This window comes from Chenopodium album, chromosome 24 (genome assembly GCF_948465745.1).
Source record: "Chenopodium album chromosome 24, dcCheAlbu1.1, whole genome shotgun sequence".
NCBI lineage: Eukaryota > Viridiplantae > Streptophyta > Magnoliopsida > Caryophyllales > Amaranthaceae > Chenopodium > Chenopodium album.
The window spans coordinates 33,314,571-33,378,897 of NC_137857.1; the positions used below are offsets into that span (position 1 = coordinate 33,314,571).

Genomic DNA, 64,327 nt, shown 5'->3' on the forward strand with positions numbered 1-64,327 from the left:
TGTATGATCATATTCCCAATTACTTGTAGACAATCTTTACAAAGATGCATGTTTCTCTCTGTTTACTCTGTTTACTTAACATCAAATGGATTTTACTATGCACAACATACCTAGATCAACACGAGTAGTCGATCTAAACGTGTTACATGTGTAAAGTGTAATATATAACATAACGATATCTAATGATAAATGGACAAACATAATGTCTCGTAAAAGGAAGTAACACATTAAAGAACATTTATTTTCCCGTTTTTAAGCTAAATGATTAATAAGTAAATATCCAATGTACTTGAAAATCTCAATCACCTATAAATTATGTATGTAGTTATAACTTATAATGGTTGAGGATATAGTGTTTACCTTTTCTATTTGGCCTCCTTTTCATCTTTCGTCTTTGCCCTCTCATGCAATTTATATTTTACTCAACCTTCTTACATGAGTATTTATAGATAATCACCTACAAATAGATACTCTGTAATATCTTTTGTCCTATTTATACAAAAAGCAATTTGTATTCTACTCAACTCTCTTACCAACAAGTGTTTGTCCAGTGATAAGGAAAGAACCTTCCAACCATCTAGTTAAGGATTTAACGTCCACTAAAAGCATTATAAGGATTAAGGATGGAGATCCCCTAATTGTCTAACGGCATATTTCTCACCGTGTTTAGTTCGCTAACTTAACGTGAGAGCAGAGAGGTTTTAAAATAAAAAAAAAAAAAAAAAAAAATTCCCAACCTCTCCTTCCCAAAAAAAAAAAAAAAAGAAAAAAAAGCTTACCCATAACCTGTCCTTCAAGAAATTGAAGGTACCAGAATCAGATTCTTCATGCTTATTCGACCCAACTGTAGTATTGGTGGGGAACTCTGAATAACATAGACTTGGAATTCAATTCTCCGATTTCTCAGTAATTCTAGCAAAAATTCATCAAAACCCTCGAATTTTGATCAAAAATATAGAATTGTCATGGCAACATTCAGTCGATTATTAACTAGAAGAGTTTGGCGCAGTGCAATTTCTTCTTCTAAAACCATAAACCCTACATTATCACCTCAACCCCTTCAAACTCGTCTTTATCATGGTAATATTTTCTTTCTAATTTATGGGTTATCTTTGAATTTTTAATCTTTAGACTTTTAGTCTTGTTAATGTTGTAGTTTGAACCTTTTGGCACATAAATTTGTAGACTTTATGAGTAGAATTGATGGGGTGATGTCATTGTGTGATATAAGCTGATCTTGCTTGTTGCTGGTGGAATTCAATAAAATTGAATTTGTATGCTTGGTTTTAAAATTTAGTGGCTTTTCTGAATTGGGGTTTTGCTAATTTTAGTTATCATTAATTTTATATATTGTTGGAAGGAAATACTAGATTGTGTTTTATCAGCAGAGCATTTGTTATTTTAGGGAGAAATTATATGCAAGAAATCAATATGTTTAGGTTTTAGTTGATTATTCAGTGATGGTAGCTCAAAAGGAGTACTTTTTATGAATTCATATATATTGTTTTTGAAATTGTGTAATTACTAAGATTGTTTTGGGAGATATGAATGTTCTTGTAGTGACTATGTTTTCACAATTTTTGGATTTCTTTTAATCGATATATAGCGTTACTGTGGTTGATGCTAGAATGAGAGAACATTTATCAATTCTGCTTTGCAATTATGTGATTTGCAGGTTATGGAACCCAGCAGCAATTAACCAATGTGTTTAAAGGCCGTATTCCATTTTCTAGTTTCGAGTCTACCCGGTCACTTTGCATTCCGCTTGTGCTAGCTAGCGTTGTTGGTGTTGGGATTCTAGATGTGGCTTATGCAGATGCAAATGAGGTTTGTGCTTTTTATCTAGATGGACTACTTTGTGTGGCGATTTATGTTTTCATGCATTGCTAGTGTCGGGCCTAGTTTGTTCCATATGTTTTGTTATGGAAACTTGGACTCTAAACTGTACTGCATACTGAGTATATTAATGATTTATTCCTTGATTGCATTTCATTGTTGCTGAACCCATTGCAGGTCCCTTCCGAATCTCCCTTGCCATCTGATATCCCTTCGAGTTATGATAACCTGGAAGAAATAGCAAAAAAGGAACGACGTAGGTTGGAGGATCTTATAAGAAGCAAAGGCATGAAGTATGGTTCTTATCCACGATTTACTGTTGCAGTAAAAGGCCAAAAGGTACATATACCTTATCACCCTAGTAAAATCCTGCATCAAACACCTTTATTGCTGCATGAGACAGATTATAGAGTTTCTTGTGTAGTTCTGCATCACCTTTTTTCCAAACTTCGTTTACAATCAAATCACATATTCTCATTACAATATAAGAAAAGTTACAAGAGGCACTAGTCCGGTTCCCTCCTATTTGGAATCAACCTAGGGATTAATTATATGAATCATTGGTCCTTTTACTCCTTTAGTCCTCCGATGTTGTTCACGATTTTGTTATTTCATTCTGATTGAGGGAATTGGGATCAAATTTTTTGATTGAAATTTGAAGATTAGTAGATTTCATACATAAGATACCATAACTTTAATAAGATCGAGAAATATTCTGGAAGCAAACCGTAAATCTAAGTTTAGAGTGAATGTATATTCTAGGAAGATAATAAGGTGAGGCATCCAATGGCCTCCCTGGGTCTTGTGGGGTTCATGAGAAGCACCCCGGCCTCTTTTCTTTACGGGCCTAAAAAATCGAAAATTGTCCAAAATTGAAGGTTTTGCTCATGAGATTTTATTTATACTTTTAACTTTTAAGTATAATAATCATCTTAAGGCTGACAAGTCAAAATATAAGAACAAACTTACTAGTCATTGTAGTGCAAGCTGTCTGCTTTGTGCAGCTGAAATGTTTGTACGTTGTATTTGCTCTTATGTTTTCGGCTTGATTTCTTTAGGCATTGTTGCCTGTAATGATAATGGTTCCTTATGATATGCGTAGATTGCTATCAAGTTCCCAGTACCCACTTATTGTGAAATCCCTAGATTGATAGCAAACCTTGCTTCAAGCCTCAATGGTGGTTCACCTTTGGAAGTTCAATCCTGGGACAGGTAATTTCAAAGCTTAAGTTCTTTCAATCTTTTTCTGGATTTTCTTTTGACGTGTTTTTGGAAGTTAAATTTATTTATGCTATTTCAGTTTCATTGTCATTAGTAGTAATCAATTCAGTTACTACCTCCGCTCATATTTTTAGCAACTTTGGAATATTTTATATCTCACAAATAATACCCTGAAGTTGCAAAAAATATGAAACGGAGGTAGTATATATTGTGATTGAATATGCTTTTATCAGCTAACTCTTATGTATTTTCTGTTACGCTGTATAATTTCAGCACAGTTGCTTGGCAGCTAGCACTCAGGCTCCCAAATGAAAAGAGAGAAAGTGGAGGGAGTAGTGTTGGTACAGGAGAAAACATTTCAAATGACAGCGATCTCTGTGTTTTAATATTTAGGTCACTGATAAGTCCTGATAAGCCGGTAATTTATGCCTTTAATTCAACCTTGATTCTGTCCTTGTATATGCTATGTGGCTTTTATTGAATCAAGAATCAAAGGTAGTATTGCTGGCATCTAGCATTGAGCTGATGTTTTGTTGCCGACACACTTTCAGGAGGTTGAGTTCCTGAAGAAAGGAATCTTTAGTCCTGCTGAGCTTGAGGCTCTGGCTTCAATTATGCAAATAGCTGGTGAAAGGCCAGGGCAGAGCAAAGCCGGAGAAAAAAGTAGTTCTGCAGGAACGCCTTCGACAAGTAAATCAATTACTAGTTTAGAAGCCATGGGCGTACGTGTCTTCGGGCTTGATGAACCACTTGTTGGTAATGCCAATGAAGAGGTGTCGTGGGATACCATTGCTGGCTATGATCAGCAAAAGAGGTTTTTGAGATTTGGGTCTTTGATGAATTGTTTCATTTAAGATTGTAGACTTAATTTTAAGAGGTCTTTGATTTGTTCTGCACATACTTGTGAAGTATCAAATGAAATTGTCATTATATGAAAGTAATTGTGAAGTAGGGAAGAGTGATCTCCTTGACCTTATTATATGTGTGCCATTTATCCAACAATTGCATTTGCAGTGTCTCATTGAATATACTTCATATATAAGAGACGGTATATTTAATGGATTTATCGAATACTTCGTATCCAAATCCTAAAATTCTGCCTGACCAACGATAGATGATTGACCAACAACATTTTTCCTTCATCTTCTGTTTTACAGGGAAATAGAGGATACTGTATTGTTGGCTCTGCGTAGTCCTGAAGTCTATGATGATATTGCCCGTGGCACTCGGAAAAAATATGAGTCGAATAGACCCCGAGCTGTGCTTTTTGAAGGCCCTCCAGGTTTTCCCTCTAAGATAACTTAAACTACATTGTCAACACATTGTCTTGTAAATGCCGATATTTTTTAGGGAAATGACAGAGTTTATTATCCTTCTTGAGACCGTTAGATTAAGTCATACATATACTTTGTGCTCAGGTACTGGGAAAACATCTTGTGCTCGTGTTATTGCTAATCAAGCGGTAAGCCTTTACTCTCTGTAGTGATCTGTAATTGGTGGATTTGATACTTTACATCTAGAATGATATATATACTATGAGTCTATGAGTGTCAAATTTGCTCTTTAATTTTTTTGGACTAATGTTGTCTCATACCTTTCCAGCTGTACTTTGAACAGTCGGTCTTTGTTTACATGTGATATGTAGAAGCAGTCCTATACTCCTATATTATCACCGAGCTTGTTACTTGTGATATTTTGTGCATGTTTATCAGAAAGAAAAAGAAAAAAGAACCAAATGCAGTTTATTGAAGAATGCATGCTACATATTGTTGGTTTACTTATGTGGTTTCATGCTATATGTGGTTCTGATTTTCTAAGTGCATACATAATTCTGTATCATACAGTCATACTATTCTTGTTTATTTGAGTCTCAGAAACAGAATGAGTTATCTGTGCCCTGCAGTTGAATGCAGCATATAATTCCTGTCAATGGACTAGTAGATTATTGTAGATTGAAACTAGGCGGCTTATATGAGGATGAGAACAATGAAGCACCTGACAGTTAGTCCATATCCACGTTACGTAGCAACACTCTAGCTTTGCAGTTTGTTTATTACAAATGATGCCATAGGTTTGAATACTAAGGTTCCGAATATCCAGTTGTAGGCGTGCTGGTTGAATTTCAGGAATATGTAATATACTCTGGTGAAAGTTTTTTATTAGAATTAGAACCTTATGTGATGAAACCTTTGTCCGAGTTGCAGTAGTGCCTTGTATTTTCATGTCACTCAATTTGGTTAGGATGTACATATTATCATTTTCAACTGAGTTATCTTTTACTGTGCCTTCCAGGGGGTTCCGCTTCTTTATGTGCCATTGGAGGTCGTCATGTCCAAGTATTACGGTGAAAGTGAGCGGCTCTTCGGGAAGGTTTTCTCTCTTGCCAATGAGCTTCCAGATGGTGCAATCATATTTTTGGACGAGGTACCTGACACCATGATTAAAAGTTCTTATAGTGCATGGTTACTAGAAAGAAAAAGAACAGGAAATCTATATTCTAAGTACTCCCTTTGTCTTGTTTAAAAAAAAATAAAAAGAAAAAAAAGTACTACCTTTGTCCTTAAATTATTGGTCATCTCTCAGAAATTTAGCACAAATACCATAATAATCCTTTGAAGTATTTGGAACTCTTATAAGGGTATCGTGAAGGGTTAATTTGGGAAGTTCCAAAATGACTTGTCAAAATTTAGAAAGTGGGATATTGTTTTTGGGACAATCGATCATAGAAATGTGGCTTATTATATTGGAATGGAGGATGTACTTGGTTTCTTGCAGCTCATTTAGCATTGCATGGACAGTTCATTCAAATATAGTCTAAATTATCTACTAAAATAATCATATTTGAATCCGCGCAGGTTGATTCTTTTGCTATTGCCCGTGATAGTGAGATACATGAAGCTACTCGGAGAATTTTATCGGTGTTATTGAGGCAGGTAAAACAGTTTTCAACATGGCATGAGTTAATAAATTGAAATTGTTCATATGTTAGTTGCTAGCTAAGTGCTTTGACCATGCCTCTGGACCTGGAGTTTGACTAGTGTGAAAATAATTTTTTAAGGTGTGTGAATAAGAACATGATGTGTTTCAAATCTTCTTCAAACTTAAAATTGCTTTATTATTTCGCATCTCAGGGCCAACTGAACTAACGGTGTGTTTGGATCGAAGGAAATGGAGGGAAATGAAGAGAAGGGAAATGGAGGGATGAGGTATCTTTCATTTGGATAACAAATGAGGAAGGAAGGGAATTAGAGGGGAGAGAAATGGAGGGATTAAATTGTAGGAAATTGATCCTTCTAACAATGAAGAGATTTGGAAGGAAAAGTTACCATTCTTCCCTCCCCTCCCTTTCCCTCCTTTCCTCTTCTCCTCCCTCCCTTTCTTTTCCTTCCCCTTTCTTTATCCAAACACACCGTAAATGAATGTTCTGCTTTTGCCTTTGTCGGCTGCTTAGTCCTCTCCAATAACTAGGCATCTCTCTTTGTGTATTGTGCATCTCATTGTTCCTCTTAGCTTTGTCGTTCATGAAAGTACTTTCGGACCAAGCCACACCTAACCCGGTCCAAATCAAGCCTTTTAGTGACACTCAATGATATCTTGCTTCTTAAGCCTGTCAAGTAATTACCTACAATGATATTTAGTGTGCGCTGGTTGAAAAATCTTTTAACTTCAAATTTCTGCCTTCCGTATTGCAAAGACTTAAATTTACAATTAGCAAGAAGTTTATGTTATACTTGTTTATTAGACCAAGACCAGAGTTCTGTATAAAAACTTCTTTGGTACAGATTGATGGTTTTGAACAAGATAAGAAGGTGGTGGTGATTGCTGCAACAAACAGAAAGCAGGATATTGATCCTGCTCTTATTAGGTACAGTATATGTTACTAATTTTATTAAGAAGCTTTCTTCAGATCTTATTTGCATCTTCATACTTGGGAGTTAAGAGTCTTAAGACCTCAACTAACCATCTCTTTGTTTTATTTTCAGCCGATTCGATTCGATGATTTTCTTTGGTCTGCCTGATCACCAGAATCGACAGAAAATAGCAGCTCAGTATGCAAAGCACCTTGCTAATTCTGAACTTGATGAGTTTGCTTCGGTTACCGAAGGGTAAGCAAAGCTCAACTCTTTTTGCACTGACTTGACCTGTGGACATGGATTCAATTATCATGGAATTATTGATAAATATGTACATATGGTCATATTCTTGTGGATCTCAATTAATACTACATGGAGTACACATTAATGTAAACATTAGCTGCTTCCCTTTTATTTTTGAATTAAAGTTTCTTTTCACCTTAAAGTTCTTAGCTCAAGTTTCAGAACATTATCTTTTCACCTTAAAGTTCTTAGCTCAAGTTGATACAAGGGCCATTATAAAGGCAAGTCCAGTTTACAACTAAAACAAATTTAATAAGGCTGTTTTAAAGTGAAAAGAACGAAGCAAAAAATGCAAAATACTAATACTATGTTTATAGTGATGCTCATTGCTATGAATGTTCTCTTGATTTGTTTCTTTTCCATAACCAGCTTGTCTGGAAGGGATATCAGAGATGTATGTCAACAGGCAGAGCGTCGCTGGGCATCCAAGGTAAGTATTCTCTTTTCCCTCTTCTCTTGCTTCCTCTTATATTACTTGTTTGCCTCGAGGCGAATTTGCACCTTTGTTGATGTTAAATGTGATATAATTGAGAAGAAATTTATATCACTTTCAACAGGTTATTCGGAACAAAGATGTTAACACCCCTACAGACGCTAAAGAAGGATCCCTTCCCCCTCTACAAGACTATATCGAAAGCGCAATATCTCGGAAGAAAACCCTTTTTGACATTGAAGAGCTAAGGAATCAAAAACAGAGTCATCGCCTTGATAAACGACCATTGGACATGAGCTGATGGGAGATTTAACATCAAACATAGAGTGAATTAGATTGATCTTGTTTTTGACTCGTTATACAAAGTATATAGGAAAATCACTAGCCATATTGCGGTATACAACATCAAGTGTCTGTGTTTGGGAACGGCCAAATCGTTTGCCCCAATAGACATTCTATTAGAATTACATGTTATATTGACTTTTGTATTTAAGTTTTAACAGCGTATCACATTACTTATATGAATGAATGACCCCGAAGATGTATCCCCTTCCCGAAAAGGTTTAGCATAACACGATGCATGACTTTTACAGTGCATACACCGAATCGAAGTATGTCTCTACATGTAATAATGAAGTCATGAATTCTTGTACTGCATCGACATCGCTTGTTTACAACATTTCCTGTAAAGTGCAAACATCCAGAACGTGTTAGAAAAGAAAATCGAAAGAGATGCAGACACTTGATAGCAAAGACAAGAACAAAGAATCTGATCATGTGAATATTGACATTTTGGTAAAAGATTCGAATTTATTTGGAAGTTGGAACCACCTTCGATAATTAACGCGTATTAATCACATTAAATAAAATATAAGAAGAGTTGATTGTTAGACTTTTACTAATGTCTAGATTGTCTACTTGTACAAACTACTGAGTATTTTTTTTTTTTTTTTGAAAACTACAAACTACTGAGTATGATTTATCATAAAATGTCTTTAAAAAAATACGGTGTAAAATACCAATATTTATGACTTTTATTTTCTGACGTGGAGGTATATAATATGAATTAAATTAAATTATTTTTTTTAAAAAAAAAAAAAAAAAAAAAAAAAAAAAAAAACCTACTTTAGGGATATACTAGATGTTTGAAGTCAACGTTTTACATTAACTTATTGTAATTATCGGGCTTATTGTAGAATTTGAGTTTATAGATTTTCATCAGAATAAACTTAACTTAGCTTATTGATCCTGAATACATTATCTTAAAGTCATTTTTAAGACAAAAAACTTAAGATTACACACTCTAGTGATCGTAACAATACATACACTTATTACTATAATAGCATGAGCTATTAATACATCAACACACTAAAGGTCTTTTCACATTTACTGAAATGAGCTGAACTGAAATGATTGAAGCTGAACTGAACTGAGCTGAAAGTAATATTTTATGAGACTAGGAAATTAGGAGCTAAACTAAACTAAACTAAACTGATTGGAGCTGAAGTGAACAAGCCCTAAGAACATGTATTCTTCACTTGATTTTATTCATGACTAAAATTAATTATCTTAAATACGTTCAAATAAGTTAAACTTGAGAAAATTAATTAAAAACTAGGCTGACAAAATACAACTTGAATATGGTCTATCCACAACACAGTCACTTCCCTTTGGAATTAGTCTTAGCTAGTTAGCTCCATTACCGACATAAAATATTCATGCTCATATTATTGTATAGGGATTGGACAGGGGCTTTTCTTAATAATTGCTTAGTTTAGACTGTGTTCCTGAATTTTATTATTTTTGGGTGGAGCTTAATTTGTTTTGACAAAAACTAATAAACATTCAAAACGTTAGATAAGATAACTAAAAGTATAAATATTTAACTAAAATAAACATAAATTATACCAATTGATATAGCACGCATTCCAATATTTATACCATTTTAGGAAATTATTTAAATAGTTATTTAACGCTCCAAGGACGCTTGTTAGCAAGATTCATTTATTTTATTTTAATCGGGCTCTTACCTAACTTAATACTATGAGGTATATACCTAATAAGTTGAGAAGACCAAGGCACTTATAATTAAATTATGATTGATGAAGTTCCTTTTGGGATATTTGACCCCCTTCTTCCATATCTAAGCGTAAGTTAAACTAGTGATTCACAAGTAGTTTTGTCTAATTGAGTCATTTATCTTATCTATCTATAACTTTATACTAAAGGCGAAACCAGAAATGACACATGTCATTTCCTGGTTAAAAATTTTTCCTCCAAAAGTTTTTTTTTTTTTTTTTTTTTTAATTTTTTTGGCCAAAGCTTCTTAGAGAAGTTTTTAATACAAACTATACAATAATAATTCACTTCCTATTTGATAAGCATATTTTATTTATATGCAATAATAGTATTCTATTTATAACTTTGTAATGTAATTAAGAGTTATTTTTATTAGTCGTGCATATATTATTCTCTCTATTTTCTTTAGTGTGATAAATTTTTTAATTATTTTTTTTTGTAATTACAGAACTTTCATCCTATTTTGCAATTAGGTTTTTTTTATAATTAAATAGCAGTCTTAAACTAATGATATGCATTAAAAATTACCGTGTATGACACGGGACTTAACCTAGTTTTAAATAAGAGGATGTAAATGTAACACGTAAGCTTTATAAATTGAGTAATTATCATTGATTCTCTGTACTCTCGTATATGTAGGGGAAATCAATTAAACTTAAAGTTATTTATTTATTTATTTATTTTTTTGAATGGAAAACTTAAAGTTATTATATGGGAAGAATTGTTGTATGATTAAGTAATTAACCCAAGAGCTATTGTCTTGTTGTCTTGTTGATATCACGGGGTACAAACATTTGGTATACAACTTTTTAACATGGGGGGTCCAATCCACAATCCAAGGAATTTTTATTTTAATTTACTTTGGTACAACAACCAAAGAAATAAATTATTTAGTCATATTCGTAGTTTCGTACATCTTAACTTATTACACTCCTCATTTTATCCGTTTCCTCAGTTTTTATTATTGATTAGTCACGTTTATTATTGTGTAAATACGTATGGAGTACTCCCGTTATTATTTTAAATGTATCACTTATATTTGTGACTTTATGTAATATCTATAATTAAAGTTGGCTTAGGGCCTGTTCACATTTACTTAATTTCAGTTCAGTTCAGTTCAGCTCCAATCAGTTCAGTTCAGTTCAGTTCAGCTCCAATCAGTTCAGTTCAGTTCAGCTTTTAATTTCCCTCTCACATAAAATATTCATTTCAGCTCAATTCAGTTCAGTTCAGTTCCAATCAGTTCAGTTCAATTCAGCTCCAATCAGTTCAGTTCAGTTCAGCTCAATTCAGTAAATATGAACAGGCCCTTAGTGGTTAGATACCCTCTTTTTATCTTTGTGAGGGGGATTCAATTCTCACTTAAGTAAGTGAGATTCCTAATTTCCTATTTTCCCCCTTATTTGCAAGAGAATTCTCCTCACCTTAAAAAAAAATTCTATTTATGTAAAGTTTTAAAAAAAACTTACTTCTTCTGTTTTTTATACTTTAGTTGCAACACTTCCTTAAAATGAAAATGTTACAATAGGTGCAACACACCATAAAAGGAAGGTTTTTATGGTGAAAATTGTACAATTACCTTTAATGAAAGTACATGGCACACTTGATTATACTCCTAACAACCTTTTAACCCCATTTTATGTGTATTATAGCATGTAAGGTCCACTTTTCTCAAATACCGTAATAAAATGTGTGTTGCAACTATGAAGAAACAGAGGAAGTATTTATTTTAGTTCAGAATATTGTAAAAGTGGATGATTATTTTACGTACTGTAGTATTTTTAATAAACGTATAATGATTAATAAGACCATAAAAGAGATATCATGTGAAATAATAGTTTGTAATCATTTATGTATAGCGTTTTCCTTAAAAATAAAAGTTAATATGGAAAGTGATGCAGTTAAAAAAAACGTAAAGTGTGAGAATGAGGGATAACTTAGGTGGTTAGAGTTCTTTCCTAATTCTTGGTAATCTTGGGATCGATTCTCATCACTTGTCCAGTAAAAAATGCGAGTAATTGAGTACTCCCTCCGTCCCTAAATTACATTCCTCTTTCTAGCATTAATTCCCCACATAATAGAGAGAAAGAGGAATGTAATTTAGGGACGGAGGAAGTAGTGTTTTAGTTAAAACGTGTCAACTAAAATACTACGTCCATTACAAGTTAGTAAGTATAGATAAAACCTGGGATTCGCATTGACCCAAAAAAAAAATATCGGAAATACATCCATTGACACATATACACACAAAGCATCCACGCAGTTTTCTCTCTCCTCACACATCAAACTATTATAGTTTGTAGCAGAAGAAATTGCAAAAAAAAACTCTGTAAAAAAACTCAAATCAAAGCTTGAATAATTTTCATGGCTTCCAAAGACAAAAAAACGACGAGATCTGTTAGCGGTGGTAGTCGACCCTCTGGTGGGATTCGAACACTCGCCGACTTGAATCGTCGCTCTAGTCCTGACTCTGATAGCGACTCTGATAACGCCCCACAAGAGTATTACACTGGTGGTGAAAAAAGGTTTACGCTTTTACCCTTTTTTTCTTTTGTTTATTCCTTACCCACTTGATTATTTCTTGTTAATCTTGGGTTTTTGATCTGAATTTGTTTAGTTTATGATTTTTAAGAATTACCCTTTTGTTAATTTTGATATAATTGAGGTTAATTTGCTTATTGTTTTGTGTTTTGATTGTATAATTTGATAATTTGTTGTTAATCGTTGGTGTTGGATGTGTTTTTGTTTAGGATGTGATGTTTAAGGATTGCCCTTGTTGATAATCTGATGTAATTGAGGTTATTTTGCTTAATGCTTTGTGATTGTGAATCATAGGGTTAATAATTTAATGCTGTCAATTATAGGTTTTGGATATGTTTTTGTTTAGTTTGGGATTATTAAGAATTCCCCCTTTTGCAAGTTCTTTGTTGAAATAGTAGTATACTTCATGATATATAATTGTGTGATTTTGTTATTATAATATGCTAATTGTGTGCTTTTGTTATTATAATATGCTTGGTTTTAAGAAATTGAGGCGTATAATTCATGTTCCTTGTTGTAAGATGTTCTCAAGCTCGGCTTTTGGGTATGTTTTCATTTGGTTTGAAACTGTTATGGGATACCCTTGTTAGTTTCAAGAAATAATCTTTTTGTTATAAATGAGGGTGTGCTTCCTTCAACCGAAGTTCACTGACCTAAGCTCATATGATCATATCTTAAATTATTATTCCTGAATTTAGCTAATGTTACTTATTTTAGTGTAGTTATTCAACTTGGTTAGTCGTGAACTTAACTTTAATGTACTTATTGGCGTTTTTTAGAACTTATCAATCATACACCAAACTTATGAACTTAGGTCTATTGAAGCTAGTGAGACTAAGGTGAGGAGCACAAGTCTAAGTAACTTTTGTTTAATGGTTGTTTGTGTCAAGAATTGCCTTTTGTGTTGTTGAATACTTGTTTTTCTAGATATTTTGGTTTATTATAATAATCAATGCTTTAATAGTTTAATGGCGGTGAGAAGGGTTTGCACTTTTATCCTCTTTTAACTTTCCTTTCTTAATGCTTGATTTTTAATGCACATTTTAGGATTAGATTTTTGTTGTTTTTTATGTTGTTACCAAGTGCTGTTCTGCCATGATTGCATTTGTACTTTTGTTTGTAGTATTTTAATTGTGGATGTCAACTATTTGTTGTGACACTAAGTAAGAATTACAGTGGACTAGCTTTTTAAGTGTCAAAATCCAAAGTACTTTTCTGCCAATATTAAATGTTATTTAGCAGTCTAAAGACAATGGATATTGGGCAAATGAAAGGGACAAAAGTTCAATTTGTTTTAGTGATTGAAATGGGAAATAGGCGATGATTGGGATGATCACTTCTTATCATAAGGATGATTGGTTTGTTTCAAGGGTGTGTGGTGTAAGGTTAGTTATCCTATTCATATAGGTGGTGGTTGACACTTGACATTGAATGATAGAGCAAGTGTAATTTGCTGAGAGGTAACTGTAAGACTGCAGTAGCATGTGTGGTTTCCTTAGTTAGTGGCACTCTTTTTGAAATTTGTAAATTAGTTTTATTTTCCCTTCAATAAGCCTTTTCTTTTCTAGCTGCTAGCCAGCCCTGGCATTGGTGGGTTAAGGCATTCTATTGGATTAAAGTCAGAAAAGTGGCTCTGAGATCTTGGATATTTGTCAATTCCCTTTAAGTCATTAACTTTTCTCCCTCTTGATTAAGATTTTACCCATGTATAAGGTGTGGTTTTACTCCACTTGATCATAAGTTGGATGTCTGCTGATTTCTCGTGATTGTCAAATGAATGGATCTCGGGATGTGTGAGTTTTGTGCTAGAACCCAAAACAGTTGGTGAAATGTGGCTTTAGAATTGATTTTTATCATCCTGTAATGAGATGTTTGGAAGTAGAAAGAGAACAAGCGGTTGAAAAAGAGAGGAGTAGGAATAGGGGTGAGGGGAGAGGGAAAGGAATAGCTGTATTTGAAGACTCTCATAATACCACAGTGAGCAAATCATTCTGGAGTCGCTCTGTATTGGGACAGGATGAGCTGTGTTTGGCTGTAGGAAAGTTTTTTTGAGTGGAGTAGTAAAGAATAGTCCTAATTGTATTAATTAGCACTTCATGTCACAGATGATGATTCTTCACCCAACTAATGAGCTTTGGGAGTTTGGGGGTTGGGGTGCTGGTTATTTTTTTCATTTTTGTACTTTAGCTTCTTTATAAGAGGTTTATTTCCTTCCTTTTCTATCTTTTCGAACTCTATCTGCTGCTCTGTTGTTATCAGTCTAAAAGGTCTAGTATCGTTAAGAAAGAGAGCTTTAGTTTTGCAAGCTGGTGAAGTTCCTGTGTTCTTTAGATGAGGTCATTGAGTCACAAATCTTACGGCCAAGGTAAGAGATTCAAGTCCTTGCGTCTGACAACCCCCCCCCCCCCCAACCCCCCGCGTCTCTTTTCCCCCCGGAAGCTTCAGTCTTGACTGTGAAGCACTATGAACAAAACCCATACATTTGATTGCAGGAGAGTTTATTTGGAAAACCTTTTGGTATTATAGTTTGAATGTTTTGCCTAATGCTTGATATTGCGCATTTGCAGTGGAATGCTGGTCCAAGAGCCACCCAAGGGTAATGATGTGGATGCAATTTTTAACCAAGCGAGGCAACTAGGTGCTGTTGAAGGTCCTCTGGAGAACCTGCGCCCTTCTAGCTCAAGCTTCACTGGTACAGGAAGAACACTTGCATCTGGGGATGCAGTAGCTGCTGCCTCTCAGCCACCTGAGCCAGTTGTCCACAACATTGTTTTCTGGCAGAATGGATTCACTGTAAATGATGGTCCCCTCAGGAGGTTGGATGACCCTGAAAATGCATCATTCATAGAGGTAATAAATTAATTTCAGATTTTCAAAGCCTATGTCCCCCCCCCCCCCCCCCCCCCCCCCCCCCCTCTTTTTTTTTTTCCTTGTGCTCTTCAGTTACATTTTAACTTAATCCAATGCAGAGCATTGGAAAGTCTGAATGCCCAAAAGAGCTTGAACCTGCAGATAGAAGGTCTTCAGTGCATGTAAATCTCATCAGAAGGGAGGGAGTCGACTGTCCTGTGAGTTCTCAGTTAACCCCTTTTTATTTATATATATATTTTTATGTTAGTAGCTTAATGTTCATTGATTGATATTTTGGTTAGCTTAGGATATAGAATTATAATGTCTGTCTTTCCTAGCACCATGCATATTGTTGTAGTTTGATAATATCCCTCTGCCAAGGTTTTATCTTCAATTTAGGATATGGCAAGCATATAAAGTAAGCTAGTAGGGTTGTCAATTAAATAAGAAAATTGAAATATAGGAAGTAAGAGGGGGCTGGTAAGTGATAGATTATTTTGGGACAGCCCATATTGGCCATATGTTTGTGGAATATTGGACTGATGGAGTGAATAACCACTTTCCTAATTTTCACTTGTTTACTTGCAGGAACCTGAGAAGCGGACTGTTGCATTTCAAGGTGTTGGAAGAACCCTTGGCGGCAGCACTTCCTCTGCAGCATCCGAGCAAAATGCTCCTCTGAACTCTGCCCCACCCCCTTCTGCTGGCCTGGTTGTGGATCAGAGCCAACCCTCGACCCCCATTCAGCTCAGGTTAGCAGATGGGACTCGCATGGTGGCCCATTTTAACTTCCACCACACAATTAATGATATCCGCGCCTTCATTGATGCTTCACGGCCAGGAGGAAGTAGAACTTACCAGCTTCAGACTGTTGGATTTCCTCCCAAGCCACTCAGTGATCTGAACCAGACAATAGAGCAGGCTGGACTTGCTAATTCAGTTGTTATGCAGAAACTAAGCTAAGGTAGCAGACTAGCAGTTGGATATTCCGGTTGGGATTAAATGTTTCAAAATGGACATATGTTAATGCCAAATGTGAACATACCTGGCCTTTTTGTGCACTTTTTATGCATCTGGGTGAACTGCTGAATCATCCATATAGAAGAGGTAAATCAAGTCGTTTGTGTGGGAACCGATGAGTATATGGTTATAATGACAGTCTAGAGCTGGTAATTGTCTATGCATTTTAAATTTTTTCCACACTTTGATGTTACATTCTACTATCTTTTTACAGTATTTTTATATAGTTGTAAAATGCTTTGAAATTTTAATAGTGAAAGGGGATACATCCAATGCTTCTATCAGGTATATATGCAAAAATTAAAAAGTCGAATTGATGCTCGGGCATTTCCATCTCCCTATGGAACTTCTGGTTGATTTATGCTCTACTGAACTTTAGACACGTTGGTTTTCAAAGATTAACTAGAGATATGCAACGATCTCAAATGTTGTTACGCAGTATTAGCTCTTCATAAGTGTTCAAATTATGAAGACAATTCTTGAGCAGTATGTAAATTATCTCCAAAGGTTAAACTTGTGTAATGCTTCTCACTTTTAAACAGCCTTTAAGTCTCGATGAAGGTCCGGAATGGCAATATATGGATTAAGGCAAACTTATAATCAAGAAGTTTTTATCAAAGGATAAAGCTCTGGTGCTTGAGACAAATCCAAAGCAAACAAAATATACTTTATTGATTAGGGAAGTCTTCTTATGATCCTTACTATTCCTTAGTGGTCCTATCACAACAAAATAACAAATGATCATACGATTAAAGTATTGAAATATCTATATCAAAGTTTAAGGTATTTAATAAATATAACCATACACTTCTTAGATATTATTTGATGCTTTGAAGTGTCAAAACTTAGTTTAAGAACTCACCTGCTAAGAATTTTTATGCATATAAATTGTCAAATTTCGACACATAAAAACATCAATGTAATAGTGCTATAAAAGTAGGTTGAAATAACTTTAAAAGGTGTCATCAAAATTTTTAGCTTCTATTTGTGAGTTTAGTGTTGTCAAAATATCCTCCATGGAACCACTTACTAAATAACCTCACAACATAGAATGAAAAAAAATGCTAAATAATGGTTTAATAAATATTTTGCATACCTCAAATAAGTTTCTATTTTGAAACAATATTATTCATATTTTAGTTGAATTAAGATCCTCTTTAGTTATTTTCATCCACTTTCAATCTTCACATTAGAACAACTCAACCAGCAAAAACCAGCAAAGATTATTTCTTTTATATGTTCTCCATCATGATGCACACTTGTTTGAATACCTACGTATTATACCCTTTTAATTCCCTAGAAAACAGAAGAGAATCCGTGTTCATCTAGGTTAGTCATTTATATCCCAAATTTAAACATTCACTAATTTGACTAGGTCCAACATACACAAGAAATGTAAGGGTATATAACTAGAACCACCTAATCACTTTCCCAAAAAAGACCTTGATTAGACCATAATATATTTAGATGTTACATGCATATATTCTATAATATCAATGTAACATGTGAAAGCTAGGGTTTAAGGGACAAGGAAAAGTCACCTTAGAAATGATACACCCATTTCTTGTCAATCTCCAACAATCAAACAACATAAAATTATTCACTCAAATGATCAACATCTCATTGGATAATATGCTAAATGGAAAATAGCCTTACATTCTTTATTAAATGGGAGAATTTGGCAAGCCTAAAATTATAGGATAGCATCTTATTTTTAAATTATTTTACCTCCATTCATAGTGCCTTAGATTAGACTAGCAAAAGCATAATTTGTCGGCCAAATTATATAAAAATAAATTTATGACTTGATATTTTTTTTTTATTTGGGCTAAAATTTTTTTTTTTTTAAAAAAAACTATTCCATTTCCATATATATTTTCAAAGAGTTGGGCAAGATTGGAGGACATGTAGGGGCCCTTGTTACTCAAATGTGCAAGCCATACTCTAAACATGAAATTCTTTATCAAAATAAGGGTATCCCTTTATATTTGTATTTATTTATATTAGCATGCTTATATTATAGCCAATTGATCAAGGATAATGACACTGTGTATGACATCAGGCTCTCCAAATCTTTTTTGTCTTCTATTTTTTTGCTTTTCATTCGTCGTGATTCATAGGACCCTATGGAGAATGAACAAATCAATGGATTGTGATTTAATATTAATAAACTTAGGGTCTGTTTTCATTGACTGAACTCAGCTGAAATGAATTGAACTGAAATGAATATTTTATAAGAGAAGGAAATTAGGAGCTGAACTGAACTGAACTGAGCTGAACTGAACTGAATTGAATTTCAACGTAAGAGAACATACCTGTACCGTGTATCACATAATAAGTATGATAAGTATCACATAATAAGTATCAACGTAAGAGAACTATCACATAATAAGTATGATACGGATCGGAGTACCGTGTGGTGTCAAGTTTAGATATTTTATAGTAGTAAGACTTGTATCTCACAAAATATCCGAAATGATGTTTAGGACTGTAAATTCAATTATCTACCCTATAAATCAATGTATAGTAAACATGAACAAGTTTATACCACTTCACTAGCAATCTCTCAAATTGTTATGAAGTACTATTAAGAGTTTCGACATATAACTTGTTGTTGATTTTAGGAAAAAACAAGTTATAGCTCTCCTTTCGATTTTAGGTGATCCTGAGATCGATTTCTCACCACTTGCCCTTGTGGCTCTCTAAACACCAAAAAAAAGAACTAAGATTGTTATAGCTTCAAAGTAGGAAAGTAAACAAACATTTACAGTATAATACTATACCTCAGAAACTCGATATTATTCTTAAGTAGTCAAAAGTCGCCTCCACCAGATTAGGGAATTGGAAGTGCCTTTGCTCACAAGTAATAGTATCAAACTACAATCCACAATGATGTTTGAAATTGTGTGTGTTAAATTTTCCATGGCCTGGATTGATTCAACAAGTGTAGTCCAGACTAGAATGTATGTGAAGAACGAAGCAGCATATATACTAACTGTTTCTTGCAAAGCAAAAACAAGACCAACCCAAACTATCGATACCTCAATAATTCATTATTGCTTATATTCGTACTAGTAATAAAGAGTTCTATAAGAAGAAGTCAGGTTAAGTATTGGCGCATAGCTGCTATTTACTTGTCAAGTAAATAGCAGCTTTACGACAAAAAAATATTGATTTTTTTTCCTAGTGGTACAATATTTGTACCATTATTACCTGTAATAGCTATAAATAGTACCAATAAAATAGCTTATACTCTAGTAGTACATAAAAAATTCCACTGTAAGTATAATGGTACATTAAAAATACCACTGTAGTAATAAAAAAATCTCAAAAACTAAGTGAACTTACCAATTAAACCTCCTATATGCATCTTGAACATATAGGAGCTATGCGGGTAGTAACACTCAAGAAGTCATACCGTCATTTGTCCACTCTGGTTCATTATGTCAAGGTAGCATTAATATTAACAAGGATACATATCTTGAAGTTCTAAACAATATGCTATGGTGGGGCCTATAAGGATACACTTGGAGGTGGAGTGCATGGGGGATCCTCTTACATCTTCCTCCTTATTTGACTACTATTTCCCCGTTTTAAAATAATTGATACAATCAAATTTAATAAATATGGAGTATATCAATAAACTAATTTGATCTTAAATATATGTATTGTATATTATTAAAATTTATATCAAAACCTATTTAAAAACATATTTAATGATAAAGTTTAATTTAAACTACGGTACTCCCTCTGTTTTTTTTAATTGCGTCAGTTTGACCGGCACATTTGCCGAGACACTACTTTGACCATAAATTTTCAATTAGGAGCATGTGATTGGTCCTTTTTTTTTGCAAAGGATTGATGACATGTCATGAGTATTAACTAATCTATCTTTGTACTTCCCATTGCATTATCTAATTATTGTTATTTGTCTTATTCTTCCCTCCTTAATTCCCGTGTAAATTTCCAAAGAGGAATGTAATTTAGGGACGGAGGGAGTAGTAAAAATTATATTTTGAAACTAGACATTATGACGAATCTAATGATATATAATATAATAAGATTTATTCATTTTTTAGAGGTGAAAAAATTAAGTCAACCATGGTATGTGAATAGTGCAATTGTCAAAGTGATGCATATAAAAAAAAACGGAGGGGTACATACTAAAAATGTATGGTCATCAAATTTAATACTTCCTCCGTCTTTTAATTAGAGTCTCATTTCTAACATTTATTACTCACATAATAAAGAGAAATGGGACTCTAATAAAAGGACGGAGGGAGTACTTCGTATTTGAATAGTGAAAATAAGTCAATTATTATGAAAAAGAACCTTAACTACTGAAATTTGGTCAGGATTATTCTCCTTTGCGATCAATCAAAAACTTTCCATCTAAAAAACAAATCATTAGCTATCTTAAGTTCTTGATTAACATTTTCATTACTTTATCCTCTCTCTATCCACTTTCAATTTATCATTACTCCAAACCTAACAATTACCATCGTTAACTTTGTTAACTACATTAAATTTTGGGACAAAATTTATTTAGAGACGAAGAGAGTATCTAATTCCAATCCGGTATTTTTCTTTAACTTTCTAAGTAAGATGTACTGACACAATATGCTTATATTCATGTCATTAAGCTAGTGAATTTTCTCCTATACGTTATCCACTTCAATTCATAGCCTTGTCATTTGCATGTGACAGTACATTGTAGAAAACGTACTTATAAAAGCTTGAGTATTAATTTATTTATATCTTCACAACCTTTTTGTGTTGCATGATACCATTTGACTACGATCATTGATTCATTTCTCATAAAATAGAATAGAATAAAACCATACAAATTGTTCCACAATGTCGTAAAGCAATCTAGTCAATTGACTATAGATTTAAATAATGCATGACAAAGTGCTTATTATTAAATATAAAGCATAAGATTCTTGATATGTTATTATGAAAATCTCCACTAATTTGGTTGTTATTAAGGACAACTGAAGTACAAATTAGGTCCGCTTAAGCTAAACGATAATTATATTTATTTAACCTTGAAAAGTATCCATACTTTTTTAATGATCGATCATCACATGCTTAAACATAGAATAAACTAGTCACACTACTATTGAATTTTTCAAAGTGGCTTATTACTTTCTAAAGATTGATGTACATAACTAATTGAAATCTTTAGAAAGGTAGGTACATAAATCATCAATTTGGTTGGTTAAGTGACCCCAATGGAATCCATGATTATTGTAACACTCACCTTTTAATTATGTTCTTTATTTTACGTGTCGATAAATTATCTATTGTAAAAGGTATGACTCATTTGGGTAATTATTATTTGTTTCTCAGATTATACTAGAATCCCACATAATTAAGAAACTGTTTATAAAGTGACGTATAATAGTATATGACACTTCTTAATTTAGAAGAGCCTAATAAAGTTTAATGAATGATTAATATATACTAATGGTGTTAATTGAATAATGATTATATAGTTCATCATTTCAAAGATCAAAATTAGAAATGAGAGTTAAACCTTTGATCCTACTAGAGTAGCTTTCTACAAGTATGTACACAATGTTCTTTTACCTTTTTTTTAACTAGCTCATTATTCTACATTATATTTTTTTTATATGCAAGTAAACTGTTGATAGAAATGACGTAAAGTTATCAACTAGGAGTATAACAACGAAAGAGAAAAAGAAAAGTAAGAAAAACAGGTTGTTTTGGCCCCTCAAATTCTATGTAATATCGATGCAAGTAATGGACGACGTTCACAAAAGCTTTCTAGTAAGATTAGTTTATACTATAAACTTTTTTATGCATTACAGTAGTATGTATTATTACTGCATGTATAAATTCTTAAGGTTCACTGTTTTAGTGTTTTGACGGATTCGTGTACCACAGAAGAGCTGGCTGGTGGCTGGGGCCTAACCCTAACCCTAACCCTAACCCTAAGTCCCTAAGCACCTCTATCTCCCAAGTCACTTTTTTTTTTTGAGAACCCCAAGTCACTTAAACAACAACAATAATAATTACTACGTATAATACTCCTAATAGTAATATGTTGTGTCGGATCATCCAAGTTTTTTTTGTTGTTAGGTGAAAGTGTGAGCAGTGTTTGTTCCACATTAAAAAATAAATTAAAAAAAAAACTAAAACAAAATAAAACAAAAAACTTTCAATTTATAACCCAAGCGATCTACTCCTCTAATTTTCAACTGATTTTAAGATGAAACCTTGTTACAGACTTTGATTTGCGAGCTTTCTAGAGTTCTCTCCCAAGCATAGGATCAAATAATTCAAGCCTACATGCCACCATGTTGTGCCATGGACCATGGTTGCATTTTAAAAACATATTTCATTATTCTTAAAACAATTCAATAAGTCTGGTGCTAAAAACACACGATCTTGACTTGTCTGGTGTGTATTAATTCGTAGATGGTTTTGGACACCAAATAGACTTGGAATAATATACGCTCACTAGTCGGTCACGTAAAATCTCGGGTGACCTTAATGTAATAACATTTGCCAATTTTGTAACATGTTAAAATAATTGTTTGGAGGCAATGTAAATGGCTATAAATACTCAAATAGCTAATTCGAGTCGGTTAAGTCTTGGCGCATAGCGCCTATTAATTTTTAAGCATATAGGATGACAATTTTGCAATTAAAAAGTACTATTCAAATAACTTATATTTTAGTGGTACATTATACATGCATAATGGTACATTATATGTACCATTAGAGAGTCGGCTTTTTCCAGAAATTGAAACTTATAGGATGGTAAAAAGTACCACTACACTCGTAATAGTCCACAAAACGTACTATTCAGACAAATTATACTTTAATGGTACATTATACATGCATAATGGTATATTATAATGTACTACTAGAGAGTCGGCTTATTCTAGAAGCAAAAATTGAATCAGCGGAAATTACTTCCTTACCCTCCTATTTACATAACTCGCCCATAGGTGCTATGCGCCCAGACTCACTCATTGGAGTCTCATAGAATAATTGGAGGCATTTTGATTTCTATAAATTTGGGTGTGAAAAAAAGTAAAAAAATTCTATAATATTGAAGGTTATAATACATGATGTACAAGTGAGAAGGGCTAATGGGAGAGAAATTTGTATACCTTGATCGAAATTGACTAGTATTCTGTATTCGCCTATAAAGTATAAACCACGTGTTGTATCCAAATTTTCAAAGGGGTCCCAACGCCATATACCACTATGAATAATAAAAATTAATATACGAATTACACATTAAGATAGTTCAAACACGTACATACTAATAAATAGAATTATCTTTAATCTTATGCATAAATCAATGAAACGAATCAAAGTGAAATATGGAGTATATAAAGATTGTGAAAAATAATCTTCAATTATGGTGATGGACTGATGGTGATGTGCAATAAAATCTTAGAAACCTAAGGCTAGTTAACATTAAAAGGTGAGTAGCTATATGTGTCAAAAAAAATACCATGGTTACAGGCTACCTATAAGCTTGTTTATGAGTATAAATCGATTATCCGCAGAGAACTTTGAGTAGCATCCACTTTGTCTTCGATTACGGTTGGTATAGTTCATATGAGATTTTTTTATTTTTTATTTTTTTTAATTTTTATTTTTTTTGTAAATAGTGTTGTATAAATATAATAAATTAATTTTTATATTAATAATAATGATGGGACGGTGTGAGTGAAATAATGAAAATAGTAAAAATATTCGATGGGAGCATCTGATTTTCTGCGTACGGTAAATCTATTTAACGCAGTGATTGGATGTGTTCTTGAGACTTGTGTTTTGTCCCTTGGATTTTTTCCATTTTTACGGTATTATTTTTATCCAAAAATATAGAGTAATTTAAAAAACCTTTTGATTTAGCTTAGCATGCATTATGCTTTAAAATTATTATTATTTTTTTTTTGACAGCATGATTTGAAAAAAATTAATCAAATTTTGTTCCTATCATCTTATTATTAGTTGTTTTATCTATACACAGCTTAGATCCGTTTCATATTATGTGCAATTATGGTTTTGATACAGACTACTAAGCATAATTTCTTTTAAATGTGTAATGTAAAAGGAAAGATATAGATAATGCACGTGATGAAGAAAGTGGTGGATAGCAGAAATGACAACTCAAAGGAAAGAAAACATTTGTTCCAAGCAATATGTTACATACAATAAATATTGCACCAATATAAAATGGAGGTAATATATAATTGATCTGATTTTATTTCAACTAAGGGTATGTTCATATTTATTAAACTGAGCTGAATTTAATTGTTTATGAGGGAAGAAAATTTAATTAAGAATTGAACTGAACTAAACTAAAGTGAGCTGAGCTGATATGAACTCCATTGAACTGAACTTAACTTGAAGTAAACAGTCCCTAATACTCATAAGTGATCAAAGCGGAACCTTAAATTCGTAACCGAGTTTGATTCCAATTCAATCCTCTTCCCATGGATCATTGGATACGATTGATAGCACCACAAGGTCCACAAATATCAATATCAATATCATGCATGGTAACGGAAAATGGAGATTATATAATTGCAATATGTAATCCAGGCATGCAGGAGACTCAAAATAATTTTTTGGCATATAAATTGTACTACTTCAGTACTTAGATAGTTAGATTAGACGAAGCTAGAAATATGGGGGTGAGTTGTTGGAAGATGACAAATTGAATATATCAAATTATACTGAAAACTGAACGTAGTCTATTTCAAATTAAATAAAAAAAAATACTATATATATTTGTGAAAGACATTGAAATAGACTTGTAGATTAGAAAAATATGCAGACTAAGATTAGACACATCCTTCTCTTGCCTGCCAACTATTTTCATACACGTACATTGTCTGCTGCCAACTAGTATCTTCTTCATTTACTTCATTGAAAACTCATTATGAATTTCACTTTAAAATAAACCAAAATACGTAGTACTTGTATTTTTTTTCTTTGTGAAATTGTGTAACATAAACCAATTTTTATCGGCATGCATATATACAAGGAGTATTGATCAATGATCATTATAATTAACCAATTTTGTTAAAATTGTACCCCGTGATTTAGTACGAAGTTTTGTTTGAACTATCAAGTTACACTACTAGTAGTTCAAATTAGTAGTTCAAATTATATCAGTAAATGCAGGCTTATTTAAACCAAACAAATCTAGAAGTATAATATTTGATATATATCATACTTTACACGAGTATTGTCATTTTTAACCAAAACGTAAAAAGTTTAGATCAAGCTAAATTAGGTGTTGAAAATTTTGACTAAGCACCATACTAAAAATTACGTTATAAACTGCATTGCACTTCTTTAAAGGATCATTTAAGTTAAGAAAAACTTGATTTAACGATATAAGATTCAAACTTGACAAAGACAGATAACATGGATGCGAGTGTTAGTTAGACATTGAACTCGCTTGAGCAATCAAACCAAGCCACTCCTTTTGTTTGGAAGATCACCATTCCCTCACTCAATTTCTAATTTTTAACTTGAAAAGTTGAAAGTATGATTAAACGTAACTAATATAAAAAACCACCTCAACTAGCCAAACAAATCATCTCAATATAATATGAACAACACTTTTCCTCTCTCTATCTATCACTTCATTGTCTAAACTTTGATTAATAAGAAACATATAAACACCAAAAAAAAAGCATTGACAAATTAAAATACTCCTAATTAAACTCCTAATAATAATACGTAGTAATTGAATTTATGCACACGAAAGGAGACAAATACAAAGGCGACATAGTTGGTCACGGATCAAATATTAAAATTGGAAGAGCAATATTTTTTTGGAATAATATTTTGGCTAGTGTACTAAAAAGTTAGACGTTACCCACCTTGGTAGAGAAAAATTGTAGTAGGCTACAAACATAGCCTCATAAACCTAGAGAGATAAATTAAAGAAGAGACATTCGAAGTGTCCCACTAACTTTTTCAGCCTTTTAAAAAATATTTATATTGATTTTTTGTTAAAATTTACCCTTTTTATTAGCTGAAACCCACTTTTGCAAATGCTAAAATAATTACGATTAGATAGGATTGATGAGACTTATAAAACTCTTTCATTATATTTGAATAATTTATTATGTGGTCGAATTTTTGGATCAACTACTTAAACTAACTTATAGTGTCAATTGGTTATTGGAGATGTATGTGTGAATGGCTGAATGCTACTCCACTTAAATCTAATTTCAATTCAATACTTATACATATAATTTGGATTCGACTGTCGGTTTTAATTTATTTATCTCATCTACCGTAACCGTTAAAATGAGACAAGAGAGAATTATTATATTATGTTAAAGCAATTTTGAAATATAGGAAAACATAAAGACCTAATCTATACTTAGTATTTTAAAAAGCAAACCAAAAAAACATGTGTCATCATGCTATTACACTTCCTTATCTTCTTCTTCAACACAACGTGCCACATGTCGTTTTACGTTTTTTATTTTTGATTTTACAATTTTTTTTAACTATTTCATTAAACACTTCATCTTCATCTCCCCTCTTTAATTCAAACTTTTTAATTTCTCTCTTTGATTTTAGTCCCTCCATCTTCTTTCTATTAAGTCTCATTTCAATTAAAGTCCCACAATTTTTATTTCTTTAATTATGTTTTCATTTACATGTTACACTCATAATTATTTATTGGTATTTTCTCACTCATCTCTCAGTGCAATTTTCTATAAACAAAGCATGCATTGCACGGGCCAGAAGACTAGTTCTTGTTTAAGAAATGAACCTATAAGAACTTGCATGTATAAATGCAATTGAATTTAATTTTGAAGCTACCCCATATTCAACTATAAATGAGATCATAATTCTATTTTGTGTGCGTGACGTTTTGGGAGATGATGCATTCATCATCAAACTGTATTATCAAATCATCTTAAACTACAAATTATAATAATTGACTAATTGTCCCTCAAAAAAGGTTTGAAGTGTTAAAAAGTTATTGGCTTCTTTATAAACTAATTTTAAATGACTTATATGGCACCTAAGGTCAAGTTGTGTCAAAATTTGTAAAATTTAGGTCAAAATTACAAATCTTTAGTCATTAATCAATCATTATAACAAATCAAATTAACAAAAGCCCTAGATTTTTTTGTTATGCTTTTAGACTTCCAACCTTTGACAATTTAAGTTACTCATTTTTTCTTAATAACGTTGTCCCATATAAAATTAAACACAAAATAGGGTAATATGCATGAAATGAAAGAAGGTCCTCTTTTTAGAGCTACTCTGCTCTGTTATACTCTGCTGAAATCTGATTTTCTCTTCTATGTTGACTCAATTTTCTCCGTTCTACTAGTCTTACTCTATAATACAGTAGTTACTATAAGCTTATAGGCTCCATGGACACAAAAAAATGAAGGGAAAACGTGTGAGAAAGCGTGGACAAATGGGCAAGAGTAAAGATAAGTTGTGGTTTGGCAATGAAATAGGGTGGCATATAGTTTGATTCCATGGCCACCAAAAAATCTTATACCCCCTTATAGTTATAGCTCGCAAATAGGTTTATAGACTCCCCCTATTCTCTATTAGCTCCCCCTCTCGATTTGATCACTCATCATCTTCAAATCTCTCTCTTTCTCATGACAGGAGTATTTTGATACGAGTAGTAACTATTGTACAATAATTAGCTTGTAATAGTATACTTATCAAATACACGTAATAGCGTAATTAATTTGAAAATTTAACAACCTTGGTATTATTATCAAACATTTTGTTGACACAAAAGGAAGTAAAGGTTTTCTAAAGATGAAAAATGTTGATCATATTAGAGCCTGTTCTCATACGTTGAAATTCAGTTCAACTCAGTTCTGTTCTGTTCAGCTCAGTTCAGTTCAGTTCAGCTCAGTTTAGTTCTGTTCAGTTCAGTTCAGTTCAGCTCCTAATTTCCTTTTCTTATAAAATATTCGATTCAGTTCAGCTCTGTTCAGTTCAGCTCTTAATTTCCTTTTCTTATAAAATATTCAGTTCAGTTCAGCTGAGTTCAGTTTAGTTGAGTTCAGTCAATGAGAACAGGCCCTTAGAGTTTATTTCAACTTGTTCGATCGTGATAAAAGAAAATAAGTTTCGGTAACATAAGGTCGCATAATATAGGTATATAGCTTCATAATAAGTTGATTTAGTTATAAATTTTTTTTCCTTTTTTTTAATTAATATTTTTTAATATAGATTAGAATTTGATTAACAAAAATTACATAGCGGACAAGAGAATGGTGTTATCATGATAACAAAGCTAGTAAACATAAAAGGAGATCGAATAAACTATAATAATCCACGAAGATTCATAGTTAAGAAGGTACGTAGGGCATAATTTGATTTACTGAACTGAATTGAGCTGAATTGATTGGAGCTGAACTAAATTGAATTGTTTATGAGAGAAAGAAATTAACAACGAAATGGAACTGAAATTAAGTTGAAGAGTAGAGGACCGTAGTATATAATAATATTGTTTTGTTTTGTAATATAGTAATGTTGTTTAATTGAACATAAGTAATGAGTACAATTTATTTATTTATTTTTTTTTTTTTTTTGAAACCAAATTACAAAGTACTTAAAAGAGAGGAGTTTTCAGGTAATACATTCAAAGGGAAATGAAGGTTTCTTCAAGCCTCCAATCCTCGTTCATCTAAAGGCGAAGATTTTTCCATTTTTTTTTGATTTGTTGTGGGCATGTAAGAGCAAATATAGTTCAGCATATACATTATAATCGCGTTGATTAAACATACGTCAAGAATAAAGGAAATTTTTTTTTTACATATAATTAAACGACCACTTAATGTAGTACTACTCATACTTCCGTAGTGCTCCAAATAATCTCACTTAGCAATAATTAAAAGATTTGAAAGTGTAAGGTGCTAGGCAGAGCAGTAAAATGGCAGTGAAATCCTGAGTGCCACTGCTACTGCTACTGCAACACAAAACAAAAGGAGAACTAGCTTAACAAGAACACATTTTTATTCATTGGGAACCCAATTTTTCACACTATTCTCTCTCTCTCTCTTCCTCTGCATTCATCGCGTGCACTCTGCTCCCTAACTCAAACAAAAATTCCTTCATCCCCCCTTTCTCTCCCTCCAACAGTACTCCGTAATTGCTTTCGCCGTTTTATTTAAACTCGACCCTAAGAGCTGCATATATCATTCCGTAACACAACACGGAATACTCATAACTCAAAGAGCTTAACATAATAAAATCATCACCCCTCTTCTGCTTAGTTTAGTAAAAGATTCTGAAGAAATTCAGAAGAGAAAAGAAAAAGATGACGACAACTATCACTTAATAAACCAGTGGGTTATTTTCATAGGATTTTGCTGTAAAAAGCCTGTTTCTTTTTTGTGTAAGCTTAAATTCCGGGAGCTCTCTCTGCACTTTTTCTTCTTTTATTTTTTATTTTTATTTTTATTTTTACCCCAAACATTATTCTTACTCCTTTATTACTCCCACTATCAAACAAAAAAAACCCACTACTACTCCTAATTCTTCTTCTTATAAATTAAAGATCAAATTTTTATTTATAAAGATCAAATTTTTATGTAAAGAACACATTTTTAGTGAGAAAGAACACATTTTTATTTAAGAGGAGAGAGAAAAAAACAAAAAAGAATGGAGGGAATGGAGAATAATAGTAATGGGTTGTATCCTATGATTATGATGCAACCATCTCTTTCTCATCATCATCATCAACATCATCATCATAACAATAGCAACAAAGTTTGTTGTTGTTCTTCTTCTACTGATGTTGTTGATTATCATCAACATCATCATGTGATGGGGATGGAGAATAACCATCATCATCATCAAAATCAGAATATTCATAATAATAATAATAGTAATTGTAACAATGGTGGTGATGGAAGTAGTAGTAGTTCAGGTGGGAATATTAAGGCTAAGATTATGTCTCATCCTCACTATCCTCGTCTCTTATCTGCCTTTGTTAGCTGTCAAAAGGTGAAAGCTTCTCTCTTTCTCTCTCTTCTTTGAATAATAGTTTGTCATTTTGACAATTTTTGAGTTGAAATGATTTTTGAAAAGAAATTATTTATAGGATTATAATACACACCCAATTTTTAGATTTTTTTTTATCAAAATAAACCCATTTTGGAATTTTTTTTTTTTTTGTTAAAAAAAAATAGTAATTTCAATTATATATTAACATTATTAAGGGTTAAGACAATCATTTGGAGAAAGTTTTGATCTTTAAAGGGTTTTTGAAGATTTAGCTTAAGCTAGGGGAGTTTAATCACCATATAACCTAATTTCTGAAATATTTGGAATAATTTACATTTTGTATGATACACTCTAATTTTTTTTATGAAAAACCAAAAAAGACTTGGAGAAAGCTTTGATCTTTGTTTGGTGTTTATAATTTGCTTAAATTGGGGATTTTAATCATAAAACCTCAAAGAATAAAAAAAAAAAAAAAAAAAAAAAAAAAAAAAAAAAAAACCTTGAACAAGGTAATGTTCAAGATTATTTATACAATTTCAAAGAAAAAAAAAAAATAAAACCCTTAAACCCTCTAATCTTTAAGAAAGTTTAAAACTTTGCAAGATACAATCATACAAATGTCATAGATGTGCATGTAATTTGTACGTTAACTCTAAGAAATCAAAATAATAAGTCCTCTCAAATAAACAAAAAAAAAAGTTCAAAATAAGTGAAAGCTTTGATCTTTTTACTAATATTTTTTTTTTTTTTTTTTTTGGAATTGTAGGTCGGAGCGCCACCAGAAGTGGTGGCAAGACTAGAGGAGGCAGAGGCAATGGTAATGAATCAAGGAGGAGGAAGAACCAGAGGCGGCAGCAGCGGCGGCGGCGGAGGAGGTTATATTGGTGAAGATCCAGCTTTGGATCAATTTATGGAAGCTTATTGTGAGATGCTCACAAAATATGAGCAAGAATTAACCAAACCTTTTAAAGAAGCTATGCTTTTTTTATCAAGGATTGAATGTCAATTTAAAGCCCTAACTCTTTCCTCTCCTTCAGACTCTCCCTCTTCTGGTGATGTCTCTTTCTCTCTCTATATTTCTACAACTTTCTCTCTCTAGATTATTTTTTTTTAATTTTTGAACAAGTGGTTTTGAATCTGATTATTGTTTGAGTTTAATGATTTTGATTTTATGTATTCTTTTGCATTGATTTGAATTTAATTTAATTATATTTTATATTGTGCATGGTGCATGTTTCCAAGATAAGATCTTGGAACTTTAATAAATTTTTTGAAAAATTCTTTCTCATCATCAGGATGATTATGGATCTTGTTGAATTATTGAATCTTTGTTTATTTTATTTATGTCTTGTTGGAAATAGGGTTTTTTTTTTTTTACATTATTGGCCCATATGTATGGCTAATTATGATTATTTATATTTTTAATGCTTTTGTTTTGGATTGTTGTTGAATATTTTAATCTATTCTACTTACTTTAAATCATTTTGGTAATGAATAACCCCAAGGGATGTTTTTGTAGAATCTTCTCAATGTGTTTCTCTTCAAACAAACAAATTTTTGTTGTTGTTTTTGTCTTAATAATACAGAAATAATATTAATATTCTCTTAGATTAAATTACAAGAAATAGAGGTCTGAAAATTTTGATAGGTATGGCACATGAATTAAGATTTTTGGGATCAATGTTATATTGAAGTCTACCTTATTTTACTATAAGAGTACTTTGTTACTTGAAAAAACATTTGCTGTTGATGAAATTAGTAAATGTATTGTCTTTATAAGCGAACGGGGTATGGCTATTGCTGTTGTTGGAGTCATCTTTTAAGTTCAATCCCATTAGCTACTAGGGCAATTAGTGCGTAAACATTGTGGACATTTTAATTGTAGTGCTACTCGGGGTTGGAGCCATGGTTTACATCTTTACACATTATGGGTCTAAGTGAATTTACTGCTTTTCGATTGTTGGTATTGATTTAGATACATGTTCAGATCACGATGAAAGTTATTAGATTGTTATCTATTTGAGCCCGCTTGGTAATTTATCTAGCAAACTCCACTACTAACACTAGCACGCATGTTTAGGCTGTATTATCTGTACTTTGTTTCATACTAATTACATGTTCTTATTAGAAATATACCACTTTAGATCATACTACCAAAATTTAAATAAAACCTGGCTATACTATACCTTATTATTTGTGTTTGCTTATTGAATTGCCAAATGTCTAGAATTTGTTATTCTATAAGTTATGGAAATTGGATGTTTGGAAAATTGCTATAAGAAGACCCTGCTTAATCATTTAACTCTTATGATCAAATTTAGTCAAATAAAAAGGTAAGATTAAACTAATATGTCACAACATAACGCGGATCAAATTTAGGGCATGTTCTCTTACGTTGAAATTCAATTCAGTTCAGCTCAGTTTAGTTCAACTCCTAATGTCCTTCTCTTATAAAATATTCATTTCAGTTCAGCTCATTTCAGTTTAGTTCACCTCAGTCAATGAGAACATGCCCTTAGTTTTGCTAATTAAAGGATACTTTATGTTTTGGAATTTGAGTAATACCGCTGAGTCAAGTTATCAAATTGTTGTTTGAAAGTTCTTTGATCTTTATAATAGTCTCCTCTCAATTATTTACTAAATTGTTCGTGGATCTATTCTCTTGCCCCCTATGAATTTAGAAATATATCACCAATCTGTCAATCATTCACTCTCAATCGCATTCTCCGTGCACCTTATCTTTGTATGTATCACATAAGACAATCATAGACAATTAGACATAGAAACCAAATCCATAAGATGGCATGTGTTAAAGCTGATAATGCTGTTCGTTCTATATATGTTAATTTTATTTGTTTCTTCAACCTTTTCATTATCACTCCCTTTCACCCCCTCCGAACCAACAATAATTCTTTTTCATCTTTAGATAGGAAGTATATGGTGTTAGTTTAATGGTGTATGTCTAGGAAAATAATGAAGATCATAAGTTGACTAGTGATATTATAGTCCAAAAAAACTAAGGTAAAACTGCAGTGAATGTATGTTTGTATGATTCATCTGCTAAGAATCTTAGGTATACTGTGTTTTTATTGGAAAAGTATCTCAATAATATGTACTATGTGACAGAAAAATTGTATAGAATACACTAGATAATGTAGCTTATTATTAATACAGACAATTCTAGTCTATCTGATTGATAAGGGGTACTTTGTTCTTGCCTCCCTTTGGTTTACAGTTTAGACTTTATGGTCTGAATTTATGTCACTTCTTAAATTAAACTTTGTGGGACATGCAATAAAGAATAGCCTACATGTTTTAAAGGTCATAGGAAGCTGTTTACATCAATGTCATCACATTATTTGTCATAGGGTATGTGTCGAGGAATTAGACTCACTCGGCCATGGCCAGACTACGTTGAGTTGAATTGAATCGTGCTAATGTTTTTATTTGTTTGGTTTGTCGAATCTCTGACATTGGTACTTAGGGTGAAATGATGAATCTAATGAGAATATGTGGAGAGGAGATCTAGGTTTTTATTTGGTCGTGTTTGAAAAAGTTTTGCTTTAATAGATTTTGGTTTAATTGAAACACACAAGTGTCTCATCATATCATTGTGATGTGCCGAGTTTCTAACATAGTAATCGCGTAAGGATGAAGGTCAAATGTGACATAAATGTTGTCGGATCATACTCCCTCCGTTTTTTTTTATATGCATCACTTTGACAATTGCACTATTCACATACCATGGTTGACTTAATTTTTTCACCTCTAAAAAATGAATAAATGTTTTTATATTATATATCATTAGATTCGTCATAATGTCTAGCTTCATAATATAATTTTGTTACAATTTTTACTAATACACAATTAAAGATATTTATGGTCAAAGTAGCGTCTCGACAAATGTGCCGGTCAAACTGATGCATATAAAAAAAAAAAAAATAGAGGGTGTATATCTTGTAAACTATATATCACACGTAGGTTTGAGTTGAAATGATATGTGTCTTGTCTGTTTGATTATTGTATCAGTCACAACTTTCAAATAAATATTTTCATGTGTTACATCTATATAATCTTTGTTAAGCAATTCATTTCATGGCTTTATTTGATATCTATTTGCTGTGTGGCCTTTTCGGGTATCATATTGCCAATTATGTACATATATACCATCCCCCTATTTACATGTGCTTGATTTAGATTTTTTAAAAAAACGTTCTCATTTTTTGGAACTTTTTTCGTGATGCAAAATGTTGTTATGGCAGCTTGTGGGGAGATTCCTGATAGAAATGGATCGTCTGAAGAAGACATTGACGTGAACAATAACTTTATTGATCCTTCGGCAGAAGACAGGGAATTGAAAGGGCAGCTGCTCCGCAAGTATAGTGGATATTTGGGAAGTCTGAGGCAAGAGTTCTTGAAGAAGAGGAAGAAGGGAAAGCTTCCAAAGGAGGCCAGGCAACAATTGCTTGATTGGTGGAGTAGACACTACAAATGGCCTTATCCATCAGTATGTTATGTTCTTGTCTACTTCGTTACTTGCCATTTATCGTGTTCAAATAACTCGTACATGCTAAATATAATTGATCCTACATTAGTAAGTAACTTGCATTTTTATTAATAAAATTTGTTGACCTCACCAAATAATAACTAGCCAAATCTAAGCGTGGCTTGTTTCAATTGTATGCATTGGATTTGATCCATGAATAACTCGTTACATAACTTCATAACTGTTAGTTTGGTGTATGATTAGCTCTTTGTTTAAGGTTGTTGTATTAAGTTCAAGTTCAATTCTTGTTTATGAGGGCATTTAAGGGAGGAAATTTTTACTTGGGTGTACCGAATTTTTTTCTTATTATATTATCATACCATTGATACCAATAAAGCATTTTGTGTTTGTTGGTATTAATGTAGGAGTATCTTGAAATCATGTACCATCTAAGCATTATTTTATACCAAGCATTATTAGTCATTAGTGACTCACTCAAGTTATTAAAGGTAGAGAATTTCCCTCTTTTGCCTTCTGGCTCTGTGATAGACGTTATCACTCCTTTCCTTCCCAATAAGGTGTTCATGAATATCTTATTTTGCCCTACCATATTACTCCGAGGAATCGTTTTCCTTTGAGTCCACATCGAGAATTGGTGTATAACATCATACATTCATATTCAGCAGCCAGCATAAAACATGTTTATGATTTATTTGTCGTTGTGTTTCTAATCTGTAAACTTGCCAGGATACTATAATAGTCGCTTTCTATGGCAGGAAACATAGGTTATATAGATGATTGAGGCTAACGATTAAATCGTATGAAAATTGAGGAACTTATTGTGTAGCTATCATACTATTCCTTAAGCTGCCTTCTTTTTTTTGTCTTGACTTGACTTGATTTAACGTCGTGTATTGGTTCATTTGCTAATCGTAGGAGTCCCAGAAGCTCGCGTTAGCTGAATCAACAGGGTTGGACCAAAAGCAGATAAACAATTGGTTTATCAACCAAAGGAAAAGGCATTGGAAGCCATCCGAGGACATGCAATTTGTGGTAATGGATGCTGCTGCACACTCCCATGCTCATTCTCACTACGGTTACATGGACAACGTCCTTGGGAACCCGTTTCCCATGGACGTCTCCCCAACTCTTATGTAATAGCCCTAAATCATGATCATCGACAATTATATTGTCGCCTCTTATCTCTGCTTAGTTAATGGTTGTGTTATTGAGAATTTTATAATATATTGTGCTTAATTAAACTCGATCGATTATCGATCTGAACCACTTAGGTGATATGATATGGCTCATTATCATATGATATTGTGGCTGCTAGTCTGCTAGAGTGCTAGTTGAGTTAGAATTAAGGAGAACTCGTATTGTTTGAGTATGTATTATGAATATATATATATATATAATAGAATCTAGAATTTATATCACATAAATTATTATGGAGGCATGGTAGCTTTCTTATTAAATAATGCAAGTGTATTTTTTTAGCTCAGGATCGATTTATATACTTTATCATAACTGTTAGATTTCGGGAAAACTCCTTAATCAGTGTGTACTATTGATCAAATATATAGAGTTTACAACGCTAGGCCTAATCACGTTAGGAATCCTAGATACGATAAACATACAAAATATACATTTAATATATCCTAATCTGCGACAAATATTATCCTAAATATAATATCTATCACACCCCCGCAGTCGTAGCGGGAGGAGGTCATACGCTAAGACTGGATCTAAATTCCAGAAATAGTTCTCGTGGTAGGCCTTTAGTGAAAATGTCCGCAAACTGATATCTAGTAGGAACATGTAGAACCCGTACTTCCCCCAAAGCAACCTTTTCTCGAACAAGAAAGGTAGATAGCACTGACATTATCATAATAAACTATAGTAGCCTGCCGTAGAGGACAATGTAACTCAAGTAATAAATTACGAAGCCAACACGCCTCAGAGACAACATTTGCGACGCCTCGATATTCTGCTTCTGCACTCGATTTAGACAAAGTATGTTGACGCTTAGATGACCAAGACACGAGGTTGTCCCCAAGGAAACAACAATAGCCCGAAGTAGAACGCCGGGTATCGGGACAATCTCCCCAGTCAGCGTCAGTGTAAGTAATCAATCGATGAGAAGCAGTAGGATATAATGTAAGCCGTTATCAATGGTACCCTAAACATAACGCAGAATGCGTTTCAATGCCTCATAATGAGGTTCCCGGGGATCATGCATAAATAGACACACCTGTTGTACCGCATAAGAGATATCTGGCCTGGTAAATGTGAGATACTGAAGAGCATCTGCTAAACTGCGATACAAAGTAGGATCCCGAAAAGGTGGTCCTGCATCTGCACTAAGTTTGGACTTAGTGTCAACTGGAGTAGCTGCAGGCTTACAAGAGGCCATTCCTGCACGCTCTAAAATCTCCTGTGCATACTTTTCCTGTGAAAGTAGCATATAAGAGGGTTTGCGGGTCGGTTTGCTGAATCATCGTTGCCACGGTGTCAAAGTCAGAGTTTGTGAGGCCGGAGACAAGTCGAATCACCATCTTCTGTTCCGAAACCGGTTGATCAATATTTGCTAATTGATCTGCGATACTCTTAAGTTGTTGACAATAAGCAGTGACATTAGAGAAATTGCTAATGTGAAGCAAATTAAACTGATTTTCAAGATACACGGCCCTAGTATTTTTATTATCTTGAAAAATTTCTTTAATTCGATCCCAAAGATTCTGAGCAGTTGATTTAGGGGCCAAAATCGTGTTGAGAAGTTCGGTTGAGATTGTGCCGTATATCCATTGTTTAACAATAGCATCAAGACGCTTCCACAAGGCATCCGAAACATCAGTCGGTCTGGAAACGGTTGTGTCAATGTGATCCAACACATTATACGCACACGCGTGATTCTCAAACAACTCCACCCAATTGGAGTATTGAACCTTCTCGTAATCAAGAACCAAAGGAATAGCGTTCTTGATGTTACTAATTGCTAGAGCCGGATGAAATTCCGACGTTGAAGGGGTTGGAATTGAGCTGGGTACTTCATCGTCCTTGGCCATAACTTGTTCAATGGAATAGGAAGTAGGAAGATAAAGTTAAAGGAGAAAAAAAAACAAGGAGTTGAAATCTGAGGAAAATAATCAGTGGAAAATTGCGGAAAGTGTGACGTGAGTAAGGTCCCAATAAAACAAAAAACCAATAAAATTGGAAAAATTAAAAATTGAGATCTAAAACCTAAGTTGTGATACCATGTTAGATTTCGGGAAAACTCCTTAATCAGTGTGTACCATTGATCAAATATATAGAGTTTACAACGCTAGGCCTAATCACGTTAGGAATCCTAGATACGATAAACATACAAAATATACATTTAATATATCCTAATCTGCGACAAATATTATCCTAAATATAATATCTATCAATAACTTTGTATAGGTCAACCTCGAGTCACCGGACTCTATCCAAACTTGGCATGAAAATGTGAAATGTGCTTATAAAAATGGCTTCTTTAAAGAGTGTCAGGTGTAATTTTACTGAAATTGTAACTTGTAAGACAAGTATGTGAATCAAATTTCTACGTCTATTGTTGGCAAATTTGAGTTGTCTAAATCAAATGTGAGGTTTGCTTAGAAGGAAAAGTTATGCAGGTTTATGCATGCATGGGGTGACAGTAAAAGTAAATCTACATTGATAATTGCAAAATATTTTTACTTTCTCTTATTATCTGTCACGTAATATGGTAATATTGCACATTTACACGCTTCAATAGGCAAATTGAACAATATTTTCCAATTATGGAATGAGAATTCCAAAGTTTTGTTCGTAATTTTTAAGAGTTGTTGCATTATTGTGGCTTGTGAGTTGTGACCTCGTGTAAAATAACATACTATATTATCAATTTGTTCTCTCAATCGCGTTCTTGTCTCACAAACTTATTATTTAAACTTTTATAAGACCGAATATATCATGAATGTGTTACATTATACCAAATCATGAATGCGTTACATTATACTCCAGCTAACAATTAATTCAAATTAGACCATAATAAATTTACATTAGAATGTATTATTTCACGAGTAGAGAAAGAAAGAAAAAAACAAAAAGACACTAAGTATTTTATTTGAGCTTAAGTCTTTAATTAGGGCACTAAGAGTAAGGGTGTGAAATAGGGATTTTTTTTTTTAACAGGAGGAAATCATTAATCGGGTATGAACTGTATTTGTCTCGACTCTTGAGTGTTCGCTTTATAATTCTAAGGAAATTTCACCCCCAAAAACATATGATAATAAGGAGTGTAGTCCCTTAACCTCACAAAGTGCACAAAACTTTCTTGTTTCTTCAATGAGGGATACATATCTCAATACTTCTCCCTCACTTTTACATGTGTTAAATATGAAACAATGAACACTTCCACTCACATATATGTTTGTTCATTAGCTCAATAGTAAAATAGTTAATATAGCTTTACAATATGCAATAGTCACTTTATAAGTATTGAATATACGTTGAAGTTCTTTGATTATTGTTTATAAATTCATTTGAAATTCACTATAGATTAATGTTGGGAAAAAGATGTAATTATTACCATGAAAATAATAGAGAAATTAGGGCTAAAATACAATACTTCATTGTAAATCTCATATAAGCTGTGACGCATTTTACGGCTGCCCTAGAAGCGTATTTTGCCACCACCGGTACGAGGCTCTCAGTGAGGAATGCTCCCCAAGGGTAACACGTACAGCTACCTTCCAACTTCGTACCCCGATTGAAAGGTTGAAATTACTTCAAGAACTCCTCATATCTTTATAGGAATGGCTTTGTGTTTATTGTGTTTAGGATTTCACAATACTTTGTGTTTTTCGTCTCTCACGTAAAACAATTAGCTTAAGGCTAGGGAATTTATAGGTTATGAAAAGGAAGCAAAAATATGGATCATAACTTGGCCAAAAAATATTTTCTCCAAGCCTTGCCCGGCCGGGTAAGGCCCGCCCGATCGGTCACGACAAACACAATACAAAAAGCTTGGTTTTAGGCTCCGCCCAGTTTGCCAAGGCAAGACCACCCTACCACACAGGCACGCGAGATGCATGTTAATACGAAGTATTTCGATGCATTGCTCTATGTGCCAGGGCATGTGAGTTGGCTGCAAGACGAAATAGCATGACGAAAGAGGGTAATAGAACTAGTGAGTTGCCCCAAGATGCTACATAGTACTTTTTTTTTTTGTGCAACCGCTAATTTTTAAGAGCATTTAAATACGGAGTATTTAAATGTGTGCATATAGTGTGTATTTTCAATAGTTTTATAGTATAATACTCGTATTATTTAGTGTGCAACATTAAAGCATTATTGACTATTAGCTTAGATGGTTAGAAAATAACGTTGCTTTAAAGAGGTTAATTGTTCAAACCTTCTCATCCATATATTTTTTTCATTATAGTTGAGGCAACATGGAGTAGTGTTGATAGTGCGGGTGACGTGGCATATTGAGGAATTGAGTGGATGTCGTGGCATAATAAGAAGCTGAGTGAGTGATGTGGCAATGTGGCTTGGTGAGGGCCTGAGGGGTCTACATGGCGTAGAAACGACGTTTTTAGGAACGCCTTTTAATATATATTATTATTATTATTATTATTATTATTAGTCTAGATAGATTTTTTTATTATTAGACTGACGTTTTTTTTTAAGAACTACATTACCTTTTAATCTTTTTTAAGAAGATAATAATTAATTATTTTTTTTCCCAAAGACCACCTTTACCCGGATTATGACCTTTGACTTACAATTTTCAACATTGATTCTTTTCTAACTCTCATTTTCTCTCATGACAAGGCTACTCCACCACCTTCTCTTCCCTCTCCACCGCCATGACTTCCCCTTTTTCCCTCCTCCACCGCCACTGCCCCTCCTCCTCACCTCTCCCTAGCCTCTTTCTTCTTCCCCTTTATCTTTGGGCCTGTTCATATTTACTGAATTGAGCTGAACTGAACTGAACTGAACTGATTGGAGCTGAACTGAACTGAACTGAACTGATTGGAACTGAACTGAATTGAATTGAGCTGAAATGAATATTTTATGTGAGAGGGAAATTTAGAGCTGAACTGAACTGAACTGAACTGAATTGATTGGAACTGAACTGAACTGATTGGAGCTGAACTGAACTGAACTGAAATTAAGTAAATGTGAACAGGCCCTTTATCTCTCTTTTAAATTTAATTACTTGGTGGATTTTATGCATGGGATTGTTTTAAGGCTGAATGGCGTGATTTTTTAATTGTTATAATTACTCTATATAATAACTCTTACTTATAAATTCCCAACGTATATGATTACCATATGTCACAAACTCACAACAATCATCTTCTACTCTTTCTTAGATTTAATTACTCTTTATAATAAGGAAACTCTTACTTTTTATATAATATAATGTAATACAGTGATAAAATTACTCCATACGAAAAAAGCAAAAGTCATCGTGATGAAATTTTTATAAGACAAATTAAAGAAGTAAAAGTTATTACGATTCTTTAAGAACAACACCAGCACATTACAACATGTATTGTCTAGAGGATTTATATCTATATAATTTCGGTTTGTTTTTATTTTAATAACCACTCTTAATATATATGAACTTATTTGAAAACTCAAGTATTTAAAAGTAGGGGTGTCAATTCGGATAATCGGACTGGGTCTGATATGGTCGGGTCGGACAAATTTTTAAAGTTAAGTCATACTAAATTATTATGTCTATGCGAGTGCAAATCTGAATCGGATATTTTTCGGATCGGTTTTGGCTCGGTCAGATCGGGTGTGCTTTTGACACCTCTATCTAAAAGTATTAAGTCAAATACAATTAATCCATTTAATTGGATTAGACTTTGAATTTGACCGACCTGTATATGAACCACAAGTTAAACGCTCGAGGGTAAAGTAAAATGTAAAATAATCTTCTACTCCTAAGCAAATGTAAATGACTATATGGTAGAGATTGAATTTGCAATCTAAAGTGGTCATAACTCGTAAAAGATGTCAAAGTGAGTTCCCCACTCTTTTCTCTTATCATGCTTGATTTTGCTTATAGACATATGCTCATTAAAAAAATTGATTTCTTTTTGATAAACTTATGTAAGCCCAAATGATATATTAGCCTCTTTTGGGCCTTTTATTTTTGTTTGGGCTTCACTAAGTATCTACTTTAAGCAATGTACAACTTTGATCATGATTTTTAATCACAATTAGGGTATCAATTTTGAATCCACTATTGAAAGATTTGAAACCTATTGTTATACCTTTACGATTGGCAAAATTAATTCTACTTATGTGGATAGCCTAACCAAATTCGATATCTCACATTCTCGCTTACCAAACATGGACACAAAATATTCTCAAATGATTTGAGAAACGTGAGCATGAACTCTTGAACTCATTTGAAATATCCGATTTAACAACCCAACTTGAAATCGATTTACAAATTCAGCTGACCAAGTGATCAATCAACCTAAATTTAACGAAATTTAAATCTGATTCAAGTAATCACCTAAGTCAGTTAAACATCTTACATTTAATGCTATTTCAAATCCAGATTAATATCTTATACATTACCGGTCCACCGTATCCTTTGAGATTTCTTACGCATTTTTGGAAGTCAAAATTTGTGCCCACAACTACCCCTCCCCTACTAATTTCTTTTCACCATTAATGGTGGTTGTAATTCATTTATTTTGTTCACATATTTTTGTACAAGAAAGTAAAAAAATTCCAATTCATTCAAGTTAATTTTTTTTTTTTTTTTTACATTTTTTTTGGGGTGTGTTTTGTGGCTATAGTTAGATCGTTCACCTCGCTCCGTCAGTCATTCCCCACACTCTCCTCTCAATCCCAAGTCAAAAAAGTTACTCTCTTTCTCTCTCCTCTTCTCCTTCCCATGAACACCTTCAATCTCTAGGGTTTTCTCCCCCAAAATCTAGGGTTTTTGCGCCTTCCATTTCCTCCCCTAAATCCCCCATTTTTCTCTTCTTCAATCCCTCTTCTCTCTCTCTTCAATGGCGAAGACTCGCCCAGGTAAGCGGGACCTTGATTCATACACCATTAAAGGCACCAACAAGGTCGTTCGAGGTAAGTACAATAATCCCATCAAAATTCAATACCTTTTTGTATAATCAAATTAAATTTCTGGGTTTCTCTTGCTTTCAATTGATTAATTTTGTATTGAATTTTTGGTTTTTTTAAAGTGGGAGATTGTGTTTTGATGAGACCTGCTGATGTGGGGAAACCACCCTATGTTGCTCGTGTTGAAAAGATTGAAGCTGATAGCAGGAACAATGTGAAAGTTAGGGTTAGATGGTATTATAGACCTGAAGAATCTATGGGAGGAAGAAGACAATTTCATGGTGCTAAAGAATTGTTCTTGTCTGACCACCATGATGTACAAAGTGCTCATACAATTGAAGGGAAGTGTATTGTTCACTCATTTAAGAACTACACTAAGCTTGAGAATGTTGGGGCTGATGATTACTTTTGTAGATTTGAGTATAAGGCTGCCACTGGTGCTTTTACTCCTGATCGTGTTGCTGTGTGAGTTTGATTTCATCTCTTTCGGGTTTTCAATGGGGGAGGGGTTGGGTGGGTTTGGAATTTTGAGGTGAATTTGAGTTGTGTTTTGTGTTTTTGATGTGGGTTTTGATTTGGTTTTGTTGGGTGGTTGTTTGTTTTTGGTGGGTGTTGTGTTTTGTAGGTATTGCAAGTGTGAAATGCCGTATAATCCAGATGATCTTATGGTGCAATGTGAGGGCTGTAAGGACTGGTAAGTTCTTAATTCTGGCTTAGTTTTGCAGCATTTCGTTTTTTATGTGTCTCAGCTTGTTTTCTTAGATTGTGTTTCTACTTAGAGATGTTTTGTCGTGTTATCGCTATAGAACGGCTTAAAACCTATAAGAGATTGTGTGGTGGTTTTTACAGTGCTTCCATTCTACGTTTTTGCTAGTTTTTTTAGGCATATGCTTGTATCAAGGATGATTTGTTGTTTCTCGCTTATTAACTTTTAGGTAGCCTTGTTTAAGAACCTTAGCAAAATGCTTTATATGGTAATATGAGACGTGACTTAGGTCTCGATATTTTACAGTAGATTTTTTTTTGGTGATTGCTGGATACCATCTCTGTCATGCCTGATATGGGTATTCAATGCTGCATTATTCACAGAATTACTATCCATATGCTATCTTTGGAGTTTTGGATTTGACGTGATGCTTGGGGACTCCAAATTCGACCAAATACCATACTGTATTTCCTGAAAATTGCTGGATTATACTCTTTGGAAACTTTGGTATTCACATTGAATATGCTCTGCCACCAGAGCTATGAGTTCTACTGGCCCTTTTTTATTTTGTTTTTTCAAACTTGCATGGAGCAATAGCTTTTCTTAATCTTAGCTAGCAGATCTTTTTCTACTACATGCATTATGGTATTAGCACATGGTATTAGCACAAGCACTAGTTCTTGTAAAAGCCTTGCTGTTTGTTCTTCTGATTTTCAAGCTTCTTTTTTTTTTTTAATTGCAATTAGGTGATGCGTGTATAAGCTTGTTCTTTAAGCTCTTAAGAACAAAATTAGGTATAGTTGAGGATGAAATTCGCTGTCATTCTAATGATTTAAGATTCATGTAGGTTCCATCCTTCTTGCATGGGCATGACAATTGAAGAGGCAAAGAAGTTGGATCACTTTTTATGCTCTGATTGTGCTGCTGAAGATGATCCTAAGAAAGGGGGAAATTCGTTCTCTGCATCACCAATAGCTGATGGCAAGGTGACACGTTATTCCTTGTGATGCTAGGGCTTCATCTTGCTTGTGTTTGCTTACTCTTAGCCTTTGCATGCATGTTTAGCTGATCATTAACATCTGATTTATGTTGGGTAGACTGTCCAGGTAAATGAGAATTCGTATATATCTTGTATCCCACTAGTTGGAGTTGTGATCTGCAGCCATGCCATTAATGGGTTAAGTTTTTTTTTTGGGTGTGTGTGTGTGTGTGAAGCTGGAATACTGAGCTTGGGCATTGGCAGTGGCTTCATTCCTTTCTAAACCTAGATTATACTTACTGTCTTGCTCTTTTCAATCTGTTAGTGATGCATCAGTAACTACATAGTACTACACTGGACAGCTTTCAACCTCTCGTTGATGAAGAAGCTGTCATTTGTTTCTAATCTAGTTTGCAATATTTGTGGCTGTTGATGAAATGTTACTTAATCTTGTCATGCCCTGGTGTCCCTGGGTAGCTATGTTCATGTAAGAAACAGGGTATTATTCATCACTGAAGAGTGCAAGGATCTATCTATGAGTTTTGTTTTGGTACAAGTTTGCTTATAAATAGACATTATCATTGCTAACATTGTTTTCTTTGTTTGCTTTTATTGGTTTATTGTTTTAATTTGTGTTAAATTTGATATTGTTTGTGGCTTAGAGATCAATTTGTTTGCCTGTAAGTTAATTCAATGCATCAGAGTTTCTCTTGCTAAACACTGAGTCTTTTCCTTAAGCCTTCCTTATTTTTTTATTACTGGATAAGGCAGTGTAAATCAGATGTACTCCATTTTGTATATCTCTATTCTCTAATAATATCTTGTCTAGAAGTATTCGTAGTTAATATGAATACAAAAATACCTCCAGATTTTTCCTTTCTCTGTTTAGAGATTTGATATTTAAAGACCGAACCTGCGCCATTTTTTTTTTTGAACTCTTAAGAATTTAAAAAAATCAAAGACTGGATTATATTACAAGGTTATTTTCTGAGTAATTTAGATCATTTATTGGACTATGGAAATTTGCTCCATATCTGTAGGTCCTTAACTTGTTTTGGTTGGAGCATCAATCCATCAATTTTCTTGAAGGGATATATCAATCCAGTCAGGAGCTGTTGACTTCTGTTAAATAAATACCAGTTTTTGCACTTCATGTAATTTTTCTGTTGTACTTAGATTTCATTTTGCAAAGTTTTCTTTTGCAGCCTGATAACAAGCGGAGAAAGAGATAAGATCCTAAGAGGTGATTTACAAACCTGGAGTTTGCGTTGTCTTACTCTTGCTGAACTTTGAAGTCACCTTGTAGAACTAACTGTTGTGAGAGTTGTATTGTCAGCTGTGAACTTAATGCCATGCTTGTGCTCAAAACTAGCCTAGGGCTGTAATTTTCTGTGTGTTTGTGCCCCTGAGCCGATGCATGTATGACTTCTCTGTAATTTAAAATCCTGTGCAGAAGGATAATTCAGTTATAGGCTCCTCTAGCCATGGTTGAATTGATCAATTTCGGTGCCAGAATTTCTGCTGCTAGTGCCAAGTCTTCTTTCTGATGGGCGATATCATTGTTTAACCATTTAACAAATGGTGAAGTTCGGCATTAGTTCAGTAAAGGTAAAGTTTCTGGTATTTTGATGCAGCCTTCAGGTATGTTTCCTGGAAGGTAGGAATTTAGGCATAAGCTCTCCGGTTTTAGTTAGTAATCTGGGTCGAAGTCACAGGATGAGCTAAGTTGAAGAAGATTGGAAGGAAACAAATGAAATTATTTAGTTGTGTGTAATTGGATAGCTTAACAATTCCTTTCTGAATATATTAGTTCTGTGATTCCTTCCTCCCTTGAATGGCAAGATGAGTTTTTGATTGAAACATTAATCGGATTTACTTTTAATTTCAAATACCCTACTTATTCTTTAATTTAATAAAATTAAGTAACCCAAATATTAGTGATCCTAAGGGGCGGTTCTTCACTTAATCTAAAGTTATGGCGTCAAGAAAACCTTCTCTTCACTAAACTTCTGTGGGTTAGATTTGAATATATCAAAAACCATTTTGTGACTATATGTATGTGCCTGTTGCCTGATTGTTGTCCTTTTAGATGCTCCGGCTCCTATGGGCCGCATGTGCTGACTGTAGAGGCTATGCTAGCGCAGTGGATGTGCTATGAGATCTGACTTCTTGTACAATTTAACAATGATGGTTGAATTGAATCCTTTACAAATGACTAAGATAATCGATGGGGAAACGTCAAAGGCATGGCCTTATCATAATTCACTAAGATTTAGCCCTATGTAGTTACAATTTGTCCATCCCACTCTTACCGTAATCCCATAAAGCACCTATGTTTGGGGCTGCCTAGGCATTGGGATTTAGGATTGCCGCTGATGCCAACTTGCCAAGCGACACTACCAAACCACAACTTACCAAAACACCTTACCCCTTCGAAACTAAAAAAGGTGATGAAGGGTAGCATTTTGACTTGCCACGAGACTAAGGCAAGGTTAGGCAATGCCAGCTCAAGGCTACAAGGCCAAGACAAAGCAACACAAGGCCAAGCTAAGACATCTCAAGGCATGAGAACGGGGTAGCTAAAGCATGCATGACATGGTTCCAAGTACCAGGTAGGCCTCTCGAGGCCAAGGTAAAGCAACACAAGGCCAAGCTAAGACATCTTAAGACATAAGAACGAGGGGTGGGCCAAAATATACATGAGATGGTTCCAAGTATAAAGTAGGCCTCTTGGGTATTTTGGGAGCTCCAGTATACACCTTGATGTCATGTCAGATTAAATTAAGTTCTTCGAAGGCCAAATTTGAAGGCTATGATAAACAAAATTGGAAAATTTTTGGAGATTTTGAGACTTGATGTAGAAAATTCAAGTAATGGTAAGGGAAACATCTTGAGCTAATATAATGTTGTTTTACCATATACTTATCACTAGGAGGTCATATAAAAGCTGTTGATGGCCTTGAATTAATGAAAGGAGAAGTGTATGCAATCGTCTACATTATTAGTTTAAAGAAAAATTAAAGTAGACCACTCAACTACCCAAATGGCCTCACGGGGTCTCGAGGGTCCTATGAAAAGCTCCTCAGCCTCTTTTCCTTTCGAACATAGAGAAGTTGAAAATTGTCCAAGAAGGATATGATCAATGATTTCAAACTAATTTCGAGAAGCAATTCCAACAATTTTAGACTAATGTACATTTTGAAATTTTTATGGTCAAACAAGTGAAATGGAGACTATGATCTAAAAACATTCTTATTAGACAAACTATTATTGTAACAATTAGTAAAGTAATTGTCAACATTTCTCCTTTAAGCAATTTGTTGAACTCATGAAAATAAGAACTAGTTATTGAGTGGAGGACACCTTATTGTATCTTGCTTTCCTAAAAAATCTACAAAGATCAATAAATTAAGTAACAAATCAACATATTTAAGTCCATTAATTTGATTCCTTACAAATCATTATCATTATTATATGATTCAAAAAAGGAAATTAACCATTAATTTTCCTTCCATTAATTTCATCAACTTATTGTCTTATTGCTCATGGTTTTGAAGGGAGTTTAGAAAACTTCCAAAACTTCTCATTATTGTCATGCTTAAGCTATACTAAAAGGAAATTAAAAAAACGGCCATTTCCTATATATATTCCTTTATTCACAATACAAATGTGATGGTGTGTTACTTAATCATTTCACACTATATTAAAATGAAATTTCAAGTTGATTCAATAATTCATTTTATTTATTTCCTCCCTCAAAAAATGAAAACTAGGAAATGTTTGTCTTTGTTTACCTTGGTTATTGTCTTGCCTTTGCTATTTTTTCTAATCATCATTTTAAAACCATGTCCTATATCTCCTTGTTATGCAAAACAAGAAAGATCTTTATACATTGTTTTGGTTGAAGGTGATTCATTAGCTTTTCTTGATGAAAAATCTTCTCATGAAGAAACGACGAGGTTTTATCCTAACAGGTTGGTTTGTAGGAGTTTAGGAAAACATGTTTATTTATGAATTTCAAATAAGAAGGATATCTTTAATTACGTCTTATTTGGTATGTATGTTAAGTACTCAAAACAATCTATTTCTCTTCTCATTTCTTGTATTTTAAAGTGTATGTGCGGCTGTAAAGAGAATAATCCTATAGACTCATATGAAGTAATATAAATCAAAGTTAATAGAATTATTTTATGGGAAAAGCTTTTAATTATGCCTATATTGTTCACTAAAAAAGGCTTAGACTACGCTATTGTATTAAAGTATTACATGAGATATGTCCTCACATTTTTTTTGAAAGCGAGGAAATATGTCCTCACATAAGCGTGAATTGTTACACATGTCAAACTCAATTTTTTTTACGTAACTAAAACACATCAGCGAAAACACCATTCTCAATACTCTTGGATGCATGTAATAATTTGTCTTTTATCATCATATTCATCACCCTCCCTTTGTTCCTCATATAACTTTCCTCTTCTTCTTTAACCACCTTCCAATTATTTAGCATGCAAATAGATCATTCCTTAGCTTACTACAAATCCCAAATATTATTATTGCATGTAAGTCAAGGACTTTAATGTTAATATCCAAATTAAACAATAACAAGGACATTGAAAACTAATTAATTCTTAGACTCATTTTTTTTGTTTCATCAGTTTGGTATTAAGCCTTTTTCATTTATTTAATTGATTAATATTTAATCTATAATTAATCTTTAATTTTTTATTTTTTATTATTATTTTTGCATGAATTTTCAGTGAAGCTTACCAAAAACATACAAAGCTTTTAGAGAAGTCTCAAGACCAACTTCTCCAAAGCACCCTAGACTCCGGAACCTATAACAAACTCCATAGCTTCACCCATCTTGTTAACGGGTTCGCTGTCCACACCACTCCCTATCAGGTACATCCGTACATAGGTACATATATATTGTTATCATATCAACTCAACCAAAAGCTTAAGCTGATGGTTAAAGTCAAGGATCGATTTATTTGATCATCTTTTCTCTTTAGTCATATTCTTAAAAATCTTACAACAAGTAACATTTTCTCATACACATATAATATTCCTATATATATTAAAATGTGTGTAATCATTTATATTGTGCCTTAAAAAACATCCTATAATTTAATTGACTTTATTTAAATGATGATTTACTTTGTTTAATTAATAAATAAAATAGGCAGAGAAGCTAAGAAAGAGCCCTAGAGTAAAGTTGGTGCAAAGAGACAGGGGAGTAAAGTTAATGACAACTTACACTCCTAAATTCCTAAATTTGCCACAAACTTTATGGTCTGATGATCAAAAAGAAGGTGACAAAAATGCAGGAAAAGGGATTGTAATAGGTTTTGTTGATTCTGGGATCAACCCTTTTCATCCAAGCTTTGCTAATAATGACATATTCATCAACACTAGCTTAGTTTGCTCGAATTCGAGCCGGTTTTGCGGTGCTTGTGAGACGGGCCCTCGTTTCCCGACGAGTTCTTGTAATGGGAAGATAGTTTCAGCTAGGTTCTTCTCTGCTGGAGCTCAAGCTGCTGCTCATTTGAATTCATCTGTTGATTTTCTTTCTCCTTTTGATGCTGTTGGTCATGGGAGGTAATGTAACATATTTTTGTTGTTGTTTTTAATGTACCTTACTTGAAATAAAATATCTATTATAAGGGACGTCTTATAAAATAATTAAAGGCTAAACTGTCCACTCGATCTAGATCTTTTTTTTTTTTCAAGAAACGCCAAATGTGGCCTAAATAATTTTGAATAATTACTTTAAGAGATTTGTGTATCATCCCTTGAAGACATTATTAGAGTATTAAATAATTTGTAATGTAATTAGTTGACTATCTTGTCCTTACTCGAAGGTAGATAATAATTTATATATTCTGGTAACATACGAATTATATGTTGCAAAAATATTCACTTTATTTTATATTAATTTAATAAACAGGACATATGAATTTATAATTTGAATATGCTTAATTACTTATGGATAATTGGATTTTATACCATTTTGTCAAAAACTCTTGTTGTACATATGATATCGTATCATACAGACCAAACCAATTATGTCATCTAATTAGTCTAGTTCTGAAAAACAAATAATTTTATATTCTAATACTATTTCATTAAATTTTACATAACGTATCTGCATGTTAATATGTTATGAATAGATTGTATTTGGTTAGAAATAATGTTGTACTCTGTACACAATGTATGTTTTGATGCAGTCATGTAGCGTCAACTGCTGCTGGGAATTCAGGGGTTCCAGTGGTGGTTAATGGTTTTTTCTATGGAACAGCTAGCGGGATGGCGCCACGTGCTCGGTTAGTGCTAGAAAACATGACTCTTTATGGTTGATATTTGAGTTAAAACCCTGTCTCTTGCATATGTGTTTTTGAAGGAAACTAATTTCCTCCCAGAATTGCAGTTTACAAGGCTATATATCCAACAGTTGGTACTCTTACTGATGTCTTGGCTGCGATTGATCAAGTAAGCATTTATCTGAAGTTCATGCAATTTCATCACACCTGAATGATTTAGTTCATAGAAAATGACCTCAATGTATAAATATGATTATTACAAACTTAACTCCAAGAGTTGTTGCACCTCAACAATCGGCGTTTTAGGTAGCAGGAACACTTATAGAAGATGGCATGTCCTGTAAGGCTGTACCAGTCTACCAGATAGTCGAATACCAAATAGATTTTACACATGAATACATATTATAACTGCAGATTTCCAATATCACTGTTCTTCCCTGCAAATATCGTCTTTGTACACATATCTATGTCCCTTTCTGTGTAATGTACTCACCATATGACCATAAGGATCTATGAACCCCTTTGAAATTTCAATTATGCCGCGATAGTTAAGAAAGGTCCATTCGATTTCAGGCAGTAAAAGATGGAGTAGACATCCTGAACTTGTCAGTGGAACCTGATGAACCAGGAGAAGATACAATAACTTTCCTTGATGTATTTGAAATCTTTACACTGCTAGCAAGAAGAGCAGGGGTTTTTGTGGTACAAGCAGCAGGAAACAATGGGCCTGGCCCGAGCACTGTGGTTTCGTACAGCCCTTGGTCTGTTGGAGTTGCTGCTTGCAGCACAGACAGAAGTTACCCTGCTACTCTCTTTCTTGGAAATGGTCAGAACATTTCTGGAGTAGGGTTAACAGGTAAGTATTTCGAATTTATTCTTGTGATAATTTTCACTGAAGCTGTACATCCAAATTTGCTGAATTGCATATATTATGTCTCAAATGCAGGGCCAACCTTTGGAAATGGAATACTGAAATATAAACTGGTGCTAGCAAAAGATGCTGTTTATATTAATGGTTCATTCCCAAGAACTCCACCTTACATAGAGGAATGCCAGTTTTCGGAAGCTCTTGATCCCACAATAGTGACTGGCAGCATAGTGATCTGCAATTTCTCCGCTGGATTTTACAACCAGACTTCCACTCTCACTTCCATCATCAACACTGCAAAACATTTGGGATTTATGGGTTTTATCCTGGTTGCAAATCCTGCTTACGGTGATTTCGTTGCAGAACCAGTGCCTTTCCCGGTGCCAGGGATCATGATCCCCAAAACTGCAGATGCAAAGGTATAGATACATTACATTACCTCAATCCCAAAAAGATAGTAAAAATTTCAAGATCTAACCAACCATAAGTATATTATAATCTTTTCGAATTCTTTTTTAAAGTTGATTCTTTTTGTAGATCATATCTAAATATTACGAAGAGCAAACAATGAGAACCACTCAAGAATGTGTTGTGAAATATAGGGGGAGAGCCTCCATAGGTGAAGGGAGAATCGCCTTTTTTGACAGACAAGCGCCTGCTATAAGCAGATTCTCTTCTAGGGGACCTGATATTATCGATAGCCATAGAAACCCTGCAGATGTTCTCAAGCCTGATTTTGTGGCTCCAGGACATCAGATATGGGCAGCTTGGAGCCCTCTAAGTGTCTCAGAGCCCATATTTGAAGGTAAGTAAAAACAAGAAATTTACATGATTTCATGCAGAGAATAATATACTTCCTCCATCCCTCTTAAGTATACATAACCGTATTTGGATGTCCCAAATTTAAGTATACATTCCGTTCATTGAAAGTTTTTCCTGTTTCTTCTCTATAGTTGACCCACCTTCCCACTTATTTCCCCTTACTTTTTCACTCTTTCTAATCTCATGCAAAATGCTTATGTATACTTCTTAAAAGGATAGAGGGAGCATAAGCAAGGGTTGCACAATTTTATTTTAATTTTTTACTCCAAGTAATAAGAAATAAGTATCTAATCACAGGGCACGATTTTGCTTTGACATCTGGAACTAGTATGGCAGCACCTCATATTGCAGGAATAGCTGCATTGATCAAGCAACATAACCCTTCATGGACTCCGCCCATGATTGCATCAGCAATCTCCACTACTGCCACTAAATATGACAATTCTAGAGAAGTAATACTCTCTGAAGGATATGATCTTGGTAGCTTCTATCCTTCTACTCCCTTTGACATAGGTGGTGGATTGGTGAATCCGGCAAGAGCAGTAGATCCTGGTTTAACATTCATCCCAAGTAAGTTGTCAGAAAACCAGAGTATGGGAAGAAATAGGAACATTTTTATGAAAAAACTATGAATCTAAAACAGAAAGAGGGTTTATGAAATTAATATTTGTAAAATCTAAAGTGTTTACTAGTGCTAGAAAAGCTGTACAATCTAAAACAGAAAGAGGGTTTATGAAATTAATATTTGTACAATCTAAAGTTTTTACTAGAGCTAGAAAAGTTGTGCATTCCTGAAAATTATTTCTTAGACAGAGCTGTTAACCCCATGTTAAGTAGGAAGATGTTTACTTGCTGTTCAGGAGAAGGAGAATACGTAGCTTTCCTGTGCTCTTTGCCTAACGTCAATAAAACAGAGGTTGAAGCTGCAACAGGTGGCTCATGCAACCATCCACTTGCGCATCCAGCGGACTTGAACCTACCATCAGTGACAATAACATCTCTTGTTGGATCTAAAATAGTTAGGCGGATTGTGATGAACGTGGGAAGCAAACAAGAAACATACCTGTGTGCTGTGCTTCCACCAAATGGGGTCAAAGTTGATATATCTCCAACTTGGTTCACTATTGCTCCTACAGAGACCCGAGATTTGGATATAAAGCTGAGTGTTACCCAGGCAAAGAAGGACTTCAGCTTTGGAGAGATTGTTCTGACAGGAAGCTTGGATCACATTGTGAGGATGCCCTTGTCAGTTTTACCTGTTTCAGTATCATAAGAGATCGATACCTATAAGCAACTATAGTTTTACTGAATGGTCAAAATGAGCAATTAGAATTTAGAACAACTTCAGTTCATACAAAAAAATGTATAATTAGATAAATGCATTGTGAATTTTGACATGCCTCAATAGTTGAGGCTCAAGTTCCAGTCTTGATTCTTTACTGAAAGTAGCCGATACCAATATAGCAAAGCTCTGTTTTTTGAGGCACTGTACCCGATTCTTGATACTTTTGCCTCTGTCCCATATTGTTTTGTACACTTGCATATTTTGGTAGTCCCAAATTAATAGTACACTCGCCTTTTCAAGTATTTTTCTCTTGCTTCTCTATCAATATTCCAACCTCAATTCTTAATCACGTGCCAAAGTGCAAAATAATGTGGGATGCAGGGAGTAATTTTTTTAGTCAATAGCAGTGTAAAAATGTCGACAAGAAATAGAATAGATGGAATTTCAGATAAGGGGGAGGGGGTGCTTACCTGTAACGCAGTAATGCAGTCTTTGCAGACATCTGAGAAATGAATTCTTTGAGCGCTTCACCAAAGGCTGAAACTGTCATCATCAAAATTAAGCAGGAAAGCAAAGAGCATGGAAATATGTTGAGACGCAGCAGTATAAAAAAAATAGCTTTGGCATTACAAAATTCTGTATTAATGTATTGTTCAAGAAATGGTACAACACTACAAGACTACAACTCAATACAATCAAAACCCGCTGCTTGCCAAAGTGGAAGCCATCAGTTTGTACTATATAATTTCCCTCTAATGGGTAGAAAAAAATCAGAGAAACTTGCCCAATCACAACCTATGCATAAACAACGGTGGATAATATAACCCGACAAAACACCAATATACAACAATTATTCTATGTTTGCTATTACAACACTCTACTCCAACAAGCACATACACTCTTTGCAACGAGGATGCCTATAGATACTTCTCGCTGTTGGCCGTCGGTGAACTTGTTTAGTTTGTCTCACTGCTTTCCTCACTCTCTGCTCAAAAACCTTCCATTCTATTGTGTTATTTTTCAAGAAAATGTCTGCAAGTCTTCGTTTGTTAGGCCTTATTGTTGGCATTTGTCCTCCCCCATAATACATGCGAAAGCCAGAAACTAGAGCTGATAGCTGACTCCCAGAATCTGTCATGGCGAAGGCTGAGGATGCTGTGCAACCTATAAAGTCCAGTGCTGCCAGCTAAGAAAGGAGGGAAAACAATAAGATCATCATAGTTTAGCAAATAAATGAACAAAACAATTACTGTATATAACACATTGGAATCAAACCATTAAGAAGATTTTAAACATAACCGTGGTAAACTTATCCAACTAAATTTTATGAGAAACGGCATTGTTAGTGCCATGGATACGACCAAAAACGCAAAGGCCATTTCATGAATTTTCTTTTCTTATTTTTCTGCTACCAAAACTATGCCACAAATAAAGGGCTACCAATGAGAGTTTCCCAAATTTAAATCAAGACTAGATGGCTGTAGTGATATATTAAAGTGACCAATCACACTCATTGCGTAACCAAATATCAGGCCACTCTTTACTCACAAAGATTTGCTAAATTTTTTTTTTTATAATTTTTTTTTAATTTTTTTGAAACAAAGCTTTGCTAAAGTTAAGGAACAGTAAGATTTTGTACTTAGCAATTACCTGAGACGAAAAGTTCTTAAATGGTTCGAGTTCAGACGGTGAAAGCAAATTTTCTTTAGTAACCAAATGAGGATACAAGCTAGTTAAGGAAACCAGCCTTGATTGTCCTCCATAAATTTGAGCACCAGCCAGAAATATATGCGTCTTACGATTGAAACCCAGAGCAGCAAGCATAAGTACTGCTTCTTCAGGTGTTAATGGGCAAAGACCCTCTGACCTAAGTTCATCAGGAGTAGGTAACCTGCGATACAATTTTTAAAATTAATATTGGAAATCACTAAGAAATCGAAAACAATACAAAAATTGCCATCACTGACTAGAGACCAGCTGAGAGCATATCTGGAGATATTGAGAAGTATACTCAACTCAGAGAAAAATAACTATGAAGTGCCCCTATCAGATATTGCTTCTGCCTCTTATCCCTATTACAACCCAAGCCTTCACCCAAAAAAGGTTTGATGTAATGAGTCCAGCTTAACTTAAAATGGAAGAGAGTCAAGAGACTATATCTCTAAATTTTAAGTTAGGAAACTGAGGTAAGGCCTAACTTATAGGTAGCTTGAGACAAAGAAGAACCAAGACATCAAGGGAAAAACACGATTACGTGTCTGGCTCATACTAGTTAAACGGAAACTTGCTAGGGAATAAGAAACACAATCATAGCACATACTTTCCATTCTTCTCAAGACGGGTTAATGCAGGGAAATGAATCTGGCGATAAGCTTCCAACTCCTTCCGCTCTTCTTCACCCCCACCAAACTTACAAAGTGAATGAGCCACCATGTCAATTTCAAATCTCAGATGCAAAGCTAGGTACTTTGGGCCTTTCACAGAATGACCTCTTTTTCCTTTCATCACTTTCTTTGCATATGGGCCCACGAGATAACTATCCAGTAGTCCAGCATGAGAAGAGTTTTGCCTTATTCTTTGAAGAATCAAAGCACCACCTTCTTGAATCTTTGGGACAAATTGCAGTGCATAGAAGTTACATCTGCATCGGAGTCTCTGAATGTAATCCTCAATCAGGAAGCATAACATTTGAAGCAAAAATACATAATGAAAAGAAAAGGTAGATCATATATCATAGATGCACTAAAGGAACCTCATTCTCAATCATTTTACCTGAAGCTGAGGTGGAATTGGATCGAACGCCAAGCGGTTTCCAAATCCAAGAAAATGGAGGACTCTGTTTCTTAATAAGAGAGGAAGGATATTTTTACGGTAAAAGCTTGGCTTGGCTTCCTTCATGATGTCTTCATCAGTCACCTGGAGAAGCTTTCTAGTTAGAGCAGATGCAACACAAGAAGCTGAACCCAAATTTGCTACAAATAATTCTTGAACATCAGATTGGGAAAACTGACCACACTGTCAATTGCATCTAGATCTAGAGACTGCAGTTCTTCAGGAAGTTCCTTGACTATCCGGATATCAGGTTTTAAGTAGTTGATAAAATGCTCCTCCTGGTAGATATCGCCGAATTGACTAAGAATTATGGAATATGATAGTCACTCTTCCATTCAAAGCACTAAAATGCTTGAAAACATGTATTTAGTCACTACATTGTTACGAATGACCACAAGTAAATAACAAGTTTACAAAAAGCAGTCTACCCTTATCAACTTTTAAACATAATAATCCAAGAGAACAATTCAATAGCATGCAAGATGCAATACACAACACAAGAGCATCAGCCAAAAGCAGAAAAAGTCTAGGAACACAAGAACAAAAACAGTTTATGCAAATTAAATAGTGCTATACGATAATTAAGCAAATAGCAAACTCTCTAGAAGAACAATACAGAAACACTTCAGATATCTTGGACATTTTACAACTGTAGAAGCCATCAGCCCACAGATAAGGTCACTACATTCTCCAAACAAACTCCAAACGCATCATAAATAACGCATTAGATTGAAAAAAGAAAACACACAGGCCCCCAAGCAAATAAAAAACCAGTTGACAATTTGAGCATGACAATGAAAAGAAAAACATAAAATTAGGCGGAGAACCACACACACAATAACTGATTTATTGATACAGGTGATTGATGAAAAAAGAATTAAGCTGGCAAGGATTCAGGATGATACCTCGCATCTCTCCAAACGCTACTGAACATAAATTTTGGAAGGACGAGAGTTGCATTAAGTAATCGTGCAACAGCTACAGCATTGCATACCTGTTGTCATTAAACCAAAGTAGCATACTACTCAAAACCCTTACTTATAACCATGAGTAGCTCACCCACAGTAGGGTTTTAGAAAAAAAAGGGAGAAAGAATGCTTACTGCAACTCTCTGCTGGTTCAACCCACCATTAGCAGTAACCATAATGTATCCATTGTTTCCTTCTGAAGAAAAACACACCAAAAGCAGTGTAAGTCAAACCAAAGAATTAACGGGTAAATTACAATAGGGTATATGGGACCTTTAAAGGTACTAGTATTACTTACCACTAGGTTCCCAATCACGTTCCTCAGCACAGGGCTTCCAGTTGGAAGCACTATCATAAGGCTCTTCCCACAGCCCTTTCGGTTCCGGCTTATTCTGTCCCTACAAATTGTGAAAGATGTGAACTTTTTAATAGACTAAAAGACTGGATAGAAAATGCTCGAAAGACTGCATAGATACAAACACTTAACTAAGTGGTCAGCGCAAAAAAGAAGGCATACCTCTGCTAATGCATGGGCAGCTAACTTCAGCAACCTTCCAAATGGTGTCTTTTGAGGCTTATTCACTTTAATTATCTTTCTCAGGTCTTCCTACATCCAGTGACAAATCTCAGCACATTTATATATAAAAAATGCCTCCAAAATGGCTCAAGCAATTGCAGACTTGTCAATACCAACAATGAACAAATAATTGATGATCATCCATTGTTTACACCCACTTAACAAAAGTTACCGCGAATTCACATAAGATTAAGTAATTAAAGACAAGCTGAGCCAAACTTCTCCTTCACTACAAGAAAAAGATACCTAATTTGCTTCACAAACACTAAAGTTTCTACTCTCTCAATTCCAAAATTGACAAAACAATTACAAAATCAATGAAACTAGTAAAGAATCATACTTCAAGTACCCTTAACTATCACATAGCATAAACTTTAAATCATGTACCAAAAAATCAACCAGCATACAATGTGATTTTCCCAACATTTGTGAATTGACCATAGCTTCCTTCAGTACATTTCCATAATTATCATACAAAATTTATAAAATTTTCCTTCTTTTTCTGTTGCACTTGTACAGAAAAAGCATTCAATATAGATCAATACAAATTGAAAATAAATTCAAAGATGTGTGAGCTAAATTCCCTTGAAAGCAAAAATAAATAAAATTGACACTTTCCCTCCAATTTTTAATTTTTTTTCTAGAGGATCAAAAGATTATCCAAAATTTAACTTTTGGCCAAGACACGGCCCGTTAATCCAAAACCTACTAGACTCCGACTAATCCAGATTCGAACCCGGTCATGCTTTCTTTACTCATTGGCAATTAAACAACATATCATTCATCAAAAATAGAAATAATTACATAATTCAATTAGATTTATACCTTAATAACCACGGTAGACTTGGATTTTTTGAAGGGAGAACTAATTTTGGGAACAAACCCAGAATGATTTAGGCGGGAAAGCATCCACCAATTGACAAGAAAGAACAAACCCAATAATCCAATCAAAAATCCCAATCCTTTGAAACGTTTCCAAGGTGAAACCCTAATTACCCGTTTCTTTGAGCCCCGTTTTTTGGAGTGGTAAGTGGGTGTATCCAAGGATTGATCTGAATCAGAGAAATTCTTCGAAATGCCATTAATGGAGCTCAAATTCATTGTTGTGAGCTTGAATTTTGTGAGGAGAGAGAAAATGGAAAAGGGGGAGCTTGAAGAAATTAATTAATGGCGGATTTACTAATTTGGGGAAGAATTAATTGAGGAAAGTTTGAAGCAATGGTTAAAATGGTGGAATTTTGATGGAGAAAGTAGGGAGAAATTGGAGGGAGGAGAATGACTTGCGTCTTTTAGTAAGAATATTATTTATGACTATATTTGACTAATTACGTTATTATTACAAGATAATTATATTTAAATTATTATAAAAAATTAAAAGACATTATTATTGGCAAATAAATTTTAATTTTTTTAGGTAAGTTTCTCAATGTAACATTCTTAAAAATTAAAAAAAAGAGATAGAGAGTAGTTTTGTGTAAGAGCATGGAAATAATACTCCATAATTTCAGATATTTTGCATGTTGTAGTATAATCTAGAAAATTGTTATTTTGAGTGTGATATAGGCGGGTGAAAATTAGTAAGTTTATTGTATAAACATAAACAAAAATGGTGCATGAAAATCAAATTTATAGTTTTGACAATTGTAGTTACATGGAAAGAAAATTAATACAAGTATTTTAGTACTCCAATTCATTATATTATCATATTTTTTGGACCATGGTATTTAAGTACTCTTCCACCAAAAAAAAAAAAAAAAAAAAAAAAAAAAAAAAAAAAAAAAAAAACTTAAATTTTTTTTGTGTTTTTTCATGGTCTTAGAATTTATTTTAAGTTTTTTGGTCTCAAAATAATACAAAGCTCTTAGAATCTAGCACCTTCCATGTGTTAGTTGTTTGATGTGCATTCTTATTTTGTTGCTTCTTTTGATATGTTTTTCATGTTGGCCTCATTATAACATCAGCAATTTCATGTTTTTTAATGGTAAGGCTTCTATGCTCTTCAGCATCTTTCTCAAAAAGGGTAAGAGAAAAAGAATTTAAAAGAACTAATTCATGAAAATGCATGGCATGTGAATAGTAAGATTAGTAACAACCCTAAATTATGTAGAGAAATATACTCTGTATTCTCATGTTACATGCTTGTTTACAAAGATACACCATGTGACCAGCCTGTACTCATACAATACCATACTCTGCAGCTTGATTGCCAACCCTTTGTATCTGGCCTCTTTGGCTGCCTCTTATGGACAGTTATCATCTTATGCCACAAACTCCTTTACCCAAGAGCGGGAAAGAAAAGGCGACGAATGATCAACTCGTATTCATGGTTGTGTAGAAGCATGTTAGGATCTTCTAAATATGTAATGGTTTTTGGAAGAAAAACATTTAAGATTGGATAATTTTGTCCATCTCTGAGATAGGTTATCGTGACTTGAGAAAAGGACAACAAAAAGCAGGCTCTACCACATCATTAGCAATCATTGTTCATTAGTGAGTACGTCGTAATGAGAATCATGTCAAATATAAAACTTCGTAAAGGGGTGATTTTTATGTGATGCGAGGTGACTGAGTTGCTAACCGAATGCAAAGATTGGTGATTGTCCTAGACATTTTTGCTGTATAAAATTGACCTAGAATAAATACAGAATTGTTATGAAATATATAGAAATTAGAGGATTAAGAGAAGAAGGTAATAAGAGAAGTATTACTACTTTTATATATTACTCTTGGTAATATTTTTGTGTATCATACAAGTGAAATTACATGGCTATTTATAGTAGTAAGAACCACTATTACATTGTGGGCTATAACCTTAGAGGGTGGCAATTAGAGTTGGCTACTACATTAAATGCAATGAAGAAATTGGAGTGTGGACATTCACACCTTGACTAAATTAATTAACTCTTAACACTCCCCCTTGAATGTCCATACAGAATAGGGTATATGTTGCCTCGTTAAAACCTTGCTAGGTAAAACCCTTTAGGATAAAAGCCATAGTTAAGGGAAAAGAGTACAACAATATATTACTATATGCTTTAGTGTACTGCCTCATTAAAAACCTTGTCAGGAAAAACCCATTGGGATAAAAACCTGATCGAAGGGAAAAAGAGTGCAGTGCATATAATGCTCCCCCTGATTTTAACATAGTTTATGAAGACGACGCATCCCAATCTTGTGGACCAACCGCTCAACACTCTTCGAAGGTAGGGACTTAGTAAACAAGTCTGCAAGATTATCAGATGATTGGATCTGTTGGACATTTATCTTCTCTTCCTTCTGCAAATCGTGTGTAAAGAACAGTTTTGGGGATATATGTTTAGTCCTATCACCTTTAATATATCCTTCAGTTACTTGTGCGATACATGCAGTATTGTCTTCGTAAATGATGGTTGGACTTTTAGTTACTTCTTTCATCCCACATTCTTCTTGGATATTGCCGATCATTGACCTTAGCCATACACACTCACGTCCTGCTTCATAAAGGGCAATCAACTCAGCATGATTTGATGATGTCGCAGTTAAGGTTTGCTTTGTTGATTTCCAAGAAATTGCAGTTCCACAATAGGTGAACAGATATCCAGTTTGTGACTTGGCGTTTTGTGGGTCTGATAGATATCCAGCATCTGCATATCCGATGAGGGTGGCATCTTGCCTTGATTGATAAAACAAACCAAGATCTTTTGTTCCTCGTAGATATCGTAGTAAGTGTCTTACTCCTTTCCAGTGTCTCTTCGTTGGTGCGTTGCTAAACCTGGCTAACAAATTCACAGAAAAAGCTATGTCTGGTCTAGTATTGTTAGCTAGATACATTAGAGCCCCAATTGCACTTAGATATGGTACTTCAGGACCAAGGACATCCTCGTTTTCCTCTCGAGGTCTAAATGGATCATATTTCATAGTCAAAGACCGAACAATCATCGGGGTGTTTGTTGGGGTCGCTTTGTCCATGAAAAAACGTTTTAACACTCTTTCGGTGTAGTTAGACTGATGGACGAAAATACCATTATTTAAGTGCTCAATTTGCAATCCAAGGCAAAATTTAGTTTGTCCAAGGTCTTTCATCTCAAATTCTTTCATCAAGTATTTTGCAGTTATTTCAAGTTCATTTGGGGTTCCAATGATATTCAAGTCATCAACATAAACTGCAACAATTGCAAACCCTGATTGTGATCTCTTAATGAAAACACAAGGACTGATTTGATTATTCTTGAACCCTTCTTTCATAAGGTATTCACTAAGACGATTATACCACATCCTCCCAGACTGTTTTAATCCATAAAGTGACCTTTTTAATTTTATGGAAAGTAAATGTCTAGGCTTGTGGTTTACTGGTAATTTTAGTCCATCTGGGACTTTCATATAAATATCTGTATCGAGTGACCCATATAAATATGCGGTCACTACATCCATCAATCGCATCTTTAGTCCTTCTGAGACTGTCAAGCTTACCAGAAATCTTAACGTAGTTGCATCAACTACGGGAGAATATGTCTCCTCATAATCAATCCCTGGAATTTGAGAAAAACCTTGGGCTACAAGTCTTGCCTTGTATCTAACAATTTCATTTTTCTCATTTCGTTTTCTCACAAATACCCACTTGTATCCAACTGGCTTTACACCTTCTGGTGTAAGGGTTATTTTTCCAAACACTTCTCGTTTTTCGAGTGACTTTAACTCTGTCTGCATTGCCTCTTTCCATTTTGGCCAATCATGCCTGCAACGACATTCTTCCACTGTTCTTGGTTCACTATCATTTTCGTCAGATGCCATTTCAATTGCAATGGAATATGCAAATATTTCATTTACGATAACATCATTTCTATTCCAATAATTCCTGGTAGAAACAAAGTTTATTGAAGTTTCATTGTTATCGATGTCATGGTCATCTTGTTCATCCCCTTTCGGATTATCATCTTTTTCTCTATTCTCATCTGTACTTTGTCTTTCTTGACCTTCCGTAAGGGGAATGTTGTTGATCTCATCAGGTCTTTTTAATTTTCTTGGTTTAGAGTCTTTTGAACCAAGTGGTCTTCCACGCTTTCGGCGTGCTAGAGATTCATTTTCAGTGATCTTATCACCAGATGGAATTTCAATTCGTGCAGGGGCATTTTCAGCTGGTATATGTGATTTTGTCACTTTCTTTGCATCTATAAATGCATCAGGCAGCTGATTTGCAATGCTTTGTAAATGAACAATTTTCTGAACTTCTTGTTCACACATATTTGTTCGTGGATCAAACATTGACAATTGTGTTGCATTCCAAATGATTTCTATTTCTTTTTTTTCGTGGGTGCACTTTCTCTCCCCCTAAGGCTGGGAATACTGTCTCATTGAAATGACAGTCGGCAAATCTGGCCGTAAATAAATCACCGGTCATTGGTTCAAGATATTTAATTATGGAGGGTGATTCAAACCCAACATAAATTCCCAGCCTTCTTTGTGGACCCATCTTTGTTCGTTGGGGTGGAGCAATAGGAACATACACCGCACAACCAAAAAATTTTAGATGTGAGACATTAGGTTCTCGACCAAAAACTAACTGTAGTGGTGAGAACTTATGATAAGCAGTTGGTCTCAACCTAATTAGAGTTGCCGCATGTATTATGGCATGACCCCAAGCAGATGAAGGCAATTTTGATCTCATCAATAATGGCCTTGCAATCAATTGTAGTCTCTTAATTAATGACTCAGCAAGTCCATTTTGTGTATGAACATGAGCTACTGGATGTTCTACAACAATTCCAATCGACATACAATAATCATTAAAAGTTTGGGATGTAAATTCCCCTGCATTGTCAAGCCTTATTCTTTTTATTGTATGGTCTGGAAATTGTGCTCTTAGTTTAATAATTTGAGCAAGGAGTTTTGCAAAAGCAACATTTCTACTGGATAAGAGACTTACATGTGACCATCGAGTTGAGGCATCAATTAATACCATAAAATATCGGAATGGTCCACATGCAGGATTAATTGGTCCACAAATGTCTCCTTGAATCCTCTCTAAAAATGTTGGAGATTCAGTAGCAATTTTGTTCATAGATGGCCTTATTATTAATTTGCCAAGTGAACATGCAGAGCATGTTAATTCATCTGATCGAGGGATTTTAACATTCCTAATTGAATGTCCTACTGAATTTGCTATAATCTTGTGCATCATTCCTGTACCAGGATGACCCAAACGATCATGCCATAAATTTAGCAGATTCTTATTATCTAACT

The 64,327-nt window shown here is 33.9% G+C and overlaps 6 protein-coding genes across 6 annotated transcripts; 5 read left to right on the top strand and 1 right to left on the bottom strand.

Moving 5' to 3' along the window:
- Positions 1-658: 658 nt before the first annotated feature.
- LOC145611827 (uncharacterized) lies at positions 659-8,326 on the top strand. The gene is made up of 14 exons (XM_081667197.1): positions 659-1,080; positions 1,676-1,827; positions 2,014-2,175; positions 2,939-3,048; positions 3,331-3,475; positions 3,609-3,871; positions 4,215-4,339; positions 4,476-4,519; positions 5,350-5,481; positions 5,913-5,990; positions 6,840-6,922; positions 7,041-7,163; positions 7,584-7,644; positions 7,772-8,326. The coding sequence occupies exons 1-14, from the start codon at positions 966-968 to the stop codon at positions 7,946-7,948; spliced, it is 1,770 nt and encodes a 589-aa protein (XP_081523323.1). The 5' UTR covers positions 659-965; the 3' UTR covers positions 7,949-8,326.
- A 3,618-nt stretch (positions 8,327-11,944) lies between these two features.
- On the top strand, positions 11,945-16,317 carry LOC145611902 (plant UBX domain-containing protein 4-like). The gene is made up of 4 exons (XM_081667285.1): positions 11,945-12,251; positions 14,835-15,117; positions 15,237-15,335; positions 15,706-16,317. The coding sequence occupies exons 1-4, from the start codon at positions 12,091-12,093 to the stop codon at positions 16,078-16,080; spliced, it is 918 nt and encodes a 305-aa protein (XP_081523411.1). The 5' UTR covers positions 11,945-12,090; the 3' UTR covers positions 16,081-16,317.
- Positions 16,318-29,739: 13,422 nt separating this feature from the next.
- LOC145611702 (homeobox protein knotted-1-like LET6) lies at positions 29,740-35,791 on the top strand. Its single transcript, XM_081667053.1, has 4 exons — positions 29,740-30,147; positions 30,914-31,199; positions 34,410-34,654; positions 35,570-35,791. The coding sequence occupies exons 1-4, from the start codon at positions 29,803-29,805 to the stop codon at positions 35,789-35,791; spliced, it is 1,098 nt and encodes a 365-aa protein (XP_081523179.1). The 5' UTR covers positions 29,740-29,802.
- A 6,706-nt stretch (positions 35,792-42,497) lies between these two features.
- LOC145611634 (chromatin remodeling protein EBS-like) lies at positions 42,498-45,937 on the top strand. Its single transcript, XM_081666976.1, has 5 exons — positions 42,498-42,757; positions 42,874-43,216; positions 43,377-43,445; positions 44,305-44,443; positions 45,642-45,937. Exons 1-5 carry the CDS (start codon positions 42,685-42,687, stop codon positions 45,666-45,668), a joined length of 651 nt encoding a protein of 216 aa, XP_081523102.1. The 5' UTR covers positions 42,498-42,684; the 3' UTR covers positions 45,669-45,937.
- Positions 45,938-48,198: 2,261 nt separating this feature from the next.
- LOC145610887 (subtilisin-like protease SBT2.4) lies at positions 48,199-53,719 on the top strand. Its single transcript, XM_081666149.1, has 10 exons — positions 48,199-48,410; positions 49,194-49,338; positions 49,619-50,034; positions 50,664-50,759; positions 50,856-50,925; positions 51,330-51,612; positions 51,703-52,043; positions 52,162-52,429; positions 52,744-53,037; positions 53,313-53,719. The coding sequence occupies exons 1-10, from the start codon at positions 48,199-48,201 to the stop codon at positions 53,717-53,719; spliced, it is 2,532 nt and encodes an 843-aa protein (XP_081522275.1).
- Positions 53,720-54,337: 618 nt separating this feature from the next.
- LOC145611117 (O-fucosyltransferase 15-like) lies at positions 54,338-59,392 on the bottom strand. The gene is made up of 10 exons (XM_081666356.1): positions 58,934-59,392; positions 58,049-58,138; positions 57,830-57,929; positions 57,666-57,727; positions 57,469-57,557; positions 56,743-56,863; positions 56,504-56,647; positions 56,052-56,386; positions 55,382-55,622; positions 54,338-54,917 (listed from the first exon to the last, which is right to left on the bottom strand). Exons 1-10 carry the CDS (start codon positions 59,207-59,209, stop codon positions 54,609-54,611), a joined length of 1,767 nt encoding a protein of 588 aa, XP_081522482.1. The 5' UTR covers positions 59,210-59,392; the 3' UTR covers positions 54,338-54,608.
- Positions 59,393-64,327: the final 4,935 nt, after the last annotated feature.

Bases quoted from the DNA above. Each gene is read 5' to 3' on its own strand.
- LOC145611827 (XM_081667197.1), top strand. From the start codon at position 966: ATGGCAACATTCAGTCGATTATTAACTAGAAGAGTTTGGCGCAGTGCA. The intron at 4,520-5,349 runs GTAAGCCTTTAC...TGTGCCTTCCAG, and splicing joins GTGTTATTGCTAATCAAGCG to GGGGTTCCGCTTCTTTATGT. The intron at 5,991-6,839 runs GTAAAACAGTTT...TCTTTGGTACAG, and splicing joins TATCGGTGTTATTGAGGCAG to ATTGATGGTTTTGAACAAGA.
- LOC145611902 (XM_081667285.1), top strand. From the start codon at position 12,091: ATGGCTTCCAAAGACAAAAAAACGACGAGATCTGTTAGCGGTGGTAGT. The intron at 12,252-14,834 runs GTTTACGCTTTT...GCGCATTTGCAG, and splicing joins TACACTGGTGGTGAAAAAAG to TGGAATGCTGGTCCAAGAGC. The intron at 15,336-15,705 runs GTGAGTTCTCAG...GTTTACTTGCAG, and splicing joins GGGAGGGAGTCGACTGTCCT to GAACCTGAGAAGCGGACTGT.
- LOC145611702 (XM_081667053.1), top strand. From the start codon at position 29,803: ATGGAGGGAATGGAGAATAATAGTAATGGGTTGTATCCTATGATTATG. The intron at 31,200-34,409 runs GTGATGTCTCTT...TTGTTATGGCAG, and splicing joins TTCAGACTCTCCCTCTTCTG to CTTGTGGGGAGATTCCTGAT. The intron at 34,655-35,569 runs GTATGTTATGTT...TGCTAATCGTAG, and splicing joins ACAAATGGCCTTATCCATCA to GAGTCCCAGAAGCTCGCGTT.
- LOC145611634 (XM_081666976.1), top strand. From the start codon at position 42,685: ATGGCGAAGACTCGCCCAGGTAAGCGGGACCTTGATTCATACACCATT. The intron at 43,217-43,376 runs GTGAGTTTGATT...TGTGTTTTGTAG, and splicing joins ACTCCTGATCGTGTTGCTGT to GTATTGCAAGTGTGAAATGC. The intron at 43,446-44,304 runs GTAAGTTCTTAA...AGATTCATGTAG, and splicing joins TGTGAGGGCTGTAAGGACTG to GTTCCATCCTTCTTGCATGG.
- LOC145610887 (XM_081666149.1), top strand. From the start codon at position 48,199: ATGAAAACTAGGAAATGTTTGTCTTTGTTTACCTTGGTTATTGTCTTG. The intron at 51,613-51,702 runs GTAAGTATTTCG...TCTCAAATGCAG, and splicing joins TTCTGGAGTAGGGTTAACAG to GGCCAACCTTTGGAAATGGA. The intron at 52,430-52,743 runs GTAAGTAAAAAC...ATCTAATCACAG, and splicing joins CTCAGAGCCCATATTTGAAG to GGCACGATTTTGCTTTGACA.
- LOC145611117 (XM_081666356.1), bottom strand. From the start codon at position 59,209: ATGAATTTGAGCTCCATTAATGGCATTTCGAAGAATTTCTCTGATTCA. The intron at 55,623-56,051 runs GTATGTGCTATG...ATTGTATCGCAG, and splicing joins CGTCTTGAGAAGAATGGAAA to GTTACCTACTCCTGATGAAC. The intron at 54,918-55,381 runs GTAATTGCTAAG...CTCCTTTCTTAG, and splicing joins TTAAGAACTTTTCGTCTCAG to CTGGCAGCACTGGACTTTAT.